This window comes from Nicotiana attenuata, chromosome 6, assembly GCF_001879085.1.
Source record: "Nicotiana attenuata strain UT chromosome 6, NIATTr2, whole genome shotgun sequence".
In the NCBI taxonomy this organism is placed as follows: Eukaryota; Viridiplantae; Streptophyta; class Magnoliopsida; order Solanales; family Solanaceae; genus Nicotiana; species Nicotiana attenuata.
The window spans coordinates 36,313,007-36,385,095 of NC_031994.1; the positions used below are offsets into that span (position 1 = coordinate 36,313,007).

At 40.7% G+C, this 72,089-nt stretch overlaps 1 pseudogene; it reads right to left on the reverse strand.

The window, feature by feature from the left end:
* Nucleotides 25,567-55,912, reverse strand: LOC109227772 (annotated as a pseudogene).

The following is a 72,089-nucleotide window of genomic DNA, read 5'->3' on the forward strand; positions in this document are numbered from 1 at the left end:
GTTAGGCATTTGACAGTTTCAAAATTGAGACGAGTTAAAGCCATTAAGCCCTATAGACATGATTTCTATGTGACTATATAGATTAGGAGTATTTGGTATTACACACTGATTATTGAGACTACAGGTTATAAGTTGTTCAACTTATACGCATGATCTCTAGGTGATTTACGTAGTAGGGACAGTAAAACTTATTAGAAATGCTCAAAATTACTTATGCTTCCTAATAACCGTGTGGATAACAACGTTTAAAGAGCGAGTTGTGATGTCCTAGAGGCATGATTTCTAGAGACTAGCGGTTGGGACTAATCCTCATATATTTAACTCCTATGGGCATGCTTTCTAAAGGTTGACAGTTTGAGCTGATTTTATACATATTTAGTTCCTGTAGGCATGATTTCTAAAGGGACAGTGTGATGCAACAACGAATTTAAGTAATTAAAATCCTATATGCATGATATCTATTGAGCATGGTGCAGACTGAAGGGGTGTTATTAGAATTCATTCCCTATAGGCATGGCATCAAATAATCGGGCAAAAGTAGACATAAGAACAGGTAAAATATTTAGTCCAACGATCATGCTTTTGAATAATATGCAGGTATTAGGCAAGTGAAGTGTGTGATTTCATATAGGCATGGTTTCTAAGTTGACATAACAGATATTATACATCCTATAGGCATGCATTCTAGTGAATAATGGAATATTCATGCAAAGTGTTCGCAACAGTAGACATAGCGTCTGAATAGTAAACAAGTAAGGTGTGTGTGCTTCTCCTAATATCATGATTTCTATAGGGCTCATGTAATCGAACAACACATATAGCAAACATATTGTCAAGTCCTATAGGCATGTCATCTACCCATGGCATGTTGATATAGAATTCTACCCATTCCCCTTTCACTAACACCCCAATTGTTTATACAAAGTATTATTATAGACCCAGGTCAACCATGTTACACCCCGTGTTTTCGTACGTAAGAGTACATCATAAGTCAATTAATGTAAGCTCAGAAAGGGAATCATCTTTTAAAAGCTTACAAAGTTAGTTCATCATGTTAACGTGGAGGTTACAAATATTTAAGATCATGAATAACAAGTACCAAAAGGGTTGGAAAGCTTAGTCGCTAAACAAATTGAAGAAAATAAGTTTCGTCGAAAATCGACAAGTTTGGAATGTAATAACATATTCTTTTGGGGAGAGACTAGGGTGATTAACATGATGAGGAGGTTAAGTTATGAGTTATTGTAGTCGTATGATAGTCGTGTGTTATGTTTTGAAGTCAAGCGAGTTGTGGAACAAAAGTTGGAAAAAGGTCATCACAAGTTCCATTCATAAATGTGCTGAAAATTAGGTCAAGTGTAACTGAGCTTTTCTCCCAATATACTTGGAATTAGGGGATGATCTACATATCAGATTGAATATCTACGAGTCTAGTTTCCAACGCATTAAACCGTTCGTCGATACGATATTGGAGTAGAGAGATATTTGCATTTTCGCGAGACAGCGCAGACTGGTAGGTGACAAGTAGGTGCATCACCTACTTGCCAAAATGAGAGGACTTAATTAAAAGCCCCAAAGTCGGCCAAGAGGGGTCTTTTAAGGGAATACAAACTGAGTTATTTCACCTGTATTTCGGACAAAGAAAACCTAATTGAACCCCTGCAACTCCTCCCCCAAAATCCCACACAAACCCTAGGGTATTCCGGGTGTTACGACGCGATTCTAGTGCTGAAAAGTCCGGACAGCATGCTAGTTCTCTTTCTCCTTCTTGTATCCGTGTTGAGGAACTTATTTTTGATGAAAAGGACCAGGTTTCGTGGGTGATACTCAGTACAAGGTAAGTTTATGCCTCTCCTTCCATTATCTATGCGTTTGCGAGTTGTAACTCGATCGTAAAGAATAGACCTAGCTAGTTTCGGAAGAATGGTATGTTGTTTGATCTTGTGCAATGGTTGGCTGGTTGTGAACTTATTTTTAAGTTATATTCATGGCTGTTTTATTGTATAAGAGGTGTAATGATGTACTTTTGGTTTTATTTCTCAATTTGAAAGAAAAGACAAGTCGAAACGTGTTTAAGTAAACCGAAAAATTATGTTTGAGTTGATGAACTTGTGGGACTGTTTTTGGGCTGTTTCGTGTTGGTATTGGGTTGTCTCTTTTACTACTGTTTTGATGGAGTTGAAAGGAGGAAGGGTGTGGAGAAACACCACATAATGGCAAGGTTATTTTTTGGTCGTTCATCGTAACATTTTCGGATTGTTTGACACTATTATGGTTGTCGTGTTGTGTATGAAGTGATAGGGGTATGTTGGGCTGTTTGTGATTGTTTTGACTAGTGTGAAGTCATATATATAGGGGAGGTGCTGTCCATTTCATTGTAAAATAGATTGTGGTCGATACATAATAGTTACGACGCTTAAACGATAACGAGAGTGTCATTTCTCTTATTGTAGACTAAGGAGCTGTGAAATTGCATAGCTTGAGGTTGGGAAGAATATACAAGGTATGTTAAGGCTCTTCCTTCATTCTTTTGGCATGATCTAAAGTGAAACGAACATAAACGATACGCTATTTCATAATGAATCTACTCCTAGCAACTAAGGTTGTCCATGTTATTCTTTCCTTACAAAGTTATTCCAAGAAAGTATATATGATCCTTGAGTCCTAGTGAAGTTCATATTGATGGTATGATGTCCATAATGTTAATCGATGGTGCAATGACCTTATGTCACTCCAAAAGGTTTAGAACGTGACTCCATGAGTCCAGCATGCATTATATATGTATCTATTTTACTCTACCGAGCCGCGCTATAGTCGGCCGGGTATGGCACCTATTGTGCAACCACTGATCAGTTGGGTTTACCGAGCTCCACGTGGCCGGGTACGTTTTTACCGAGTCCTCTTTGAGGCCGGGTATGATATGATGATGATGATGCCCACAGAGGCGTATGTTTTTAAAAGTTTATGTATATATATGTATTATGCATTTCATGTCAGTAGCCCCCAGAGGCACTCAGATGTTACAGGTTGTATCTCCTCTATCTCTCTTTACATTACTGTTCTTATTTATGCTTTCCTGCCTTACATACTCGGTACTTTATTCGTACTGACGTCCCTTTTGCCTGGGGACGCTGCGTTTCATGCCCGCAGGTCCCGATAGACAGGTTGACATTCCTCCTAGTAGGCTATCAGCTCAGCGAAGGTGTTGGTGTACTCCACTTGCTCCGGAGTTGCCTATTTGGTCAGTATGCTTTGGATATGTATTGATTGGTATGGCGGGGCCCTGTCCCGACCTTTATGATATTAGGTACTCTTAGAGGCTTGTAGACAGATGTCAGGTGTATGGATACTTGTATGGCCTTTTCGGCTTATGTTTTGAGTTTACAAATGGCCATGTCGGCCTTATAGGCCCGTATGTCACATGTATAAGTTTGCATATCATGGTGGGTCGTCAGATGTTGAGTATTCCTCTACGTTTCATTCTTGTTATCTCATGACGAGTTTTCTAGCTCATTTACCATGATAGTATGATAAGAAAGATATGTTATGTTGGTACTCGGTTGAGTAAGGCACCGGGTGCTCGTCGCGGCCCATCCGGTTTGGGTCGTGACAAAAGACAAACCAGTAGAATAGTAATATTACATGGCAATAGACAGGCCTATAGCAGGCCCAAATACACGACTAAATACCCAGCCTTGCTGGGCCTTCAACATCATATCCAGTAGGCTTCAAACATAGCCAAGAAGTCATAGCCAATTAAACCCTAGAAAACGATCTTCATTTACACACAAAATAGCCAAAACCCAGTAGCCAGAGCTGATCAACAGTCCTAGAAAGACAACCATTTACACAAGCCCATTGGATTGTCCAGTAGGTGGAAAAAGGGCGCATAGTTGGGCAATTAGGAAAAGTGGCAAAGAATCATAAAAACAATTTGAAGGATAATTATTGGATATTTATACAATAAAATGCAGAAAGAAATTAATTTAAAGCCTTAATAAATTATGGAAAATTATAAAAAATGCTTGTATAGGTTCATAAACTAGATGATGATGCAAATATACTATTTTGAAGGTATAATATTTAAATATATATAATTATATATATATATATATAATTATATATTATTATACTATATTATATATATATATATTAGTATATATATATATATATTTTAGAATATGAGGAAAAAATTGGGTATCAACAACTGCCCCTCTTTAACAGGGAATGGTGGAAGAATTGTCGAGTAAAGAAATGATGATCGATTTTGACCGAATAGGGTGATTTTAAAAAATAGAGGCCGAACTCCGGTTTCTGAGTTTCCTACATATACTAGGTTTTGCAAGAATCAGGCCATGTGTAGTTCTGGATCCAACGGGGAATGAAACTGATGTAGTTATTGTAGTAATGGTTGTACATTTAGGAAAAGGTTCTTTTGGGAAGGATAGTATCAGATGGATTTATGCGGAGTTGTGAATGTGAATCTGAAATGTAACAGATGTGTTATAGAGCAAGTATCTGAATAGCTATAGAGTAAGAAGCGGGAATTGACAATGGTCGGTTATGTTTAAAATATTTGCAGAATGTGAACGTTATGAACGAAAACCGGAGCGAAGATTGCTCCCGTTTAAAGAACGGTTCCTTCCTGGATTACCTGCAAAACTTAAAACACGATACATACAAATATATAGATTATTGCAAGAATTTAAACATGATGCAAATTCCCTTTGGACCATGAAGGTTTTCTTTGGAAGGGGAGGATGATGTCCTCACACCATGATGTCCTGGGCCATGAATCGCGTGATAAAGGATTCGCAGGCCATGAAATGATGTTCTCGGGCCATGAGAATGGTGCCTCTGAACTATGACACCTTTGAATAATGATGTGAAATATTGAGAGATCCTCAGGCCATGACATGGTGTCTTCAGGCTATGAGGATGATGCCTTTGGACAAAATAGCGATATTTCAGCCCATGAGATGCAAAGACACGATGCTGGGTCATAGAAGAAGCGAAACAAGACAAAGCTTAGTCTTGCATAAGATTGGGGCAGAGCTTAGCTATTACACCCCATGTTTTCGTACGTGAAAGTACGCCATAAGTAAATTGATGGAAGCTCGAAAATGAGATATTACATCCTGCATTTTTGTATGTTAAAGTTTCGTCGTAAGTTCGGGAATGAGATTATTTTGGATTATAAGCATTATGCTATTTCAAACAAGTGATGAGTAAATTTGTGAATGTGAGAGGGTAAGAAAATCAAAGAAAATGAATTCCGCCAAATTTTGACATTTTGGGATAAAATACGACCCGAGCTAAAATACCCGGTATTTATGGACTAGTACCATACAAGGTACCACATGGCCATGATAGTAAGGTGAATAAAGTGTGTTAAAAGTGGGTACTTAAGTAAATTGAGATAATTATTAATTATGTGGGTAATTGGTTAATTATTGGATTTGTGGATAAATATTTAAGTGAAATTTGTTGGATAATCATAATGGGACAACTATACATGTGGGGGTATGTAAGTGTGACAACAAATTGCCAACTAATCAATGCCTAAGGAGGTGGTGGCACTACTACATCCATATCTCATTTCTTGGTGTAAAGATCTAATTAAGAAGGCCTTTTTAGTTCAAAAAGTGAAAAGGCATAACTCCAAAAATTTCAAGGTTACGGATGAAAGCTTTCACAACAAGATTATGATCAAATGCCTGTATTAGTTCAAAAAGTGAAATGGCATAACTCCAAATATTTCAAGGTTACGGATGAAAGCTTTCACAAAGATTATGATCAAATTCATTATTTTGGCAAGGAATATACAGAAAGGAAAAACAAGGAATATTGGTAAGGGAATTTTGAAGTTCATATGAGACCTCATGCTACTATAGTGACAGCAGTCTTAGATTTGCAAAGCAATTCATACGAAATTGCACTGTGTAATAACAACGGGATTTTGCTACTCTAGGGGAATACGGTGCAATACTTTTCCAAGAATATCATACAGAATTTTCCCCTACTCCAGGTATGTTAAGGCTATCCCTTCTTTCTTTTTGGCATGATCTATACGACACGAGTGAAATGAGAAAATGCACAACTTTCATAAATGACTCTATTCATAGAAATACTAGAGATGCTTATGTTCTTGATTCCCCATGTGTCATATTATTCTATCATCTGTTCATGGGTCTCAAAAATACGTAAGTTCGTAAAGATTATTTCATGATACTAATCAGAGGCATAGTGGTCTTATGACGTTCCGAGAGATTCTATTAACGTATTTTCATATTCATTTCATGCATTTATACATGCACATTGACCGATGACCAGATGGTGTTATATACACATATACATATGTATATGGGAAAGGTTATGGCATTATACACGCACCACCACCTGATCAGGTGGTATACGTTGATGATTTTTCCCACAGTGGCCGAGATGATATGATGGGATGCCCTCAGAGGCCTGATGATGTTATAAAACATGTACCTATGCACGACATGACATTCATCCGCATATGCATAACACTATAATTATCACCTGATTTACAGAGTTATCCAGACTTACAGGTTGAGTCATTTACTCTATATTTCTTCCTTGTCTGTTATGTACTTATTTATGTGCATTACATACTCGGTACATTGTTCGTACTAACATCCCTTTTGCCTGGAGACACTGCGTTTTATGCCCGTTGGTCCCGATGGACAGGTTGAGAGTCCTCCACGTAGGCTATCAGCCAAGCGGAAGATGTTAGTGCGCTCCATTTGCTCCGGAGTTACTTGTTTGGTCAGTATGATTTAGACGCGTATTGTTTGGTATGGAGGGGCCCTGTCCCGACCTTTATGTTGACTGTGTACTCTTAGAGGCTTTTAGAGCATGTCATGTATACGAATGCTTGTATGTCCTTGCCGGCCTATGTTTTGAGTTTACAAATGATCATGTTGGCCTTATAGGCCCGCATATCACATGTATAAGTTTTTATATCAGGTTGGGTCATCCTATATTGAGTATTCCTTTATGTTTATTCTGGTTAGTCCATGACGGCCTGTTTAGCCCATTTGCCGACAAAAGCACAATAAGAAAGATATGATGTTGGTACTCGATTGAGTAAGGTACCGGGTGCATGTCTCGCCCCCAAATTCGGGGCGTGACATTAGCCCCAGGAACGCAAAATAGTGCTGGATTTCAGGTAGCATAACATTTGGTAATGGGCAAGGAAAGGCAGAGCTTAGCCTTATGCAATTAGGGAGGCAATGCTTAGCCTCATGCAAGAAGAGGAGACAATGCTTAGTCTCGATGCAAGAAAAGGCAGTGCTTATCCTTATGCAATTAGGGAGGCCATACTTAGCCTCATGCGAGAAGAGCAGACAATGCTTAGTCTTATGCAAGGAAAGGAGACAGGGTTTAGTCTCATGCAATGGAAGGTAATGCTTAGCCTTATGCAGTTGAGGAGGCAGGGTTAACCTCATGCAAAAATAGGAGATAATGCTTACTCTCATGCAATTAAAGAGACAGGGCTTTGTCTCATGCAGGGAAAGGCAATGCTTAACCTTATGTAGTTGAGGAGGCAGTGCTTAGCCTCATGCAATGGAAGGCAGTGCTTAGCCTCATGCAGAATAGGAGAAAATGCTTAGTCTCGATGCAAGGAAGGCAATGCTTAGCCTTATGCAATTGAGGAGGCAGGGCTTAGCCTCATGCAGAATAGGAGACAATACTTAGTCTCGTGCAAGGGAGGGATAATGAGTGATAGCAGAGTATTTTGTTATTTGGAGACATGTTTGCATTTGGTAGCCTTTTCGTTATGAAGATAGTGATTTTGATATGTGTATACTTGCGAATACTCCTGTTATGTTCATTGTGCCTGCATCCAAAGAAAAATTGTGAGTTTGGCGGGGAAGGTTGGTTATGCCTTTGCCTGCTTGCTTTGCTTTCCTTTGCTCTGGAGATCCTGTTTGAGTTACCCTGGGTAACACCTAACTACCATAGAAATAAAGTTTTTTGAAAAATATGCATGCGCTTTGGATAAATATAGTTATTTAAAAACATAGTAGTATGCAATATCAAGTAAATTAGATGAACCAATGACTGTGACACTTTAGAGACATTGCGACTTCTTTGCACTAGAATTTTGAGGGTCCTCCTCAAAATTCTGCCCCAGTTTAATAAGCGATTCTTTGACCATTCTGCATATGACGAAGTTGGCTGGACTTGCTCCGGAATTTTGAGGGTCCTTCTCAAATTTATGCCCTAGTTTCTAACCATGGGGAAAATGAAGATTTTATTAAGACGTGACCGAACCTACAGGGCTGCCTACGTATCCCCTCTTAAACGGGAATCAGGTGAAGCATAGTTCACTTGCATCAAATGAAGAAATGGAAACAATCCTAAACATAGTTTCTCTTGACCGCATCTGAATTGATAGGCTTTGGCCAAATTTCTTCGTCCATTTCTGCAAGTATGAGTGCTCCTCCTGTTAGTACCCCGTGAACCATGTAGGGCCCTTTCCAATTAGGTGAAAATTTCCCTTTGGCTTCATCCTGATGTAGAAAGATTCACTTCAGCACCAGCTGCCCCGGTGCGAACTGTCTGGGTCTGACCCTTTTGTTGAAAGCACCAGACATTTTGTATTGATAAAGCTGACCATGGCATACTGCATTCATTATTTTCTCGTCAATAAGGTCCAATTGTTCATAGCAACTTTGTATCTATTCTGCATCACTGAGTTCTGCTTCTTGTATAATTGTCAAAGACTTCGACGGGAATGACAGCTTCAGTACCGTAGACCAACGTGTAAGGAGTTGATCCGGTTGATGTGCGAACTGTGGTACTGTAAGGCCCCGTAAAATTTTTGGCTCAAAACCTAGTAACTTGTGGTGTCGACTCCGAATATGTGTTAGGAATGTGTAGAATTCTCCGCGGCGATATTGCGAGCCGCGGCTCGGACCCTTGGTATTGATCTAAGCTTTTAAAAATCAAAAGAAATAATTTTTCCAGAAAAATGCCATTCTGCGGCCCAGAATGCGGTCGCAGATCTAGTATGCGGACCGCATTCCTACCGCATAGTGAAACAGTGGTTTGGTTAAAATTGAGGTCAAGATGCGGTCCATTATGCGACCGCATAACCAATATGCGGACCGCATTTCCGCCGCAGAATAAGGCAATGTGTCAGTCAAAATTGAGGTAAAAAATACGGTCCATTATGCGACCGCATAATTGATATGCGGACCGCATTTCCGCCGCATAGTCGAATAGTGGGATCAAGTTTTGGGGACACTTTTTGCGGTCCATTATGCGGACCGCATTTCGTGTCTGCGATCGCATAATGCGACCGCAGACCTGACTCAGCCCCAATTTTTCTAAAAACTTATACCCGACCCCTTTTTAATAAAACACCCCAACCCCCTCATTTTTAACAAGTTTCTGAACAAAATAAGAGAGAGGAAGAGAGGGTTCTTGAGAGAGAAAGTCATCTCCATCAATTTGATTCTCCAAAACTATCCGGGCCGGGAAATTTCAAAGTGTGTGTCTTCATCCCCATTCTTGCATGTAAAATCCCTAACCCTTTTCATTAAGTTTCAGGTTTAAACTGGGGGGGGGGGGTTCCTCATGCATTGGTTCTTGAAAATAATGGTTGAAATCATACATGCATGCCTTTTTAAAAAAAACCTAAAATTTAGTAAGAGGGATTGGGTAGGAGTAAAGGATTGTTCAAGGAAGGGGTTGATAACCCAAATAAGTTTGAGTAGCAATGGTGAACTCCAATTTCTAAGTCAGATGTGTTAACTTGTGTACTAGATTGATGTTGCTAGACTATTTGGTGAATTGAAAAATAGGAGTTAAAAGGGAATTCGGCTCCAGGTATGTATGTATAACTTTGATCTTTGTAAAATCACCTTGCTTGGTGTTCAATATTTGGTATGTGTTATCTACGCGGGTTATTTGTGAAGTTAAACTCTTGCTAGTAATACGTGTTTACCTATGCGAACTAATTGTGAATTCATGAGATTTATGTGCCTTAAATGTTGTTGGTTAAGTCTTCCGATAAGATGATGCAAATAGTTGGCAATAAACCAAGTTATGATTGTGAATGTGTTATGTGGTAAAAGCTGTGGAACCAATAATGGAAAGGAATTGTAATCGATGCAATTGAAACAAATGGGGTAACTTTATATGTGGCTGGTTGTGGAAAACTACCGTTGTGATCTAAATTGTGCATTGGGCTATTGAATAAGAAGGAAATGGCATTGATGGTTAAAGAAATCCCTTGTGTATCGTGCTGCTATTCCTTGAGATTTGTCGCTGTTGTTATTGGGATTTGATGTTGTTGACCTTGAGATTTGTTGTTGATATCCTTGTTTATGTAAATTGTTATTGCTGTGGTATTGTTTGTGAATTCTGATTGCTCGGTGGGATCGGATTGTGCGCCGCAACACGAAGTAATAAGGTGTGGGTTGTGGCGATAAGGGTGGCCGAGGTAATAAGGGTGGCCGAGGTAATAAGGGTGGAAAGTGATCGAAATCACTATGGAAATGAAAATATGAACAAATTGTGAAATTATTGATGTGGAAATGTGGAAGGGGAAACAGGAGAGATTATAAACTTGTTTGGCTTGATTGTTCCTTGTGGATTTGATTGTTGTTTCTATTACTATTACTTACTTGTTTATGGTTTGAGTTTACTTGGAGCAAAGTTTGTTCATACATACCAGTACAATTCAAGTGTACTGACGTCCCTTTTGCTGGGGGCGCTACATTCGTGTTATGATTGTAGGTGGATCCATAGCAGGTACTCCAGTCTACCGATCGTAGCTCCCCTTCGTCCTCCATCAGCTGTTTTGGTTAGCCCCTTTCCTCTCGGGGCCCTGCGTGGCTCAGGCCGCTTTGTTTTTGGAGTTTTATTTTGATTTTTGTGTAAGGTATAGCCGGAGCCTTGTTACGGGCAAATACTGTATTATCCTGTTGTACTTGTAAATCCATGATTCATATGTTGGGCAATGAATTGGTAATTCCATTAACTATTATGTACGTATATATGCTTCGCAAAAGGTGTTCTTAATTATTTATATGGCTAATTCTTGGAATATTGAGTAAGGAAAACATGGGGCAACACGTGGGTTAGGAAAGGCACCCAGATCCGCTTGACTGGGGCTACCCGGTCGGGCGCCGGTCATGTCCCTCGGTTTGGGGCGTGACAAACTTGGTATCAGAGCCTAAGGTTTTAAGGAGTCCTAGGATGTCTCGGAGCCGTGTCTAGTAGAGCCTTACTTATCGGTGTGAAGTCGACCACATCTATAAGTGGCGGGCCGCATGGACATTTAGGAAATTTCCCACTTCTTTATTATTCTGTATCGTGCGGTGAAGTGAAATGTGAAAGTATCTATGTCTAACTCGTGCTTTGTTCCGAATTTTTCAGTAATGGCACCTAAGAAGAGAGCTAGACTCGGCCTTGGGGCTAATGCCACCCCGAGGGAGGCTATGAATCATATACCTGATGCTGTGGGTGAGAGTGACTCCTCGGCCTTGAACCTACCTGGCCCGTCTGTCGTAGACCAGAGCGTTCCTGTTCCTGCAGTGGCAGAGGGTGCCACCATCCCTCCCGCCGATATTCCTGATTCTGGCACCGTTCCAGCTTCCGGTCCCGGGGTTTCTGATGGGGACCTTAGAGGAGCCATCCATATGTTGACCCAGTTAGTGGCCGCCCAGGCCCAGAGATCTCATGATGCCCCTGTGTCCTCCAGCGGACAGGGAGATTCTGCCAGTTCCAGAGTTAACCAGTTTTTGCGGCTAGCCCCTCCAGAGTTCTCCGGCACAGACCCAGAGGCCGATCCGCAGGAATTCTTTGATGAAATGTATAAGACCCTCCGAGTGATGAAAGCTTCAGAGACAGAGGGAGTTGAGTTGGCGTCATACAGGTTGATGGGAGCAGCATATTCATGGTTCGAGATGTGGGAGGATTCCCGTGGGGAGGGAGGACCTCCGGCCAGATGGGATGAGTTTGTAGATGCGTTCATGGACCAGTTCTTGCCTGCTGAGACAATAGCAGCCCGTGCCACTGAGTTTGAGACCCTCAAGCAGGGCAGTATGAGTGTTTGGGAGTACCACATGGAGTTCGTGAGATTGTCCAAGTATGCTCCTCAGTTAGTGTCGACCATGGCAGCTAGAGTTCAGCGATTTGTTCAGGGCCTTAGTCCCTTGGTAGTAAATGAGGCTGCTACAGCGGCCTTACACTCGGATATGAACTATGGAAAGATTGTGGGATTCGCTCAGGCCACAGAGGCTAGGAAGTTGAAGATTCGGGCAGAAAGGGAGAATAGCAACAGGGCCCGATCAGCAGGTCACTCAGGGAGATCAGCTCAGGGGAGAGGGTCGTCAGGGCCGTCTCAGTCATATGCTCAGTCCTCAGCGAGCGCACCATCATCTCTGCACAGTTATCAGCAGAACAGCCGCATGAGACCAGGCTCAGACAGTAGGAGACCCCATCAGTCCGGTCGTTCAGGAGGGAGATCACAGCAGCAGGGGAGGGCTCCATGCCCCAAGTGTGGGAGATTTCATACAGAGACTTGCTACTTGGATATCCCGGTGTGTTTCAGATGCAGGGTGAGAGGTCATATTCAGCGAGACTGTCGTGCCCCCAGCCAGGGCATGGGTAGGGGATCTGCTCAGTCGTCCGGTTCTTCAGTCGCCACATCATCTGGGCGTCCTCCAGCCCCAACAGGACGTGGTACAGTTAGGGGTGGAGCTCGTGGTAGAGGTGGACCCAGCCGGTTCTATGCTTTGAGTGGTCGTCAAAATGCAGAGGCTTCTCCAGATGTGGTTACAAGTATCTTGTCCGTTCAGGCAATTGATTGTTATGCTCTTATTGATCTGGGGTCCTCTTTGTCTTATGTCACCCCATTCATTGCTTCAAGCTTTGGGATAGAACCCGAACAGCTTCATGACCCGTTCTCTGTATCGACTCCGGTTGGTGATTCTATTACAGCCGCGCGAGTTTATAGGAATTGTGTTGTCACGGTATGTGGTCGCGTTGCCACGGGCGATCTTATCGAGCTTGGAATGGTGGATTTTGATGTGATTATGGGGATGGACTGGCTTTATACGTGCTTTGCTAAACTTGACTGCCGAATGAGAGTTATGAGACTCGAGTTCCCTAATGAGCCGGTTATCGAGTGGAAAGGGAATGATGTGGTGCCGAAGGGTAGGTTTATTTCCTACCTTAAGGCTTTAAAGATGATTAAGAAGGGATGTATCTATCATTTGGTCCGGGTGGCGGACACCACTTCAGAAGTGTCTACCCCCGAGTCCGTGCCAGTCGTGAATAAGTTTCTCGAAGTGTTTCCGGACGAGCTTCCAGGGATTCCGCCAGATAGGGAGATTGATTTCGGGATTGATGTATTGCCAGATACGCAGCCAATATCTATTCCACCATACAGAATGGCTCCAGCGGAGTTAAGGGAGTTAAAGGAGCAGCTGAAGGATTTATTAGAAAAGGGGTTCATACGGCCGAGTGTGTCGCCGTGGGGTGCTCCGGTTCTCTTTGTCAGGAAGAAGGATGGGTCGCTCCGGATGTGTATTGATTATCGGCAGCTCAACAAAGTCACCATCAAGAATAAATATCCTCTGCCTCGAATAGATGATTTGTTCGACCAATTGCAAGGTGCAAGGTTCTTCTCCAAAATTGATCTACGGTCCGGGTATCACCAATTGAAGATTAGGGAGCAGGATATTTCCAAGACCGCTTTCAGAACTCGCTATGGTCACTTTGAATTCTTAGTCATGTCTTTTGGGCTAACCAACGCCCCGGCTGCTTTTATGGATCTTATGAATCGTGTCTTCAAGCCATTTCTAGACTCCTTCGTGATTGTTTTTATATTGACGACATCCTTGTTTATTCGCGGAGCCGGGAGGATCATGCCTATCACCTCAGGGCAGTTTTGCAGACTCTTCATCAGCACCAGTTGTATGCTAAATTTTCAAAATGTGAGTTTTAGTTGGAGTCTGTTGCCTTTTTGGGCCATGTTGTCTCAAGTAAAGGGATTCAGGTGGACCCAGAGAAGATTGCAGCAGTAAAAGATTGGCCTAGACCCACGACCCCAACGGAAATTCGTAGCTTCTTGGGTTTAGCAGGATATTATCGGAGGTTTGTGGAGGGATTCTCTACCCTCGCCTCCCCATTGACCAAATTGACGCAGAAAGCAGTTAAGTTCCAGTGGTCCGACGCTTGTGAGAAAAATTTTCAGGAATTGAAGTCAAGGTTGACCTCGGCACCAATACTGGCCTTGCCGGAAGGCACGGAAGGATTTGTGGTTTATTGCGATGCCTCCAGGGTCAGTTTGGGGTGTCTGCTGATGCAACATGGGAAGGTTATAGCATATGCTTCAAGGCAGCTAAAGAACCACGAGAAGAACTATCCGACGCATGATTTGGAGCTTGCAGCAGTTGTGTTTTCTTTGAAAATATGACGGCATTATCTTTATGGGGTCCATGTGGATGTGTTTTCAGACCACAAGAGCCTCCAGTACTTGTTCAAGCAGAAAGAATGGAATTTAAGGCAGCGGCGGTGGTTGGAATTGCTCAAAGATTATGACATAAACATTTTGTACCATCCAGGGAAGGCGAACGTGGTGGCCTACGCTCTCAGTCGAAAATCCATGGGTAGTTTGGCTCACTTGGGAGCGGATCAGAGGCTTCGACATCAGATGAGGGGAACGTTATGGTGCATAATGGGGCAGAATCGTCACTTGTAGCGAAAGTCAAGGGAAAACAGTTTATTGATCCAGCATTGGCTCAGATGAAGGAAGCAATTTTGAATAACAAGACTTTGGCATTTTCACTCAGCTGCGAAGATGGTGTTTTGCGGTGTTAAGGTAGGTTATGTGTTCCGGATGTGGATAAGCTTCGGGAGAGGGTAATGGCAGAGGCTCATAATTCCAGGTACTCCGTGCACCCAGGTTCTACGAAAATGTATCACGATCTCAAGGAAGTTTATTGGTGGAACGATATGAAGAGGGGTGTGGCGGACTTTGTATCTAAGTGTCCGAATTGTCAGCAGGTAAAGGCTGAGCATCAGCGGCCCGGTGGTCTAACTCAGCTTATGGAAATACCGATGTGGAAATGGGAGATGATTAACATGGATTTCGTGGTGGGGTTATCTCGCACTCAGCACAAATTCGAGTCAATTTGGGTAATAGTGGATCGACTCACCAAATCAGCCCACTTCTTGCCAGTCAAGTCCACCAACACTGCAGAACAATATGCTAAGTTGTATATCAAGGAGATAGTAAGGCTCCATGGCACGCCACTTTTTATTGTCTCGGATCGGGGGGCCCAGTTCACGGCAAATTTTTGGAAGAAATTTCAGCAAGGTTTGGGTACTCAGGTGAATCTCAGCACAGCTTTCCATCCGCAGACTGACGGTCAGGCCGAGCAGACTATTCAAACGCTTGAGGATATGTTGAGGGCTTGTGTCTTGGATTTCAAAGGTAGTTGGGATGATCACTTGCCACTTATAGAGTTCGCTTACATAATAACAACATTTCATGCCAGCATTCAGATGGCCCCATTTGAAGCATTGTACGGAAGAAGGTGTAGGTCTCCGATTGGGTGGTTAGAAGTGGGTGAAGCAGAACTGATAGGGCCAGATCTTGTTATGGAGAAAGTTAAAATCATTCATGAAAGGATGAAAACTGCTCAGAGTCGCCAAAAGTCTTATGCAGACGTTCGTCGGAGGGAATTGGAATTTCAAGTTGATGATTGGGTGTTTCTTGAGGGTATCTCCTATGAAGGGAGTCATGCGATTCGGGAAGAAAGGGAAGTTGAGTCCTAGGTATGTCGAACCGTATCGGATCGCTCAACGGATAGGACAGGTGGCTTATAGGCTGGAATTGCCTCCTGAAATGTCATTAGTGCACCCGGTGTTCCATGTGTCTATGTTGAAGAAAGTAGTTGGAGATCCGTCCACCATCGTGCCGGTCGAGACTATCAAGGTTAACGAAGAGCTGTCGTATGAAGAAGTTCCGGTTGCCATTCTTGATAGACAAGTCCGTAAGTTGAGAAATAAGAAAGTTGCATCAGTTAAGGTGTTGTGGCGAAGTCAATGAGTTGAGGAAGCTACATAGGAAGCGGAGAAGGAAATGAAAGAGAAATATCCCATCTGTTTTGATCTAATCTAGAAGAATTATGGACCTTTTATTGTGTCCGAATTGGTTTCTTCCTAATACCAGTGAAGTTCCTCTAGTTGTGCAAGATTATAGGTGTTGCAATTATTTTAAGTCATCTGGTGAACATTCATTTTTGGGAAAATTGAAAGTTTTTATAGAGAACGTCTTGTAGATAGGGTAAACAATTATAGTTGTATAAGTTGGTAATGAATTACTTGTATGCATGTAGTATGTTGAAGTAGTTAAATTATGTGAAACTCATTGAAATAACTGACTGGTAAGCAAAACATAACAAGTGATCAAAATGTCTGCAATTGTTGAGGTAGGGAATTGTATGACAGTCGTAGGGATGGTTGTAATTATGTAATGATGTTTGGAATTGTGTTTCGGGGGCCCTCTGACAGGTAGAGATGTCCAAATTACAAAGGAAACTCTGGCAAAATTTTTCTAAAAAAAATATGGGGAATAGTGAAAAGTATAAGAATCTGCGTAACATGTTTTCAAAACCAACAGATCTTTGTAATAATGAAAAGTTTGAAATAGGTCCTCATTCGGGGTCGAATGATTCTACGTGGGGGAGGATGTAAGGCCCCGTAAAATTTTAGGCTCAAAACCTAGTAACTTGTGGTGTCGACTCCGAATATGTGTTAGGAATGTGTAGAATTCTTCGCGGCGAGATTGCGAGCCGCGGCTCGGACCCTTGGTATTGATCTAAGCTTTTAAAAATCAAAAGAATCAATTTTTCCAGAAAAATGCCATTCCGCGGCCCAGAATGCGGTCGCAGATCTATTATGCGGACCGCATTCCTACCGCATAGTGAAACAGTGGTTTGGTTAAAATTGAGGTCAAGATGCGGTCCATTATGCGACTGCATAACCAATATGCGGACCGCATTTCCATCGCAGAATAAGGCAGTGTGTCAGTCAAAATTGAGGTAAAAAATGCGGTCCATTATGCGACCGCATAATTGATATGCGGACCGCATTTCCGCCGCATAGTCGAACAGTGGGATCAAGTTTTGGGGACACTTTTTGCGGTCCATTATGCGGACTGCATTTCGTGTCTGCGATCGCAAAATGCGACCGCAGACCTGACTCGGCCCCAATTTTTCTAAAAACTTATACCCGACCCCTTTTTAATAAAACACCCCAACCCCCTCATTTTTAACAAGTTTCTGAACAAAATAAGAGAGAGGAAGAGAGGGTTCTTGAGAGAGAAAGTCATCTCCATCAATTTGATTCTCCAAAACTATCGGGGCCGGGAAATTTCAAAGTGTGTGTCTTCATCCCCATTCTTGCAGGTAAAATCCCTAACCCTTTTCATTAAGTTTCAGGTTTAAACTAAGGGGGGAGGGGGTGTCTCATGCATTGGTTCTTGAAAATAATGGTTGAAATCATACATGCATGCCTTTTTAAAAAAAAAACCTAAAATTTAGTAAGAGGGATTGGGTAGGAGTAAAGGATTGTTCAAGGAAGGGGTTAATAAACCCAAATAAGTTTGAGTAGCAACGGTGAACTCCAATTTCTAAGTCAGCTGTGTTAACTTGTGTACTAGATTGACGTTGCTAGACTATTTGGTGAATTGAAAAATAGGAGTTAAAACGGAATTCGGCTCCAGGTATGTATGCCTAACTTTGATCTTTGTAAAATCACCTTGCTTGGTGTTCAATATTTGGTATGTGTTATCTACGTGGGTTATTTGTGAAGTTAAACTCTTGCTAGTAATACGTGTTTACCTATGCGAACTAATTGTGAATTCATGAGATTTATGTGCCTTGAATGTTGTTGGTTAAGTCTTCGATAAGATGATGCAAGTAGTTGGCAATAAACCAAGTTATGATTGTGAATATGTTATATGGTAAAAGCTGTGGAACCAATAATGGAAAGGAATTGTAATCGATGCAATTGAAACAAATGTGGTAACTTTATATGTGGCTGGTTGTGGGAAACTACCGTTGTGATCTAAATTGTGCATTGGGCTATTGAATAAAAAGGAAATGTCATTGATGGTTAAAGAAATCCCTTGTGTATCGTGCTGCTATTCCTTGAGATTTGTCGCTGTTGTTATTGGGATTTGACGTTGTTGACCTTGAGATTTGTTGTTGATATCCTTGTTTATGTAAATTGTTATTGCTGTGGTATTGTTTGTGAATTGTGATTGCTCGGTGGGGTCGGGTTGCGCGCCGCAACACGAAGTAATAAGGTGTGGGTTGTGGCGATAAGGGTGGCTGAGGTAATAAGGGTGGCCGAGGTAATAAGGGTGAAAAGTGATCGAAATCACTATGGAAATGAAAATATGAACAAATTGTGAAATTATTGATGTGGAAATGTGGAAAGGGAAACAGGAGAGATTGTAAACTTGTTTGGCTTGATTGTTCCTTCCTTGTGGATTTGATTGTTGTTTCTATTACTGTTACTTACTTGTTTATGGTTTGAGTTTACTTGGAGCAAAGTTTGTTCATACATACCAGTACAATTCAAGTGTACTGACGTCCTTTTTGCCAGGGGCGCTACATTCGTGTTATGATTGTAGGTGGATCCATAGCAGGTACTCCAGTCCACCGATCGTAGCTCCCTTTCGTCCTCCATCAGCTGTTTTGGTGAGCCCCTTTCCTCTCGGGGCCCTGTGTGGCTCAGGCCGCTTTGTTTTCGGAGTTCTATTTTGATTTTTTTGTAAGGTATAGCCGGAGCCTTGTTACCGGCAAATACTGTATTATCCTGTTGTACCTTTAGAGGCTCCGTAGACAGTAGGTGTGGGTTACAAACTTATGTAAATCCATGTTTCATATGTTGGGCAATGAATTGGTAATTTCATTAACTATTATGTACGTATATATGCTTCGCAAAAGGTGTTCTTAATTATTTATATGGCTAATTCTTGGAATATTGAGTAAGGAAAACATGGGGTAACACGTGGGTTAGGAAAGGCACCCAGGTCTGCTTGACTGGGGCTACCCGGTCGGGCGCCGGTCATATCCCTCGGTTTGGGGCGTGACAGGTACGATATCCCAATAAGGCAAATGGTAATTTCTCATGCCATTGCTTGAAGTTGTCTACCATTTTCCTTAGAATTTTCTTGATGTTCTTGTTGGCGGTTCCACAACTCCATTCATTTGAGGTCTGTATGTTGTGGAATTATTATGCTTGATCTTGAAGGTTTCAAAACATAGCTCTCATTAAGTCGCTGTTGAGGTTGCGGCATTGTCGGTGATGATGGATTCTGGAACCCCGAATCGGCAAACAATACGATCCCTGACAAAATCTGCGGTGACTTTCTTGGTTACAACCTTATAAGATGCAGCCTCAACCCATTTTGTGAAGTAGTCTTTGGCCACTAGAATGAACGGGTGCCCGTTCGAAGCAGCAGGCTCGATCGGACCAATGACATCCATTCCCCAAGTGGGAAAAGGCCAAGGTGCACTTGTTGCATTGAGTTCCTTTGGTGGTACCCGTATCATATCTGCATGTATTTGGCACTGGTGACACTTTTGGACATACCTGATGCAGTCCGTTTCCATAGTCATCCAAAAATATCATGCCCTCAATATCTTCTTGGCTAAAACGAGATCGTTCATGTGTGGTCCAAAAGTTCCGGCATGTACCTCTTCGAGTAGTTTGGAAGCTTCCTTGGCGCCAACGCACCATAATAATCCCAGGTCTGGAGTCCTTCTGTACAAAATTCCTCCACTTTGGAAGAAATGGTTGGATAATCTTCAGAGTGTGCGTTTCTGAGTATGATTTGCATGTTTTAGGTATTCTCCTTTTGCCAAGTATTCCTTGATATCATGGAACCACAAATTCCCATGCGTTTCTTCTTCAACATGAGCGCAATAAGCTGGCTGATTATGAATTCTTACTGGAATAAGGTCGATGAAATTCTTGTCCAGATGCTGTATCATAGAGGATAAAGTGGCTAATGCATTTGCGAACTTATTTTGGATTCTCGGAACATGTTTGAACTCTATCTTTGTGAACCTCTTCATCAACTCTTGCACGTGATACATATATGGTAATCTTTTGGTATTCCTTGTAGCCTACTCTCCTAGAACCTGATGTACTAGTAGGTCTGAATCAGCAATTACCAGTAATTCCTGGATATTCATGTCAATGGCCAAATTGAGCCCCAAGATGCAAGCCTCGTATTCTGCCATATTGTTGGTGCACGGAAACCTATGTTTTGTGGATACCGAGTATTGCTGGCCTGTCTCTGTCACCAAAACAGCTGCAATACCCACTCCATTGATGTTCGCGGCTCCATCGAAAAACATTCTCCAACCGTCATATGTTTCGGTGATATCTTCTCCTACAAATGATACTTCTTCATTGGTAAAATACGTTTTCTGTGATTCGTATTCTCCTCCTAAAGGATTTTCTATGAGATGATTTGCTAAAGCCTGTCCTTTGACCGCCTTCTGAGTCACATAGACGATATCAAATTCACTCAATAGTATCTGCCATTTGCTCGTTTCCCTGTAGGCATGAGTTTCTAGAAAATATATTTTAGAGGATCCATCCTTGATATGAGATATGTAGTGTAGACATAGAAGTAATGCCTCAATTTCTGAGCTATCCACGTCAGGGCTTAGCAGGTGCATTCCAGCAAAGAATACCGTGCTTCATAGGGTGTAAACTTCTTACTCAGATAATATATGGCCTGTTCCTTTCTTCCCGTCTCATCATGTTGTCCCAAGACAAAACCAAAAGCTCCATCCAGTACGGACAGATAGAGTAATAGAGTTCTGCCAGGTTTCGGCGGGATCGGGACTGGCGGTGTGGACAAATATTCCTTGATTTTATCAAAAGCTTTCTGGCGGTCTTCAGTCCAACTTGTTGCGACATCCTTTTTTAACATTTTGAAAATTGGTTCACAGATTACGATCGATTGTGCTATGAAGCGGCTGATATAATTAAGACGCCTCAAGAAACTCAACTCATCTTTCTTGCTTTTCGGAGGTGGCAAATCTTGAATAGCTTTGACCTTTGACGGGTCTAGCTCTATTCCTCGGCGGCTGACGATGAATCCTAACAACTTTCTGGCAGGGACTCCAAAGGCACATTTTGCGGGGTTCAGTTTCAAATTGTACCTTCGAAGCTGATTAAAGAATTTCCTCAAGTCTGCTATATGATCTGTGCTTCTTCTGGATTTGATGATGATGTCATCCACGTACACCTATATTTCTTTATGAATCATGTCATGGTAAATAGTCATCATAGCTCTCATATAAGTGGCTCCAACATTCTTCGGGCCATCCGGTCATAGCTTGTCGGGTGTGCATCCGGTATTTCATGTTTCTATGCTCCGGAAGTATATTGGCGATCCGTCTCACGTTTTAGATTTTAGCACGGTTCAGTTAGACGGTGATTTGACTTATGATGTGGAGCCAGTGGCCATTTTGGAGCAGCAGATCCAAAAGTTGAGGTCAAAGGATATAGCTTTAGTGAAAGTGCAGTGGAGAGGTCGGCCTATGGAGGAGGCTACTTGGGAGACTGAGCGGGAGATGCGGAGAAGATATCCACACCTGTTTGAGGCTTTACGTATGTTTCTTGACTCGTCCGTGGATGAACGTTTGTTTAAGAGGGGGAGAATGTAACGACCCGGACGGTTGTTTTATGAGTTATAACCCTGTTTCCCCTATCTCTATTTCCTTGTGTGTTGATCAGCTGTATTTCATCATATTGTGTTGGTGGTGTTGTGTTCGGAGTGGTCTTAGGGTGGAATGAGACACTTAGTCTCTTAAGTTGGTTATTTAGTTGGAAAAGTCAATCGAAAGTTGACTTGTGGGTAAATGATCTCGGAATTGGGTTTTTATGGTTGTGATAGCTTTGTTAGGTGATTTGGGACTTAGGAGCGTGTTTGGAATGTAATTTGGAGGTCCGTAGTAGATTTAGGCTTGAATTAGCGAAATTGGAAATTTGGCATTTTCTGGTCAGTAGTGGAAATCTTGATATTGGGTCGGAATGGAATTCCGGAAATTGGAGTAGGTCCGTTGTGTCATTTGTAACGTGTTTGCAAAATTTCAGGTCATTCGGACGAGGTTTGATAGGTTTTTACATCGTTTGCGGAATTGGAAGTTTTGAAATCCTTACGCTTGAATCCGAGGGTGATTTTGTGTTTCAATGTTGTTTTGAGTGTTCCGAAGGTTGGTATAAGTTTGAATGATGATATGTGACTTGTTGGCATGTTTGGTTAGGTCCCGAGGGCCTCGGGATGAGTTTGGGTGGTTGACGGAGAGTTTGGATTTGAGTTGGTGTTGTTGAATCTGCTGCTTCTGTCATTTCCGCACCTGCGGATTGGGGACCGCAGGTGCGAGGTCGCAGGTGCGAGGTGGAGACCGCAGATGCGGAAGTTGGTCATCAGGAGAAGAACCGCAGGTGCGGTGTGTTGGGCGCATCTGCGGGTCCGCAGGTGCGGTGCCTGGGCGCAGATGCGGACCTGGAGACTTTAAGTGAAAACCACAGGTGCGGTTGATTTGACTGCAGAAGTGGTCCGTAGAAGCGTGAAAGGGAGCCGCAGGTGAGAGATGCCTGGGCAGAAAGTATATAAAGGAAACCATCGCGAATTTTGGGTGTTCTTCACAATTTAAACTCGTTTTCTGGAGCTTTTGGAGGGTTTTGAAGAGGGATTCAAAGGGAAACTCGTTGAGGTAATATTTTTGAACCTAAAACTTGATTCTATGGTGATTTTCAGTTGATTAAGCATGAAATTTGTGGGATTTAAGGGTAAAAATTGGGGGATTAGGGCTTGAAATTGGAGAGTTTAAATTAGGGATTTGAGGGGCCATTTGAGGTCCGATTTTGATGATTTTGGTATGTATAGACTCGTGAGAGGATAATCATTTTAGTGTTGTGATTTTTATCGGATTCCGAGAGGTGGGCCCGGGGGTCTAGTTTGGCCAATTTCGGGAATTTTGATTAAAATTTAATAATTTTTGCGTGGGCTTTGTTCCTTTGGCATGTATTGATGATATGATTCTGGTTTTGCATAGATTCGGTGCGATTTGAGGCCGAGTCGAGAGGCAAGGGCATTGCGGAGTAGATTTTTGCCTAGTTCGAGGTAAGTAACGATTGTAAATCTAGACCTGAGGGTATGAAACCCCGAAATTTCATACTATTTTGATAAACGAGGTGATGCACATGCTAGGTGACGGGCGTGTGGGCGTACACCCGTAGGGATTGTGACTTGGTCCGTCTCGTGACAACTGTAGAGTTGCATATTTTGATAAACTTTATATGATATCTATGTGTTTTAGAAATGATTCTGTTAACTTGGGCTGAATGCCATGTATGGGGCCTTGTGCCGTACTGTTTGGACCCTTAGGGGTATTCTACTATTATCCTCACATTGTCTTGATAGAAAGCTTTATCCTCAGTCATGGTTTATACCTGTTTACTGTTAAATCTTGTTCATCACTCTATTTGAATATTTATGACGTGTTTTGGGTTGTGTTCCCTGAGTTTGCACTGAGATTCCCGAGTGGCTTGTGAGGTTGATGAATGAGTCAGGCCGAGGGCCAGATTATGAGGATAGTTATGGATCGGGCTGCACGCCGCAGCGTATATATATCGGGCTGCACGCCGCAGTGATATGTTGGATCGGGCTGCACGCTGCAGCAATATAGCGCTTGGGCTGTAGGAGCCCCTCTGGAGTCTGCACACCCCCAGTGAGCGCAGTCGACTATATATTTACGGATCGGGCTGCACGCCGCAACGGTTATCATAAGATATCTATTGAGCGTGAGTGCTGAGTGTGAGAGCTGATTGATCATAGTTGAGTCACGAGTGACTGAGTGGCTTGCCCGAGGGGCTATATATATATGAGTGATGCTTTGCTCGAGGGGCTTGTTTTATGAAAATACTGTTTTCACTCTTCTTTATACTGAGCCTCTATTGAAAATGTTGAACAAATGTCCTTATGGCTTTTTCATTGAAACTGGAGTTTTTACTATACGTTTAGAGTTTAATTACTGAGTTGGTCTTGTTATTCTCACTAAGGCTTTTATGTTATGTTTTGCATTTGATTTCAAATGCTCGTCACTGCACTCAGCCTTTATTTATAATTGTTACTTACTGAGTTGGCGTACTCATGTTACTCCCTGCACCTTGTGTGCAGATCCAGGTGCCAGAGCATCCGAGTGAGAGCTGTCTCTTGCCTTCAGAGCATTTCCGGAGATTGCAAGGTAGCTGCATGGCGTCCGTAGCCCTGCCTTTCTCCGTCATATCTTTTAGTATTTGTTTTTATCAGACTTATCTTATATTGAGTAGACAGTATCAGACTGTATGTTAGTGGCTCATGACTAGTGACACTGGGATCGGGCAGTATTTGATGTTTTGGCATATTTGTTTCCGCTTGTTTTGGAATGTTTAAACGAAAGAAGTGTGATAATATCTAATTATTAAATGAATTAAGAAAAGTCCTTTTATGTTATAAATATCGAATCGGCTGGCCTAGTACTACGATAGGCCCCATCACGACCGGGGTGGTTTAGGGTCGTGACAATTTGAACATGATGATCCGGTGTAATCCCCTTACTCCAGCTTTCCCTTGTTATTCTGTTCCCCTTCTTTCCTATCTCCTTGTAGCTTTGATCCTCAAATATGGGCATTGTAACTTATCATTATTCACAATCCTTCTTCCTATAACATCCAGTTTCATGAATTCATGACACACTATAGAGCCTACATCCAATGCATAGTTCGCTAAGTGATCCACCAATTTATTTCCTTCCCTAAGTGTGTGTGATATCTGGATGTTACATCTAGTCATCAACTCCTTGATCTCCTCCACATAACTAACTACATTGCTTGGCCAAGTCCATGATCCTTCAAGAACATTTTTCATCACCATTGAATCAGTGTGCAGCAAAATAAGCATATAATCATGGTGCAAGCAGTATCTCAAAGCTTCTGATACTGCTCGAGCTTCAGCCTCCGTGTAAGTTACCTCTTGAATCTCTTTCCCACACGCATATACTACATCACTTTTTTCATTCCTCAGCACAAAACCAATTGAACTCCTTCCTGGATTCCCCTAGAATCCATATTCACTTTAATCCATCCTGGAGTAGGGTATTCCCAAATTACTTAGTGATCTTCAATGCAGGTGTATAATTCTCCATTACTTGCAGCAGCTCCGACCAGTTATGATGTACCTTTTGAAGGCTTGGCTTTCTTAACTTTACGAGTGATTGTAGAGATGAAGCGACCTGGAATATGACTCTATTAATTGTTAGTGCCTCCCCATATTTGTTGCCATTTCCAAAGATCCCACACAATGATGGATGGAAGTTCTTGCATGATAGGTTGTAGTCTAGGAACTACATTGATAGTCCAAAATCGAACAACAGCCTGATGCAAGGACAAGCCCTCTAAAATTATGTATGCATTGTCATTAGTTTTTTGAGTACTTTATTTAAGGAGCTGTTTTCTTCTTAGCATGTGCGCCACGTCCTGCTCTCTTACTAGTCTGAGAAAGTGCTTCTTGTAAACTTGCCAATGGGATGTATTGTCTTCCCAATTTCTCGATGAAGAGTGGCCTTGTACCTTCTTTGGAATGCTCACCAATTTCTTGTAAAATGAATACAGAACTCCTCAATTTCTCTTGAGGTTGTGCCGTTGGTTGGTTAAGCTGGTTAGCCTACAATATATCGAAGAAAATAAGCCAGCTGGTAAGATTCAACACAGACAACTGGAGTAGACAACAGGTAAGACAATTATAATTTTTTTATTCACAAACGAGGAGCTAGATTGAGTTAATGTTGCGCTCCCAATAGTAGTGTTTGAGACCTACAATAAAATAACATGTTTAGTATTGTTATCCTTTATAAAAGAAATCGACTTATTGAGTACTTACTTCTATTATATTACTAGGAATGAAAAAGGCCTTCAATTACTTGTTGATGGACTTCTTGTTGTTGAACTTCAGATTGGTCGATTCTCATACGAATAGAGCATTTTCTACTATTATGCTCTTTTCTTCCACATGATCCACACTTTTTCTTTTTTCCCTTTCTTGATGCTTTTAATAAGGTTGGCTTTCTAGGATCCGAGTCTTTTTGAGTTTTCTCATCAATTCCTCGTTTCCTTAGTTTTTTGTGTCTACCTGGCTGAGCTTTATATATGGATGGAAGTAGTGGTTCTACCCCTGTCTTAGACCATTGATCAGTGCCATTAATTGGCACGATAGATGGAGTATAACTCTTCATGTACTGCTCAACTGTGTAACATCCACGAACATCCATTTCAGGTTCATCTTTTTTAACCCATATGGCTACAATAGTATTGTATACGGCAAAAATCAGGAGGCCCGATTTTATGGCCATTGTAGCGCTTCGCAAGCGTGTCTCCAAAGGCTCGAGGTATGGCTCGAGGTTCGACCCCGAGGGTTCCTAACGGTCGACCTCGAGGCAATGCAAATCGATAATTATCATGGGAGAGCAGGAAGTTCCCAAGGCACGTGACCAGAACTGACAATACCTGCAAGATAAACACTACTCTGTGCCAGACTAGTAACACTACAAGAAAAACGGCCTTTAAGGAAGGGAAATATGGTCCCTAAAGCTCCAAATCTGGTCCTAATAAATCTATTGCGACGGTAAAAAGCTGGTCGCCACTGGTCGCAATAGCTTCCGCCGCTAAAGGCCAATAACGACGGGTCCAAAACTCTGGTCGTTAAATATTTTTTGCGACGGATGAAAAATCTAGTCCTTAAAAACTTTTAGAGACTAGATATCTCGTCCCAATAGACAATTAATATATTTTTAACATTATATATTTTCTCGTCGTAAAAGAGTTTTAGCGACCACCTTTCCCCTCCCTATTAGACGGCAAATATATTATGAAAATATATATTTTTCGGTCGTTAACCCATTTTAGCGACCAGTCTTTAACTGGTCATAACTTATCTTTTAGAGACAAGTAGCGCACTGGTCCCTATTTAAAATAATTGTAGTAATTTTAACAACCATATTTCTAATCTCGATCTTATTGACCACAAGTATTCCTAAAGCTCGATGTCACAAAAAAAGTTATTTTTATTAATAAATATCAAATTGCTATTGAAAAATCTAGATATAAAAAGGTAATAAAGTTATTAATTGCAATGTTAACATCCCATAATGTTAGTTTCAGTATTTGCTCGACACCTTAACAAAAAAACTTAGCTAACATCCTGAGCTAGACTATGATATCAAGTTTTACATAACATTCTTAGCAAAATAATAATGAGCTTGTAGCTTCCAATCTTCCAAACTTGCATCTTGACTTGTAGCTTCAATCTTCAAAACCTGTAAGTACAAAATTTTGAAAAGACGATAAATAACTATTGATAAAATAATATATGTTAATTTACAATAGTAACGGTAAAACACATTCAAAGGCAGTCAGCATCTTTCAACTTGCAAAATATTCAAAAATCCTAATTAAAAAAAGTAAACAACAAAACAGAAACTTCAAGATCTCAAGTTTTGGTATACTAATTCTTTTGATGCCTTGGAAATTGAACAGGAAAATGGCGAGAATGATGCTGGTAAGAAGTTGGAACTGGTGTGTGGTGATACAGTTTCAAAATCTAGAAAAAACAGCTGTCCAAGTAATGTAAAACAACAGCAAAATTCAAAAAATGTAGCTGCTCGACTACATATCACAAAGGACTTATGTCCTTCTGATGATCACAAGGAAGGGGAATTACAAACGCTTGTTACAGCTGCTCCAACACTGGATATTTCAGTAGTACTGAGTGATGGTGTCAATAAAAATGCTCTTTTACTGTTCGAGAAAAAAAAGTTCTAGGCTTTACTTCAAATGGCACACTATTTATGCCGAAGGCATATCGACTTCTATCTAGCAAGGGTTCCAGCAATCACAAACCAAGCCATTTGAATAGTGCAAATACTGTTGGGTTGTTCAGTTTTTCCTTGAACACCCCATTTCAGATGCTGCTCTCCTTGAAATTTCTAGCTAAAAAATGAGGCCATTGGAGAAAATGGGGATTTTCAGGGTGGTTGACCATCTCCAACATGCCAGTGAATTCTTTTTTGCTCTAATCAACAGCCCCTTTTGCATATGTATGATTGTGTGTATATATGTGTATTGTATGTCTGTTTCTTTCTTTCTGTCTGTCTATCTATCTATGACTACTCTGCCTCTGCATGTCTGCTTTTTCAGGCGATTGCTTACACATTATCCCCAAATCCCACTTGTGTGATTTCACTGAATATCTTTTTTGTTGTTATAAGAACAGTTAGGAAGAATCCTAGCTAGGTTGCTGTACCAACTAGACCTTTTTCTAGTTGTGGTACCAGCTAGGCTCTTTTACCCTTTTTCTACTTGGAGCACCAATTAAGCTTTTCCGATAAGGCATACAACAATAGAAGTGAATATTTCAGAGTATACAACACACAAAGGCCCTGGAAAAATATGATAGTATCAACAAAAGTATTTTATCAATAATCAAACACAATAAAAAACACACTAACAAGTCTCAACAAGTGTAGTACTAAGCCTATCTAGAGAAGACCCAACAGAAGCAACAAGGAACTGAAGCTGATAATGGGCTTTGAATAATTGTTTCCCTCTTTTCAGAAAGCATTGAATTTCCTTTCTCGTTGCCATCATACTTCCCAGGAAGTTGAGTGAAATGCAAACTCAAGCAACTATCTAGATTTTCTACAAATATGTATGTGTATATATATAATACTAATCAATAGGTAAAATGCTGTCAGGGGCATATTAGAGAACAACAAAATGGGTACAATGTTAAATACTTTTTGCTTTTTGCAGTAGTAAGGTACAGGGCACTAAGCAGAGTAATCGTCTAAACCACCCACCAGACATTTTTTTGGGGGAAAAAATAATAAAGTTTTATTAACTATTTAGAGGAGGGAGGATTAGTTTCTCATGTGCAGACTTAAGGGGTCTCTTCGGTTAAATTCTCTCTTATAAATCAGAGAGTGTTTTACTTCACAAAATGGAGGTTCACCCCAGAACGAAGAATGAGGCCAATAGATAGAAAAAGGGACTTCTTCTGAGGGTGGTTGCCCCCTCTGCTTGGCCTATGATTTCTCCATTAACCAAACCAACAACCCTCTTCAAAAGTACAACTACTACTGTTCTGATTTCTCTGAGGTAAAACCAAACATCCTCTGATCTTAGCGTTTGTTTATCAAAGATTGTTTGAATTGTCCAGATGTGTCTACTGTGGAAAAGTTTCAACTTTTCAAAAGACGCAGTGATGATATTGCTAATACTGGGATGATATTCGGGGGCATGGAGACAGTCTAACCCACTATTTTGCTAGGATAAGGTAAATCCTCAGTGACAACAGAGATGGCAATAAGATAGAAATGACTATATAAATCAACAGAAAAATTAAAAAGTATGGTATATTGTTACTAACTTGGTCAGCACACAAAAGTAGTGGTCATTCAGTTGAAACATGGGATGTCGAAGGAGAGACATGTGATTGTTTAGAAGCGAAGTATTCCCTTATTTTCCTCATTTCTTTCATCTCATCATCTAAGGTAGACAAGCGATCATGTAAGGATTTATTTTTCTCATTCAAAGATTTGTTTTCCTCTCGAGTTGAACGTAGCGCGGACAGTAATTCAGACTTTGAAGAAGTGCCACCTTTCAAGTCTTTCACCTTTACTCCACCCCCAAAGCCAAATACATGGCTACGAGTTTGAGGTCCACAATATTTTTCTACTATCTCTATGGTAGGTAAAGATGGATCTGATTGAACTATTTCTTCAATCTGAGCCTACAAAACATATGAAGAAATATTTTATATTAGAACCTATAATAATTTCAACTAATTTACATATTCAGTTGACTAAACATACATATTTTTCAATTGCTTCAGGTTCAACAAGCTTGTTATTTTTCTTACGAGTCTCAAAGAAAATTGTTGCAAAATCTGGTGGATTGCCATCTTTCCGGCCCTTTACATCAAAGGCAAACATGTCAAAAAACACCTCGTAAATATTTCCTTTAGAAAAATAGAGATTTTATGATAATACCTTTTGGTAAATTATCTCTCGAATAGGCTTGCTACCAATATGATGGAGCATATTCAACTTGGCTCGGTTTAATGCATTCCTATTGCTTCTCGCCTTTGTGAAACAATAAACTTAAATATAATTATTGTAATAAACTTAAATAGTATACTTAAGGTTGATTCTTGATATAGCGGAAAAAAGATATCTGGTGCTAGGAGGAATTCAGACTACAGATGCTTTGGCGAAATAGACTATATATTAAATCGTTCGACATACCTGAAAATTTTCAGAAGAAAAATGTTCCTTTACTAACCACTCCCATTCTTTCTTGTCTACTCCCTTTGGAATATCTTAAGAGCTTGTTGGATTGGCTTGTCCTTCACATATTTTGCATGCAAGTGTCCTCCCCATTTGTTCCATAACTCTTTCATCCATCCCAAGATATGATCACGATGATCATTCATGTCAACACTCTCAAACTTATCCTACAATAATCAAAATATTGGTTGAGTTAATGCATCACAAGAGTTCTCCTTAACCCCGTGGGGTTGAAGGGGGGAGGAGTCAATTGGCTGAGAAGGCTGGACATTGTGCTCTTAAAAGTTAAAATCCAGACATTTCTATCTTTTTGTGGTTATATTGGATGATTGTGATTTGCTTTCATATATGCTTATATTTGAAGTTTGAACAAATTTACCACTGCTAGAAAAAATTTCAGCATTATGCCAATGTTTCAGTCACATTGCTTTCAGTCACATTTGCTTTCATATATGCCAATGGTATGCACTAAGCAGCTTGCTTTTATTATCTTTTGTATGTGCCTATGTGGTGCTATTTGTTAATATTTATCTTGTTTACTAGGGGAACACATGCATCAAATATTCAGCAGCCACCTGCCAGTGTACCATGTTATAATGGACCTCTTAATAAGAAGCCGGAGACATGCAATCCAGCAGCGTTTTCTACAGCTGTTGGAAGCACAAGTCAGGTATCTAGCAGCAGATGTTTTCAATTATATCAAACTTTTTAAGCCAGAGACTACAGTGGCTACACCAGAAAGCCAACAAACTGAGAAACAATTCTCATAACACTGGATTGGGAGCTAGAAAGAAGAAAATAAGAAGCAAGAACACAAGAAACCACTTCTCTTTAAATTCAGTATGCCATGTGATGATAGGAACAGTTTGTAAAAGAGCAGTTAGACTCACACATATAATTGACCGATATAACAGAATACCTGCAACAAACATAACTAATCAACTAAATTAGCAATTTGACATCTAGCACAAATAGCCACATTTCACAGTACTATACTTTCCAGTGTCATCACGGTTAAAATGCACAGGCATACTCTTAACTATATTTGTTACCTCAATAGCTGCCCACATGTGATTCAACTTTTCTTGCTTAATATCATTCCACGATGATACTCCCAAAGGACACATATTGCGGTCACGAACTATTCTGCCCAAGTGCCTCAACTGTCTTACGAGTTCCTAAAGTTGTATTGCAACATTTGACACATGGACATCTTATTAACTATTCTTCTCCTGTTTTCTGAAAAGCATAATTCAAAAACTTTTGCACTCCGATTAAGTAGGCTTCATCAAGCCGATTATCAACAAGTTGCATCCATTGCTTACTAGGTGCCATAACCTTGGAGAGTAGATAAAAATTAGATTAAAAAAAGGATAGAAGATAGGAAAAATACTAAGATGAACACAAGTTATTACAGTCAGATGCACACAACTGTGTTGAACTCTAAGGTCGCACTAGAGGATTAGGCTTCTTTCTCTTTTTAGTTAATGTATTGTAATGTACAGTCAGATAAAAGAACTTGAAAAACTGAACTTTTCAAGAATTTCTTCTGGATACCAATTTCCAGTTACCTTTGAACAAAGGTAAATAGAACTTTTTAAGCATTTCTTTTTGACACCAGATATTAATCTATAGACCTTTTATCGTGAATGTGTGTAAATTTATGAAAGATCTGCTACAATTAGAAATATAATATTTGCTACCTAAATTAAATTTGCTACCCAATCACTGACACATGAAGTCGTGTTTTAACATCAAGAATTCATAAGGTTAAAATCCTACCCCGCGCTCGAATGCTCGAAGAGCAACTAGAAGAAGGAAAAGTCGCAAGACAGAGACTCGTCAATTGAGCACAAGGGTGAGGTTGACTAAATTAGACATGAAGGTCAGAATTTCTATCTCAATTTTTAGAGTGAATATAGTAAGGTCTCTGATTCCTCTACATTAAACCACTGCTACTTTCCAGTAAATTAGGCTAATCTTGTTTTGCATTTTTCTTGCAACTCCTTGCTATATACCTTCCCCTAAACTATAAACATGAACAAATATGAATATACGTTATTTCCCCGTTTGAAGATTAATATTTCATACACGCTACAAACACGAATATACTTCAGAGAAATCAAATTATCAAATTAGAAATCCCAACCCAATAATCTTTCTATTGATTATACAAATAAGAAACAAAATTATGAAACCTTTTACCAATTTAATTTAGAGAAGAAGGAGAATAAGAACTTAGAGAAGAAAAAGAGCAAATCGAAAGAGGAGGCATACCTGGGATTCACGAATGAGCAAGGTCGAAAGCTCGGGTACACCTGCGATTCACCAACAAACAAATTTGCAATCTTTGCTTTGACAAAATACTGATTTTGAGAGATGAAGAGAGGGAGGCAGACATGCGTTGTTTATTAGAGACTAGGGCAGAGTACCTGAGATTCACGAATGAGCGAGGTCGAAAGCTAGGGTACACCTGCGATTCACCAAAAAATAAATTTGCAATCTTTGCTTTGACAAAATAGAGATTTTTAGAGATGAAGAGAAGGAGGCAGACCTGCAGTGTTTATTAGAGACTAGGGCAGAGTAGTCATGTATTAGAGTTCTTTTAGTTTAAGAATTTTTTATTTTAATTAGTATTATAGTTTTGGCGCCTATTTTTTAGAAAATAATAACTTTTTAATATTTTAGTATTATATTTGGGGGTATTCTCTCCCGCTCATGGACCACAATTATAATTTGGGACCAGTTACTAATTTTTTTAGGGACCAGATTTAGTACCTTCGCAATAAAATACACCATTAAGGACCACAATATAATTTCGTCCCAATACATATACATTTAGAGACGAGATTATTAACTCGTCCTTAAATGTTGGTCGCAGATAAAGCTTTTTCTTGTAGTGTGAATTACTCCCACAAATTCAAAGCAAAATAATTTTTTCCATGGATTTTTGTGGCATTTTTCTGTCGTTTGTTTGCATTTGTCTGTGCACGTTTATTTTATTTAATTAATGAAAAATACAAACAAAAAAAATATATGTTGCATGTGCATTTAGGATTTAACGTCGCATTAGTAATTATGTTATTTTATAAAAAAAGGAAAATCCCAAAAATGGTTTAATTTGCATCTTTTAGTTTTAACTTTGATTTTGAGTAGTTTTTATTTTAATTAGTTTTTTCAATTAATGGTGATAATTATCATTTAGGTTTAATTAGTGTTTTTTAGGTAAATTAGGTTCTAGGAATTAATTTAGTTTTCAATTTAATTTTGAAAAAAAAAAAGAAAAAAAAAGAATTTTTGGAAAAATTGAAAAGAAATGAAAATAAAAGAAGAAGAGAGCCAATTTGGGCCAGATTTAAGTAAATTACCCAAGCCCAATGACTCCCCTCCCAAAAACCCGACCAAACCCAGCCCAGTTTCCCCTGACCCGGTCCGTCTTCACCCCACTAAACTAGACGTCCCCGTTTACGCTAGATCGAATCTGAGCCATCGAGGTTTGTCTGATCAAACGACCCTGAAGTAGGGGTTTAATAAGTATTTAATTGTCTGGAACTAGGACCCCCCCCCCCCTCTGCCTCGTCTCTCATCGTCCCCAAACTCAAACTCTAGAGACCCCCGCCGCCTTGAAATCCCACCACCATCCGATGGCGGCACCANGGCAGACCTGCATTGTTTATTAGAGACTAGGGCAGAGTAGTCGTGTATTGCTTGAACAGAGAGTTCTTTTAGTTTAAGAATTTTTTTATTTTAATTAGTATTATAGTTTTGGCGCCTATTTTTTGGAAAATAATAACTTTTTAATATCTTAGTATTATATTTGGCGGTATTCTCTCCCGCTCATGGACCTCAATTATAATTTGGGACCAGTTACTAATTTCTTTAGGGACCAGATTTAGTACCTTCACAATAAAATACACCATTAAGGACCACAATATAATTTCGTCCCAATACATATACATTTAGAGACGAGATTATTAACTCGTCCCTAAATGTTGGTCGCAGATAAAGCTTTTTCTTGTAGTGTAAATAGCTGTGCCAGCTATATTTCTTTGTAATAATTACTCATGTACTATGTTGGGATTTTCCTTCCTATATAAAGGGGATCCTTGTCATTTTGTAAGGGAGAATATACAACACAACATTCAATAAAAGAACAAGAACATTCTCTGCTCTCTAACTTAAACATACTCTGTATTTGGTTCTATTGCCTATATTCATTATCTTACTTGCATTTATTACAATTCATTAATTGTTCTTTATTTATCGTTCATTATTGATCATAAAGAGCCGCCATCGAAGCTCTCATAATCGTTAGTCCTTCATCGATTGCCCTTGGCTGAACATCCAACTCGACCTCGAGGCCCCGTATAGCCAGCTCGAGGCCCCGATTTCCAGTCATTCGGTTTGGTTATTATACTATCTTCAAGCTCTTATCTTACTTTCTAATCTTTCACTTAGCATCTATTGCCAAACAACTAGCATAAAAATAGATCACGTATTTTTATAATCACATAATCAAATCTAATTGTGATTACCATTTTCAAGGTAAACTGCTTAGCACCCACCATGGGGCTAAAAATAATAGTGATTGTTTCCTTGCTAGTTTACTATATAACGCAAGTTATCTTTCACACTTTTTCTTGTCCAAGAATCTTTGATTTCAGGTCAAAATGTCTAACTCTGTAAATGCGCATGACAACAACGATCTTGAAGACCATGGAGAGAATGGTGTAGCTGTTCTAGGTATTGGTGTACCACCACAAAACCCTGAGGTTGCGCCAGAACCAATTCCCGTGGACGTGGTCTCGCACAACGCTCAACACGTCGAGATAAGCTCCCACCCCAACATGAGTGTACACCAAGAAGACCAACAAGAAGCCCAAAAAACCCTGGCTCAAAAGGAACAAGAGGTTAGCCTCCACGTCATCTTTGAGATGTTACAGGCACAACAACTGGCGATTGCTCAACTGCAAAGCCACAAAAAAACTCTAAGCACGGCAGCGCCGATAACGGCTCCCCAGGCCGAACAGGTACCAGAAAGATCAAGCAACAGTGGGTCGGCAGCCGACCCCGCCATCATAATGATGCTCGAGGACTTCACAAAGAGGATCGAGTCGGGCGAGAAGAAGATAGAAGCCAATGACAAGAAAGTGGAGACCTACAATTTGAGGGTCGATCAAATTTCGAGCGCACCCTCGATCCTGAAGGGTGTAGATTCAAAGAAGTTCGTACAAAAGCCGTTCCCACAGAATGCAGCTCCAAAACCCATTTTGAAGAAGTTTAAAATACCCGATCTTCTAAAATACAACGGAACCTCGGACCCTAACGAGCACGTCACTGCCTACACTTGTGTGGTAAAGGGCAACGACCTAAAGGACGATGAGATTGAATTCGTCCTACTAAAGAAGTTCAGAGAAACACTTTCAAAAGGGGCGATGATGTGGTACCACAACCTCGCCACGAATTCAATAGACTCATTTGCCATGTTGGCAGATTCTTTCATAAAGGCACATGCCGGTGCCATCAAGGTGGCTACAAGGAAATCCGACGTCTTCAAAATCAAACAAAGAGAAAACGAGATGTTGTGGGAGTTCGTGTCTCACTTTCAAATGGAGCGAATGGAATTACCACCAGTCTCCGATGACTGGGCCGTACAAGCCTTCACTCAAGGTTTGAACGAGCGAAGCTCGGTAGCTTCGAAACAGCTAAAGCAGAACTTGGTTGAATATCCCGCCGTGACCTAATCGGATGTCCACAACCGATACCAATCGATGATCAAGGTCGAGGACGACCAATTGGGAGCCCCCTTGGGGTCAGTATATCCTAGTAGGATTCTAGCAAAGGAGCCAAAGCCAAACAAGGAAAGGTACCAACCATACACTGAAGATTGAAGAAACGCCCCAAGGCGTAACATACCCCGAAATGACCGAAGGTTAGATCAAGGTCAGAATCCTCGGGGACTCGTAAGTAGAGCCGGATTCGGCAGACACACAGGACCAACCGAGGCACCCTGCTTGTCTGAATACAACTTCAACATCGACATTTCGGACATTGTGTCTGCCATCAGTAAAATCATAGAGACCAGATGGCCAAGACCTGTACAATCAGATCCGTCGCAAAGGAACCATGATTTAGTGTGCGAATTCCACGGCATGCACGGTCATAAGACCGAAGACTGCAGATAGCTCCGAGAAGAAGTAGCCTGACTACTCAGCAAAGGGCACCTCCGAGAGTTCCTCAACGACCGAGACAAAAATCAATTTCGGGAAAGAGAGGCGAACAGAAAGAATGAAACAGAAGAACCACATGTCATCCATATGATTGTTGGAGGAGTCGACATCCCACAGGAACCCATCGTCAAACAAACAAAAATATCCATCACCAGGGAAAAGCGAACTCGGGGTTACATACCCGAGGATGCTTTTACGTTCAACGACGAGGATATCGAGACCCTGTCTCAACCTCATAACGACGCAATGGTAATCTCTTTTCTGGTAAATACATTTCAAGTTAAACGTGTACTTGTGGATCCAGGTAGCTCGGCCAACATCATCAGGTCGAGGGTGGTAGAGCAACTCGGACTGCTCGACCAGATCGTGCCCACCTCTCGAGTCCTCAACGGATTTAACATGCGAGCGAGACAACAAAAGGAGAGATCACCCTCCCGGTCAACGTGGCTGGCACAACCAAAAATGTGAAGTTCCATGTCATCGAAGGAGACATGAGGTACAACGCCTTGCTCGGAAGGCCATGGATATACTGCATGAGAGTAGTACCATCCACCCTCCATCAAATGATGAAATTTTCGACAAAGGACGGAATAAAAACCGTCTACGGAGAACAACATGCAGCGAGAGAGATGTTCGCGGTGCACGATGTGGCACCGACATCAACACCTCCAGCATCGAAAGAACCAAAAGATAAGCAAATAGTGAAGAAGAAATAGCGAGATACATTCTCAGCTACGCCCGATTAAACGAGCAAAGGACCGTACCGCATCCCTGAAATGAACGATTAAAGCGTGCCGAGGCTCGAAGCACCATCAACACTAAGGTATAATCATCCCCATTTTTTCATTTACATTTTACACTAACCTGTGCGTAGGTATCTGATTGAAACGGTCGAAGAGATCTCCACCTTGAAGGCCTTAGATTTCAAAGTATGCGTTGCACTCTTTTCCTTCGATCGAGTTTTATCCCAGAAAGGGTTTTACCGGCAAGGTTTTTAACGAGGCAACATCTATGTGCTACCTAAGGAAAACTCAACAAGTATTCAAGGCTTCTCTTCAATCAACCTCGAATACTGGGGGGCATCCCTCCCGGGAGGTCACCTCCTCGGAGAAGTCAAGATGTGCCAAAAAGGGTTTCGATAGAAAAATGATGTATCAGGCCAAATGGTCGAATGAACCGTGTCCGTACAGAATAACCGAGCCCTCGACAGCGAAAACATGTATACTTGTGCCAAGTAATCAAGAAATATTTTTTCCATCAAAATGCTTTGCGCTTCGAAGAAATCCGCTATTTTTTCAAGAAACGGCTCCAGAGCCAGAAATTTCCCGAACACTCGGGGACTGACGTCAAAAACTCGAAGTCACATGACCTCGTGGCCGAAAACTTCGAACTAGTAAGCCTTCAATGAAGCAACTCCAAGTTTACACAAAACGGCTCCAGAGCCAAGAAACTCTCAATATCTCGGGGACCATCGTTGACTGCCACCCCATCAACTTATCAAAAACCCAAGGCTATAAGACCCCATGTGGGCAACCTCGAGCTCGTAAGACCTTTATAAGGCAATACCAAAATCTGTAAGACCTCAAGCAAGGCATGAATTATACCTGTACCAAGTAACCAAAACTGTAAGACCTCAAGTAAGGCACGTAAAAAGCTATATGACCTTACAAAAAGGCATTATCCCGATCTTAAAGTTAAGGCTATATATTCGAACTTGTAAGACCCCTAAAAATGAATACCCTCGAAATAGACGCCAAAACTACTTCACTCGGGGACTAAAAGGCTACGGCCAAACACAAATGACTACGGTCATAAGGCTCCGGCCAAACTAATGCGGCTCGGGGATGCCCGACCGTCGCTACAAAATCACAGGCCTTCAATTACTTCGAAAATACTTCGAAAAGAACCGATTAATCAGGCTACCCTCGTCATAAGCAAAAGAGTTTCGATCATATCAGCTCCAAACAACAGGCTTCGAAACAATTCAGCCATCGAGCAAAACCTCCTGAGGTGCTCATTCATCGCTACATAATGACTCACAATCAAGGTTCTTGTCGAGCCGCCGAAGAGTCGGGCGAACACAAAAACCCAAAAAAAATATTTGACGAGGGAAAATGAAGCCTATATTAAAGTGCGTACCGACCCTATGCGTAAGAGCCACTGCCGCCAGCCCATATTAGAGGTCGTACCGGCTCAACGCGTAAGAGCCTAAGGGCCAGCTTAAAATTCAAAAACTTAAGGGTCGATAAGCTCGAGTCGAAATTCGACTCGAAGACTGATCCCGAAACAGTTAATTGAATATGCCTAAGAGCAAAAGCATAAGAGCTTAAATGCCAACTTATACTAAAAGGTCATACCGACCCAACGCGTAAGAGCCTGAGGGCCAACTTAAAAATCTAAAAACATAAGGGTCTATAAACTAAAGTCGAAACCCGACTCAAGATTGAGCCCGAAAACAGTTTAAAACGCCTAAAAGCAAACGCGTAAGAGCCTATGGTCCAGCCCAACAAGCCTTAGGGTCGTATTATAAGCCTAAGTGTTTCACCTCAAAGTCCAATTCATCTGGTCTGTCGTTGACAAAGCGTCAAAATTCAAAGCAAAGAAAGATACGCACACGCGAAAAAAAATGAAACCGATATGTTTCCTTTTAATAGTACATAAGGCTTCGCTTACAAAGTTTTCTAAGAACACTGTACAAAGAATCAAAAAGAAAAAATCTTAGCCTACGTTCCCCTCGGGGACTGTGGCCCGTCGGCCTCTTCCCCGTTATCTTCGGCATCGGGCAAGAGGAACTTGGCATCGTATTCATCGGCCTTTGCTTGCTTTATCTCTTCTGAGAGATCAAAGCCCCTAACATGAATCTCCTCGAGGGTATCCCTTCAAAATTTGCACCAAGCATACTCTTTGCTCCTACTCTCCCGGTCAAAAGCCCCTCTTAGCTCAGCCCGAGCGTCGGCAGCGTCTTTGAAATAGACGGCCACTTTCTTATCAACCTCAGTTCGGATCGCTTCGGCTTCAGCCCAGGCGTCCACAAGTTCGGCCTTCATCTTCAGAAGCTCAAACTCGATCCTTGCAATCATGTCCGTTCGGACCGAGCTGTTCTCGCGAGCATTCCGGAGCTGCACCTCGAGGGCAGAAGCCTTGGCCAAAGCATCCTTCTTAGCCGCAACTTGGGAATCCACCCGAGCCTTTAGCTCATCACACTCACACTTGGCTTGACCAACTTCGCCCCGAAGGCGTTCCAGGTCCTCCGTCTTTTTCTGCAACTGAAGTATCAAAACATTATTCTCAGAGGATAGAAGAAGAATCATGCACCCCCCCCCCCCCGGAACAAAAATTACTTGTTCCTCAAGATAGCTTTCGTAGTTCAGACTTCGACTTGCCTCATACCGCAAGTACGCCAAATCATCTTCCCTTTTATTGTAGAGAAGCCTGAGGGATTTCTGCCCATCCACGGCTTTTTGCAACATGGCCTCACGACGAAGCAGCTCGGACTTGAGCTTGTCGAAAGCCTATGGAGGAGGAACCTAGTAAGAAGGTTAAATTGCAAAACTAAAAATCCAACGCAGTCGACCAAAACTCACCACTGAGTAAAGCCGCTGAGCCTCTTCAAAGGTTGAACGCACATCTACTGCCTGGGCCCATCGGCCCCGGTAGAACCACTCCTAATTAGAACACGGACGCTCGATACCCCGCTCAATGTAGGCGGCCCATGGCCTTGGACATCTCTCGAAGTACCTTCGACCGAAGAAGAAGACGGCGGCGAAGAAGGGACCTTTTCTCTAAGGCAAAGGATCTCGGGTGCTGCAGGCTCAGCTGATACATCTTCTCTGAGCCTCCGGGCTAGACTTGTCTCGCTACGAGCACTTTCGCCCTGCAAAGGTTCGTTTCGTTTGTTATTATTCCTCGGTCCCGAAGCTGACGACCCTTCTCCCTCTCTGAGAGGGCACGATCTTATTTCTGAAAATTCCCCAATGCCTACGATGACGGAGTCAGTACGCATAAAAAGAAAGTGCCTTTCAAAAGAAAGCAAATCACATAGCACGTACCGTGGTGTTTTGCCGCCCACCTACCCTTGGACAAGTCTCGCCACTTACGCTCAATAAAGTCGAGCGAGTCGCCAACTTCCAAGCCCAATCCGTCAGGTCAGGGACCTCGTATGGCATCCACGGAATTGCTGCAGAAAGGGCAAGAAAAGGGCATTTACGGAACCTGCTTGCTCCATAAGCAGAACAAGTAAAACACAAGTGTACCACTTACGTGTAGAATTCCATTCCTCAGGAAATGGCAGGAACTCCACAAGGATAATGTAAACAGTCCGCACACGGAAGAATTGGCTCATCCATCCTCGGTCCCCATCCTCTTCATCATCGATAACGAAAGGCCTGGTAGATCGGTACCGCAAGGTTAGAAGGCCTCGGTGGTGAAAGGGTCGGTACAGCCTGATAAGATGACTAAGGGTGAACTCAAGTCCTGCTTCCTCCGCAAAGAATCTCATCATCAATACTATTCTCCAAATCGACGGGTGAACCTGTTCCAGGGTAGCCCGATACTTCTGACAGAAGTCGAGCACGACCCTATCAAGGGGGCCCAACGTAAAAGGGTACGTATATACGTTCAAAAAACCCTCTGCATGATCCATGATGCTCTCTTCAGGGGAAGGTACGTGCAATACTACCTTTTCCCCCCATCCGCAATCTTTCCTCACTGACTCGAGGTGCCCCTCTCCTATTAGTGAAATGAACTTCGAAGCATACTCCCAATGGCCCTGAACATTGGGAGGTTTTTCTGAGAAAGGTTCCTTCCTCGAGACAAAATGTCTCGAGGTTGGCTCACCAGACACCGGCGATGTACCACCGACCAGGCGGGAACCAGAGGCAGAACTTTCCTCTCCTTGCTGAACGGATCCTAGCGTAGCAGCCATAACTATGGTGAAACAAGAGAGGGGGAGCGGGAACTTAAGCAAAGTCTTCAAAATTAAAAAGGTGAAAGACCTAACGCAAGGAAGCAGAACTCTATGAAGAAGGATAGCTACTCTAAATAGCGAAATCCTCAAAAAGGGGGGGGGGGACAAACCTATATATAGAGCAAGCGGTGACTGTCCGCTTGCCTCGAAGTCCAATTAAAAGCTGGCTAAGCCATTACCACTTCCAGGGAAATGTACCGACGGGGTCACATCGAATATTTCATGACCATGTCATACGATTGGCAATACCACCCAACGTTCAAGGGATCAAAGAGCCTCATATCATCATGGTCTCGAGATGGTACCCAATCTCAAAAGATTTCGTTGCCACGACAATGAAATCTAAGAAGCCACCTGCATTAACCAAGCCTCGAGATGATGACCGATCTCGAAGACCTTTCTAGGTCCGAGTCGGTTTCCACTCGAGGGTTATCAATAAAGCCTCTGGGCTATTTATGCCTCTGAGGCTACTTAAACATTCCCTCAGTCACTTTGGCCCATGGTCCATCCTAGTTCGAGCGTATCCTCATTCAGGGTCTATCTATAACGCGTTAGGGCTATCTTCATTTTAAGTTCAAAAGGCAAGTTTGCAAGGCCGCTCGAGTTCAGAAAACTTCTCACACGGGGACTGTGCGAAGAGGCCCAAGGACTGTCATTATTGTCGGGTTATCAGGTAAATTCGCCTCTCGAAGATTATCAACAAGGCCCGTGGGAGCTAAGTTCTGTTCTTAAATTCGAGGCCCCACCCTCGCTCAATTCGAAGTCGCTAGTTTTGGCGGCCCGAGTTTGCGTCAAGTCAATCCAGACTTGGTCCGAGGAATGACAAAGGATTTCAGGGAATATCATATTTACCAATCAAGAACCAGGGAAATTCTTACGCCCAGTCCCGATATTCGGACCGATCGATAAAGTCACATGATCAGATTCTCCACAAACGCAGGCAAAGGAAACCTAGCACAAATCAAAGACAAATTAAAGAAACATTTTTTATTAATAAACGATGATTACAAAAGCCCACGAAGGGTCCTTACACAGAAACAAAGAAGCAAAAAATAACAGCTAAAGTCTAATCTACTCTCGGAGGTACATCCTCGGAAGCAATATCTACGAGAACCATTCCTTCGGGGACCCTATTCCAATCTTCCAAACAATATCCTTGAGAACCTCTTCCGAAGTGGGAGAAGATGAAGAAGCAGAAAAAGATGAAGAAGCAGAAAAAGATGAAGAAGAGGCCGTAGCCCGCCACCGAGCAAAAGCTCTTAACAGGCCGGGAAAATTGTGGCTTGGTGAAAAATTTGGCTAGTATGGGTCTCGCCAGCACTACTATTGTGAAGCCACTTCTTGAGACGTTGCACCGGTGTGGGATGCAACAGTTAGTAGATGAGGCCACTTCACTCCGGAGAAAGCAAAGGGAGTGAAATGCCACACCAGGTTGAAGTTAAGAGAGATGAGCAGCAGTTCAAGGACCACATATCCTCTAATGTGGGAACAATTTGAAGCCCCTCTCTCATCGTTTCAGGCCAACAACAACAACGACGACAAACCAGTACGATCCTACTCAGTGGGGAAGAGCTCTAAAAGGAAGCCATAACATAACTGGCAAAACCGCTGTCGTGTGACCTTACGGTCACGGGCTCGAATCATGAAAAATAAAGTTTGGATGAAGAAGAAGAAAAGAAAGGAGTTGAAAGCAATTGAAGAATAACCGGATGGAGTTTTGATTCAAGAAACCTCCCAATTACAGAAGGGCAGTAGCATAACCAACGGCGCAATCAATGCTCTTTGGGAAACGAATTAGCGGCGATATGACCGCCTTTAGGGAGAATAAACCGGCAGTGCAATGAATGCCTCTGAAGATGGATTAATAGTGTTGGCCCAAGTAAAGGTGAAGTTTTGATGACTGACAAAGGAACTCAGACATGGACCAGGTCCATCTTGTGAAGCACAGTTGTGATCAACCCAAACATGTGAGATGCACGTGAATGAGATAAACATAACTTATCAGAAGTAATATCTCCTGATCATGATCGAAAAGGTTGCATATTGGATAAGGAGAAAGACTCCTTACACAAAGAGAACACAGTTTAGGAAAATGATAGAGTTAGAGTGTGAGATCAACTAGAACTCTTCCACCATGGAAGAGTAGCATCTGTATCCTAGTAAATCTCTAATTACTAACTCCTTAAATATCAGTATTGTTCTCTTTATAGGTAATGCACACAAGAAGAAGTTAAACGTGAATTGAGAGCAAAATAGCAAGGCAATTTTGCAAGCAATTTATGTGTGATTCAAGCGTGCAATCCTGAAGCTACTTGAACTAGATTGAAGAACCAGTTCCAAGTGTCTATCTTTTATTCTAGTTCAATTGTAGTAGGCGATTTTACATTGTACCTTTCAGCTTTTATAGAAGCAATTGTATTAGGTACTTAGAGTTTTCAAGTTAGAGTTAACTTGAAGTTGTCGCAACAGTTGAGGCTGTGTGCCACAATGGGATTAGAGTTAATCCTAGGTTTATAAAAGAGTTTTTGTAAATGCAATTTTTGGCTCAGTGATTTTAGTGGAGAGTTTGGGATAATCCTACTGGAAGGTAGGTCGTGGTTTTTTCACCTTTGAGCCAGGTGTTTTCCACGTATAATTTTTGTGTTCTTTATTTTTTGTATTTATTATTCCGCAATAGCAGTAGTTGGAACACATAGAAGAACCATGTCCTTCTATAATCAAGCTAAGCGAAAATTGGGTACCACACAAATCACCCTCCTCTTGTGTGGTATTGAAGTATAAAACATCAATTGGTATCAGAGCAGGTTATCCTTGAAGAGGTTAACACCTTAGGAACAGATCAAAATGAGTGCACCACCTGGAAACTAGGAAGGACAATCCACTGCTAGGCCTCCACTCTTTAATGGCCAGTACTATTCCTGGTGGAAGAACAGGATGAGAGACCACATCATAGGAGAAGACTATGAACTTTGGGATATTGTTACTGATGGTCCCCTGTCTAGTACAAAGAAGAATACTGAAGGAGTGGACGTGCCAAAGACGAGAGATGACTGTACTGCTGAAGATTTGAAGAAATGGGAAAAGAACGCCAAGGCCAAGAAATGGCTTGTGTGTGGACTAGGTCCAGACGAGTACAGCAGAATTCCAAGATGTACTACTGCTAAGGGGATCTACAAATGTGGTAAGACTGACCACATGATCAAGAATTGTCCTCAGTGGGAAATTGATTGGAAGAAGGAAAGGGCTGAACGAAGAAACAGGAAGAAGGAACAGGTTCAACCCAAAAGGAACAAATGATAAAGAAGGCCATGGTTGCTGCTTGGGGAGAAACCTCAAATGAGGATTTAGAAGATGAAGCTGGAGATGAACAAGCATTTATGGCCAATGGAGAATCAGACGATGAACAAGAGGTAAATGTGATTCATCTCAAAGACAAGATTAAATTTTTGTCTAAAGAAAGACTATCTAAATTATTGCTAGACTTCATTGATGAGTCTGAGGTCATAAACAATGAGAAGGAACAACTGTCTAGGGAATGTGTGATCCTAAAAGCCAAGTGCAAAAATCTGGAACTCAGGGCTAGTGAAAGTGATAGTGAAAATACTGAGTTGAAGAACCAGGTTCTTGAACTTGACACCACTGTCTTAGAACTTAGGTCTGAAAATTTAAAACTGAAATTAGGAACAAGTAAAAAGAAAGCTGATCACACACATCTTACCTTAGAAGAAAATCTAGGAAAAATGAAGGATGAGTTGTACAAGAAAGATGAGCAGATAAGAGTCCTAAAGGAAGATCTAGGCAAGGTGAAGCATGAACTAGACAGAACATGCAAATGGAATAAGTCCTCTGATGCACTATCCTGGCTACAAGAGCACCATAGTAGCAATAAGAGAGGACTTGTCTATGGGACCCCAGCACCTAAGTGAGATCCCAAAAGCAAGTACATCACACTTCCTGAGAACAAGATTTGCACACACTGTGGCAAGACTGGTCATTACAAAAGTGAATGTAATGCAAAAGAAAAGGCAGTCAAAAGAACAAAACCTTTGTTCAAGAGAAAAATAGGCTGCCTGGATGGGCTAGAAAGAATTTAATTCACCCCTTTGCCTATAGAAAGAGACCCAAATTAGTTTGGGTTCCTAAGACTAACCCCTGATTTCGTTTTGCAGGTCCAAGTGAAGGGAAGTAGCCAAATATGGTACATGGATAGTGGCTGCTCAAAGCATATGACTGGAACCAGTTCCTTTCACTTGAGGACCTAAAAGGAGGTAATGTCTCCTTTGGAAATGGGAAGAAAGGTGAGATCATTGGGGTTGGAAAGGTAGGCAAGATAGACTCACATTCCATTGAGAATGTTTGCTTGATAGATGGCTTGAAATATAGCCTGATCGGTGCATCACAACTCTGTGACAGAGGTAACCTGGTAGCATTCATCTCTACTAAATGTTTTGTGATTAATCTTACCAATGACAAGATTGTTTTGCAGGGAAAAGGAGTTAACAATATTTACATTGTAGATTTGTCCACTTTTTTAGAAAATGAACTCACTTGCTTGAGTGTGTTGGTCAACGATCCTCTCCTGTGGCACAAAAGACTTGGTCATGCAAGTCTAAATCAACTTAACAAATTAGTCTCCAAGGACCTGGTGATAGGGTTACCTAACATCAAGTTCAAGGAAGACAAAGTTTGTGAGGCTTGTGCAAGGGGGAAGTGAGAAAGAAAAACTTGGTTACGGGAACCGAAGGTTAGGCCGACTACTTTAGTAGAGCAACACCTAAAAAGTTGATTCCTACCCCTTACCCTTTCTTTCAATGTTGCTAATTCCCAGAATACTAATGTACCCTCGTGTATAAAGTTGTCCAACAACTTTCTTCCTCCGACTTCTTTAGCCACTTCCGCATCTGTAGCAATTGCACCCGATTGGCACTCAAAGTGCCCCACGGAGCGGTACTCCTCCAATAACGCATTGATCCTTTCAGCTATCTGCCCTAATTGAAATGGGGATGAAGACTCGTGGAGAAGTTCAGCTTTGATTTGACCCCAAGAGTTCGAATACTTCTGTCCAGAATCTTCTTGTGAGGTAAGATCCTCTTTTAAAAGAAAGAAAATGGTAAGCACGACCAGGACAATGGAACTGGTCCATATAGATCTTTGTGGTCCAATGAGAACTTTGAGCAGAGGTGGTAAGAAATATGTGATGGTACTTGTTGATGACTACTCTAGGTTTACTTGGATATTGTTCTTAACATCTAAGGATGAAGCATTTGACATGTTTTCTGCCTTTGTTAGAAAAACTCAGAAACAACTAGGTAATCAACTTACATCAATTAGGTCTGATCATGGAACTGAATTTGAAAATGTTAGGTTTGCTGAATTTTGTGATGAGCATGGAATAGATCATAATTTCTCTGCACCTAGGACTCCTCAACAAAATGGAATAGTTGAAAGAAAGAATAGGACTCTTGAAGATATGGTAAGGACTATGCTTCTTTCTAGTAAACTGTCCCATAGCTTCTGGGCAGAGGCTGTAAATACTGCATGTTACATCATTAATAGGTGCATGACTAGACCTCTTGTAGAGAAGACTCCCTATGAGTTACTTAAAGGGAGAAAACTAAATATATACCATCTTAGGGTATTTGGATGCAAGTGCTTTGTGCACAATAATGGAAAGGACTCCCTAGGTAAGTTTGATCCCAGAAGTGATGAGGGAGTATTATTGGGATATTCTTCACATAGCAAAGCTTATAAAGTGTACAACAAAAGAACTTTGTGTGTAGAAGAATGTGTACATGTAGTTTTTGATGAAACTAACATTCTTTCTGAGAGACAGGAACATGAAGATGAAGCTATGGGGCTGGTAAAAGAATTGAGTGAAGTCACAGCTCAAGCTGAAGATGCACCAAAAGAAGGAACATGTGATGGAATAGGTTCTTCCATTCGGGGCAACCTGACAGGGGGAACTGAACAAAGAAGAAATTAATCTAACTCCCAAATGGAACCTGTCCATGAGCCTGTTCCTCAACAACAAAACATGGGAGAAACTCCAAACAGAAATCAGTTGGTTGTGAAACCTTACAAGTATCAAAGTTCTTATCCCATTGAGAACATCCTTACTGATCCAACTTCTGGAGTTAAAACCAGATCTCAATTAAAGAATCTGTGTGCTTTTGATGCATTCTTATCTCATATTGAACCTAAAAATGTTGCTGAAGCTTTGCAGGATGCAGATTGGGTGAATGCAATTCAAGATGAACTCAATTAGTTTGAAAGAAGCCAAGTGTGGAATCTAGTCACAAGACCCAAGGACATATCAGTTATTGGCACTAAATGGGTCATCAGAAACAAACTTGATGATGATGGAACAGTTACAAGGAACAAGGAAAGGCTGGTGGTCCAAGGTTATAGCCAAGAGGAGGGCATATATTATGATGAGACCTTTGCTCCAGTTGCAAGACTGGAGGCAATAAGACTTCTCATAGCCTTTGCAGCACACATGGAATTTACCCTTCACAAAAAATGGATGTGAAAAGTGCCTTCCTAAATGGCTACTTAAAGGAAGAAGTCTTTGTCAAACAACCTCCAGGTTTTGAAAGTAAGGAGTGTCCATATCATGTATTCAAATTGGACAAGGCCCTATATGGACTCAAGCAGGCTGCTAGAGCATGGTATGAACGTCTATCAAAATTATTGCTTGAACATGGATACAAAAGAGGTAAGATTGACAGCACTTTATTCTTGAGGGAAAAAGGTAATGATCTTCTAGTAGTACAAATATATGTTGATGACATAATTTTTGGGGCAACCACTGAAAAACCGAGTAAGGAATTTGCAAAATTAATGAAGGAGTGAATGAGTATGATGGGTGAGCTTAACTTTTTCTTAGGCTTACAGATCAAACAAAACCCAAAATGGAACCATGATCCATCAGCAGAAATATGCAAAAGAGTTGATTAAAAAATTTAAAATGGATGAATCAAAAGAAATAGATACTCCCATTGCAACAGCTACTAAACTAGACATAGATGAACCTGTTTCATCTGTTGATCAGAAGTTGTATAGGCGTATGATTGGCTCACTTTTGTATCTTACTGCTAGCAGACCTGACATAGTTTTCAGTGTAGGGCTTTGTGCTCATTTTCAGGCAAATCCTAAGGAATCCCACTTGACTGTTGTCAAGAGGATACTGAGGTATTTGAAAGGCACTACTGATCTTTGTCTTTGGTACCCAAAAGGTAGTAACTTTAATCTAGTAGGATATGTTGATGCTGACAATGCAGGTTTCCTTGTGGATAGGAAAATCACCACAGGTATGGCTCATTTTCTTGGTTCATGTCTGATATAATGGGTCGCTAAAAAGCAGAATTCAGTGGCCTTATCCACTGCTAAGGCTGAGTATGTTGCTGCTGCCTCTTGTTGTGCTCAACTGCTGTGGATCAAGCAGCAACTGATGGATTTTGGCATTAAAGTTGGTTGCATCCCTATCTTTTATGATAACACTAGTGCCATTAGTATGACCAAGAACCCAGTTCATCATAAGAGGACTAAGCACATAGATGTTAGACATCACTTCTTAAGGGACAACTATGAGAAAGGATTGATTACCATAGAATTCTGTGCTACTGATAAACAAATTGCTGACATCTTTACTAAAGCACTGAGCAGAGGAAGCTTTGAAAGGAACATGTTAGAATTAGGGATGATTAAGATCACCTAATGGGACCAGCTCAGAATGCACAATGAAAAAAATAATAATATGTTTTTGGCTAGGAAATCTGGAACTTGTGTAAATATCTAGATTAATTTTTACCCAGTTTCATATTGTAAATAGTATACTCCTGTGACATTTGTTGATATGACTCACTGATCTCTAACAAAATTTTCTATTTTGGTAAATTGAGGCATGATCAAGAGAATTCTAAATGAAGAACCTGGTTCACCAGTATTGGTCATCAGAATAACGAGGTATGTTTTCTATACTCTGCACAATTAGAAATATAAATATTTAAATTATGAACAGAGTCCTATCTATGTTCAAACACATCAGAAAATCCTATCCGTTTATTTTTGAACCAGTTTCGTCTCTACTAGAGTTCTCACCACATAAAATGCCTAAAATCTAGGGAAGCTTAACCATTCATTCCACCTGAAATTTCAGGTTGATTAGACCTCTAATTGCTTGCTAAAAGCTATCGTTAGTCATTAAATAGGTCTCTTTCTTTAAATACTCATCATTACCCTCTGCCAACCTCACTACTCAAACCGTCAAAAATCCATTTCACTCTCAATTGTTCTCTCTTCCAAAAGCCTAACTCACAAACTCTCTCAAGAAATCAGTTACAATGTCAAACCCTCAAGATAACCCTGACACTCCTCCACAACCTACTCCCTCTGATTCATCCACACCTCCTCCTCCCAGCACAACCCCTCAACCTAGGAGAAGGCGAGTAAAAATGCTTGCTCATAAAACGGTGGCAACTGGTGCTCTTTTAAAGAAATTGAAGTCAAGCCAAGCCCAAGACTCTGAGAACTCAGACGATTCTTTCAAATCTGCGAGTGAGGGGGAAGGAGCTGGGTCTTCTGACTCCGAGAAGGCTCAAAACTCCGCTTCTGAGGTACGTTCTATTTTGGTTGATAATGTAGACAATAGGTTTGTTCTGGTTGGGTCTATTAGGAATGTGAAATTTCCTGAGTTAAGAAGGAGATGTGGTAAAAATAAAGGTGAAAAAGAAAAGGAGAGTGAGGGTGTGCATAGTAATGTGAGGGGAAAAGGGAAGGAAGTGGCTGGTTCTTCACCCACTTCTGAATTGATGGTCCCAGCTATCAGTGGGGTTGATCATGCAACTATAGAAGAATGTGGCAAGAAGTCAGGTGGAAGTGGTTCAGGGGAGGTTGCTGAAGGGTTGGTTAATCTAAGTTAACAGGCAGATGAACCTGGTTCATCTATTGAGGAAACCCTAGCAAACCTTCTGAAGAAAGTAGGTGCTAGTTATGATCCAAAGAAAAGGAGACCTCCAACACCAAAAGGCCCCAGCACTGCAAAACCTTCCAAGAAAATAAAGGCTTACTCCCCAACAACTATTGAAATTCCCTTGCCAAAGGGAAGAGCTACAAGAAGTAGGGTGAAACAGAGTGAGAGTGAATTACAAAAGGCTTTGGCTGAAATCAAGAAGAAGAGGATAGATAAAGGAAAAGGTAAGGTTACAGAGTCCTCTGAAGCTGTTGATGTTGAGGAGATGGAACAGGTCCATCAGGAGGAACATGCAACAATGGAGGTTCAGACCCCCCAACCCAAAAAGATCAAGACTTCTTCCAAGAAGTCTTCATCTGTGTCTAAGGCTGCCGAACCTTCATTGGCCAAGAGGACAAGGTCTACAGTGAAAAACAAACAAGATAGAATTTCTGATGATGAGGAATGGAGTGGTGAAGAAGAGAGTGAGTCTGATGGTGAGCAAGACAAGCTGGCCATGTTTGGCAAAAGAAAATTTTTGAAGGGAAGATTGCTGAAAGATTTGGTGGAACCAGGAATGGTTTGTTTGGTTGATGCACTAGCTGTTCAGGGCTGGAAGGACATGGTCCTTCAGATGGATGGAAGGCTGGCTAGGAATGAGATCATTGAATTCATGGCAAACGCAGAAGTCAAGGATGGCAGAGTCACCAGCCAAGTGAAAGGAGTTCAACTGCCCCATGATGCAGAGAAGCTGGGAGAGATTCTTGACATCCCAGCTGAGGGATATGATAACTACACTAGGCAAAGATGGCCAAGTCTGGATTCCCTTCCTCCTGCCCTTGAAATCACTAGGAGATTCTGTGATGTTGAAGAAGTGAATGAGGCCGAGTTTGTGCACAAGAGTGAAATGAAGCCACAACACAAAGTTCTCTTTAAGTTTGTCAACAAGTGCCTACTGCCCAGACAGGAAAGAAGACACATTGCTAACTATATAAACTTAGTTCTGATGGAGTGCCTTGAAAGTGGAAGGCAAATCAACTGGCCTGCATTCATCATCAAGTAACTGGACAGGGTTATCAATGGCTCCAAGGCCCATGCCACCCCCTATGGATTTATTCTGACTACTGTTCTGGATTGGTGCAATGTGCCTCTAAAGAAGTGCGAAATGGCCACAAGCAAGGACTATTTTTACATTAGTACTCTGATTGCTTGTGACTATCTAGTTAGTGCCATTCCAAATAAACCTGGTTCATCCAAGAAGACACCTATCAACAGTAAAGTTAGGGCTCTAGTTCAGGAAAGTGAGGCCAAGGATGCTGAGATAGCTAGGCTGAAGGCTCGCTTAGCAGAGGTTGAATCTGAGAGGGATGCTCTCATAACTAAGCTTACCAAGGAAAAAGAGAAGAATGGTGGGATTCTTCACAATAGGCTGAATCTTCTCCAAGCCCATAACCAACCCTCTAGCTCCCCCAAGCCTTAGGAATTCTAGCCTTTATCTCCTTAACCTATCTAGTACTACCAGTGACCCAGATTAGGGATTTCTCTTCCTTTTTGCTCATGTTTTGAACATTTTTGCTTTCCTTTTGTGGATTGAGGTAGCAACATATCTTCTATCAATGATATCTACTATTTTTGCTCTAGTTGACTGTTAATATTTCCTTGATAGTTTAAATATGTTGGCCTGATTACTGATGATTGATCCATGATTGCACTTGCAGTTGCCCCAGTGGCCATGAGTAATTGTTAACATTCTAGGACTCACACTTTGTTTATGCAACTTTTCGATGACGCCAAAAGGGGGAAGAGATATTGTGTTTACATATTCTGAATAAGTGATGTTTATAACCTAATTAACCTGGTCCTTGATGATGTGAATTTTTCTAAATTTGTATTGATGAATAAGCTGAGTTCTGACAGGTCCTAAGTGAGTGAAAAGCACAGCGTTTGTCATCATCAAAAAGGAGGAATTTGTTGGCCCAAGTAAAGATGAAGTTTTGAAGACTGACAAAGGTACTCAAACATGGACCAGGTCCATCTTATGAAGCACAGTTGTGATCAACCCAAACATGTGAGATGCACGTGAAAGAGATAAACATAACTTATCAGAAGTAATATCTCCTGATCATGATCGAAAAGGTTGCATATTGGATAAGGAGAAAGACTCCTTACACAAAGAGAACACGGTTTAGGAAAAGAATAGAGTTAGAGTATAAGATCAACTAGAACTCTTCCACCATGGGAGAGTAGCATCTGTATCCTAGTAAATCTCTAATTACTAACTCCTTAAATATCAGTGTTGTTCTCTTTTACAGGTAATGCACACAAACAAAAGTTAAACGTGAATTGAGAGAAAAATAGCAAGGCAATTTTGCAAGCAATTTATGTGTGATTCAAGCGTGTAATCCTGAAGCTACTTGAACCAGATAGAAGAACCAGTTCCAAGTGTCTATCTTTTATTCTAGTTCAATTATAGTAGGTGATTTTACATTGTACCTTTCAGCTTTTATAGAAGCAATGGTATTAGGTACTTAGAGTTTTCAAGTTAGAGTTAACTTGAAGTTGTCGCAACAGTTGAGGCTGTGTGCCACAACGGAATTAGAGTTAATTCTAGGTTTACAAAAGAGTTTTTGTAAATGCAGTTTTGGCTCAGTGATTTTAGTGGAGTTTGGGAAAATCCTACTAGAAGGTAGGTCGTGGTTTTTTTACCTTTTGAGCAAGGTATTTTCCACGTAAAATCTCTGTGTTCTTTATTTTCTGTATTTATTATTTCGCAACAGCAGTAGTTGGAACACATAGAAGAACCAGGTCCTTCTATAATCAAGTTAAGCGAAAATTGGGTACCACACAAATCACCCCTCCCCCCTCTTCTGTGGTATAGAAGTATAAAACATCAAGGATGTTTCCAGTCGCTTGGAGCACTGACGTCACAAGGATGACGCCATCACGAGATGTTCAAGAAAGTCAAGAATCGGGACCTTTTCTTATCATTTTCATTCTAAGAAACGCGGGGACTATCTGTATATGGTAAAAATTAGGAGGCCCGATTTTATGGCCATTGTAGCGTTTCGCAAGCGCATCTCCAAAGGCTCGAGGTATGGCTCGAGGTTCGACCCCGAGGGTTCCTAACGGTCGACCTCGAGGCAGTACAAATCGATGATTATCATGGGAGAGCGGGAAGTTCCCAAGGCACATGACCAGAACTGACAATACCTGCAAGAGAAACACTAGTCTGTACCAGACTAGTAAATAGTTGTGCCAGCTATATTTCTTTATAATAATTACTCATGTACTATATTGAGATTTCCCTTCCTATATAAAGGGGATCCTTGTCATTTTGTAAGGGAGAATATATAACACAACATTCAATACAAGAACAAGAACATTCTCTGCTCTCTAAGTTAAACATACTCTTTATTTGGTTCTATTGCCTATATTCATTATTTTACTTGCATTTATTACATTTCATTAATTGTTCTTAATTTATTTTTCATTATTGATCATAAAGAGCCTCTATCGAAGCTCTCATAATCGTTAGTCCTTCATCGATTGCCCTTGGCTGAACATCCAACTCGACCTCGAGGCCCCGTATATGCCAGCTTGAGGCCCCGATTTCCAGTCATTCGGTTTGGTTATTATACTATCTTCAAGCTCTTATCTTACTTTCTAATCTATCACTTAGCATCTATTATCTAACAACTAGCATAAAAATAGATAACGAATTTTTAGAATCACATAATCAAATCTAATTGTGATTGCCATTTTCAAGGTAAACAAGTATGATCACAGGGTATCCCTGTTAATTTCCATCTCTGACAAGAACAAGTTTTCTCCTTAAGATCAATAGAGAATAGTCTAAGATGAATGTCCTCAATTTGATAATGGAATTGGTCAGATTGGCAATACATTCATTTGCCTTAACCTTAGTTTGCTCTAGCTTTAATAAGATTTTCGGGACAGATTTTCTGACAATACTTCATCAGGTTATCTCTGTACTTTTGAAGTCATGACATCATATATATATATATTCTAATTGATTCAAGCATCGTCAAAATATGCTTTTCTCTTGCATGAAGAATCACATTGTTGAATGACTCACACATATTATTCAGTAACATATCACACTTTGTGAAAGAAGAGAAAAAGCCCTTGACCAGTGAATGAGGGGCTTGTCAATTAACCAATTAGGAGCTTGGAGAATTTAGGTTCTATTATTGCCCTGGCAGCTTTCCATAATATATCTTCCAATGCTTGTCCTCCAAAACGATCAGACTTGAAATTGTTGTGTAGATGCCTCACACAAAACCTGTGTGCAACATATGGAATTGTCTCATCGAATACTGGAATTAGACCCTTTTGCTTATCAGAAATGAAAGTCCATGCAAAAGGATTTTGTGATATTCTTAGATCCTCATCGAGAAGTGTAAGAAACCAACTCCATGTTTCTTTCAGTTTACCTTCTACTATTGCGAATGCAATAAGATACATGTTGTTTCTATCAATATCTACCATTGTCAATAGCTGCCCTCCCTTCTGGTTCCCTTTCAAATGGCATCCATCCACCCCTATTATGGGTCGACATCCCGCTCAGAACCCTTGTTTACAAGCTGCAAAAAAAATATATAGTCTTAAAATTCTTTTTCTACCATAGACCATCGTATTTGGATTATCATCCAACTTCAAAATACCTTTAGTCCCTGGATTACTCCTCCTCAGCTAAGCATATTAGTCCCATAGTATACCTGTAGTCTCTGGCCCTTGTAATCAAATTTATTGCCTTCCTCTTTGCCTATAAGATTGATCCCTAGAAAGTTCACAATTGTGAGTCCTTATCACATGAGCTTGAAATTATTTGACACCCCAACTTGGATTAATTCTAAAATCTTTGACATACTTCTTTGCCAAAAATCTAGTGTCAATAGTTTTGTTATCTCTTTGATTGCCACAGAAATGATCTGGGCCAATTGTCTTGATCTTGAAAGGTTCATGTTCATTAGCCTTTGATGCGAATATGAGCCATTTGCAGCTTGGTACCTTACAACGTGCCCTCGACCTCTTAATGTCCTTTTTTTCAATTACAGCATGTACTTCAACTGCCTATGTTAACTCTTTACTATTACTAAAAATCATATTTGGCGCAAATTAAAATATTGAATCGTCCAAATTCCTTTTTGGATTAAAACCAATTGATTTATTTAGGATTTTCATCATCAGAATCTCCACGCAAGCTCATCAATTCCTCATCTGATGCATCACAATCATGTTCTTGGGTGTCACTAGGAAACATAGCCAGCATACTTGAGGCAACCCCAAACTCGTTCCTTTAACTTGGATCTCTTTGTTTTTCCCATTAATGCCAACCCACTCTATAGTAGAGTCGATGGTTTTATTAAAGATTACATCATCTTCTTCCGAGGAATAACCACTATTATGGAATGATTCACATTCGCATCACTGTCACTATCTTCTCTATTACATCCACATCAACCAAGCTTTGTTCACCCTGTAATTGACCTCCCTCAAGATCAGCCGCATCGTAGTTCAATTGGTCCTCATTTGTGTGTTCAACATGTATCTCCACCTCTTTACCATCAGATGCATCGTAGATAAGATTATAGATATCTAAATTAGTTGATAAAAGTCTTATCATTGTGAGATCAGGTCCAAACTTGAACCAAAATTTTACTTTTCTATCATTGACATTCAACTTTTTCATCGTCTCTATGTGAATAATAGAATTTTCTCCACCGTTGCAATAGGCATAGTAGTCTATTTGTCCACCAGTGTAATTCATCTCAGGATCAAAAATCCACCAACTATTGTAATGCAGTTTAATTAATAGTGTATATATTTGGATCTTCACCTTCATCTGATGTAAGAAAAAGAAAAAGAATATTTTTTTTTGTGTTACAGCTCTAACACAAAATGTAAATAAATCATACAAATACAATGAATTGATAAAGCAATTTTTACATATGCAGATCATTTATTTATTTAATTAACTTTTGTATCAGCTTCTAACCAGTAATATACAATTATGTTGAGACTAACAAGAAAAGACTATAGTAAAACTCATGAATTTGAAAGTTAATGTTTTATGAGATAAAGTTCTTAATCATGAAATATACAAGGTAAACAATCATGTACCACTTTAATGTATTTGCTTTCTGTTTGTATTTTTTATTTTAGTTTCAACTATCAATCTACTACTGAAGACTAATAGATTGTTAATCTTACGTAGATATCTTCCAATGCTTGTCCTCCAAAGTGATCAGTTGTACTCATACTACACTTCTGCACCTTGCGTGCAGATGTTGGATGGGAGATGGACATAAAGACATACCTGCGTTCTGTTCATAACTGCCTCTTGATCTTGGTAGCTTTAGAATTTTAATCTGTTCATGTCTATTTCAACAGATGATGTATTTTTATTTCATATTGGCTTTGTAAATTCTAAATCTTAGAAGCTCATAATTTGTACTACCAGTCCTTGGAAAATGTATAAAGGCTCAGTTATTTATCATTTATTTGTTTGAATAAATCTCATTAAATTGGATAGAGTTTAATTGGCTTATCTAGCGAGTTGGGTTAGGTGCCATCACGAATAGTTAGATTTTGGGTCATGACAAGTTGGTAGCAGAGCTCTAGGTTCATAGGTTCTACGAGTCATGAGGAAGTATCTAGTAGGGTCTTGCAGATCGGTATGATGACGTCCATACCTATCTTCGAGAGGCTACAGGGCATTTAGGATGAACTTCCCATCTTTCTTTCCTTATCGTGCGGCACATATTCAGCTTGGAGCGTAACTCTTTGAATTTCTTCCACGCACTCGTATGTGCATGTGAGCGCTCGGTATCTGTGCATCAACGACTTGTGAATTCCATGGATAAGGTGCGAGATGTGATTTCTGTGTGCTGATGATGAGCCAGTCTGGAGGACATGAGGTCGAGTTTTGATTGTAGCTTGAGCATGGGGATTTCAGTTGTGTGAGCATGTGAATTTGAACTTATAAGTCCGGTAGTGTCCCTATGAGTGGAATTTGTGGCTCTATGAATGGTTGGATGGCTATATGATTTGTAGGAAGTGACTGCGGGAAGTGTTCAGATGGTTTGAATGTGACGAGAAGAGTTTGCTTGAGACGTAAGAAGGACTATTGGGTACTTGACTTCTGTCTTGATGTGACGTATAGTCTCGAGTTATGAGTATATTAGAGGGTCTTTCATGTTGTTTAATTGTGGAATGAATTAGATTCTCGTGTCTTGTTGATGAGTTCAGACTTGGGAAGATTAAGTAATTACGTAGTAGTTGTGGCTATGAAAGGGTATAGAGAGATGTCAGTATGAGGCTAAGTATGTGGGTTATAACCTTCAGGGTAATATACGGATGTGTGATCCTTGTGATGTTATGTTGAGGATTTTTTCTCTGCCAGTGGGTTATGTTTGTGCGATTTGAGTTTAGATCGGTTGTAATAGTTGACCTGGCCGTTGCGGGAACGAATGTGAGCTTAGCAGATTATTTGAGGTATTATGTGGTTTTTGTTACGTGGGTTTATGAAAGATTTAGTTTAATCTCACTGCGGTATTATGGCTGTAATAAAGTATGGGCATTGTGAGTTATCGAGTGTTTTGATCCACGACTTTGAGCCAAGTGAGGGAATCTGCTATCGACGAGTTGATTGCACGCTTATGTGTTGTATTTGTTTTGGTTTGAGGCATACTTGTGGATCGGTTATGACTTGCGGAAGCTAGTTTTGAGGATGACTTAAGCAAGGAATTTTCTAGATGCATGATGTATTACACTTTATGGGTATGTAGGAATCATGAAATGATTGAGTTGTTATTCGTGAAGGATGTAGTGTGCATGGGGTAGGAATTTGCTCGGTTGCTTAGAGGTGTGGATTACTTCTTTGGATGTCGTCGTGCTATTGGGGCATAGGTCGTTCGGCCCATTTGGGCGGTGCAATTGAGATTTGAGCAGAGTGGATGGCTCTCGAGAAGGTTCTAATGGATTCAGGAGTTATATGTAGCAATTAGGAATTTTTAAGATTTGTATATGGCTAAAATCTATGATTTATATTGGGTGGTATCGAGACTCATGGAATTTCTATGTCATTATGGATTATACATTTCAGTATCAGGAAGGTGAAGAAAACGACTTTAGATTCACATAAGGTCTCTGCAGAGATGGTGTCTTGGTTGTGGTACTTTTGGGGTGCTCAAGAGGGAATACAATGGCTTATGGGCCTTAGGTAGGTGTGGTTTTATTCTAGGATCTCTTGTGGTGAGCTTTGGGTAAAGATCGTGGTGTTCTGGCAAGGAGAAGTGTCAAGTTGAGGGTAATTCGGGAGGAACTCGGAGGAAGTAGGATAACTTGGTAGTAGGTTGGATCAGTATGGTAATGGTATGCTCGGTTCATTTGGTTCTTATGATGAGGTGAGGCTTTACAGGTGTCTTGTGGCAATACTCTTGAGTTTGGCAACCTGTGTGGCTTGGTTGAGTTAAAGAGATTCAGTTATGATTGCTTGGTTATGTGCAAATGAGTTTCGAAGAGTTCTCGATGGTTTCTACCACGATTTGAGATAGATATTTCCTATTGGCATGAGGAGCATGTAGTGTATTGTGATTTTCTCCTATATGAGATCAAATGGAAGGTTTCTGACTGATCGGGTATGTATTCAGCTGGTGACTCAGAGTTGATAATGAGGTTCTCGTGTTTGCATATGGTGGCCCAATGCAGGCGGCACATGGTGTGAGATTGAGATTTGTATGTACAAGGTGGCGATTCAGTTTTGGATGGGAGGTCGTGAATTTTGGACAACATGGACGGTTTTCGATGTTTAGATGAATGCTATAACTACTTGGTATTGCCAGAGAAGGGTGTGCATTTCAGAAGGCGCACTATGTTTTGACTTACGGTTGCTTCAATGGTACTGCGGTACTCGCTCGATTGCTGATGTTCAAATTTTGCTATGTGGCGCGGAAGCATTATGGAAGTAATTCTCGTGGGATGATTGTGTATGGGAGATGTGCTTGCCATTCGACTAGTGGAGTTGGGATCGGCTATGGTGATTCGTGTGTTGTATGGATTTGGATACTGGGAGTCCTCAGAAGCAAATTGTTTCGTGGTTGTGGACTGTGAAGATGTGGCCTAGGTTAGACAACTGGTAGTACGTGCTATGATTAGGTCATTGTGGACTTTTGGAGGGCCATTTATCCATTTGGGGATGGCCAAAGTTGATTTAGGGGCCCATTGGTAGGCCCAAGGAGGATGTGTATTCTACATCGGGTCGAATTTACTGACTCAAAACTGTTAGTGTTGAGGGGTGAGTCATTCGGTTAGAGTTGAACTTATTTGTGTTCTGATTTGTGCTACTCTTCTATGCTACATGGGGTGGTAATTCGTTGGTTATATGCACACATGATGCGGTTCTATTTGGGCCTTGCATCGAAATTTGAGTGAGATGATTATTGGGGTGTTATTGCGCCTTGGTTATGTTCTTTCCTGTGTTATTGGCTTCTCCATGGTTATGGTCATGCACTTCGTGCACTTGATGTCGAATTGTGTGTAGTTGTTGATTTTTGAGCATTGTGGCTTGAGGTATTTCATATGGACCGGTGTTTGGATGGGTTGCGCATTGTAGAGGGGCTATGTTGGGATATGATCCTTTTATTAGATTTGTCTTGGTCCTACTATGTGCGATGGGTTCATAGCATTGCGTTGTGGTGGTAATTGTTGAGCGTACGGGACGGTTCTCTCATTTGAGTCATTTTCCCTGACTGAGTACACTTGAATTAATTCCTATTGGTGCACGGATTGCATGGTTTATGGATTTAGGTTGTATTGGTGTGGCATGTCAATAGATGGCTGTGTTTGAGGAGATGAGGTTATTGGACCTAGAATGGGTACTATCAGATTTGATTAGAGGATGTATGGAGGAATAATATCAGAAGTTGGCTTAGGATTTGGCTTTTGTTATTGATGGACGAGAGAGGGCTCCATGACTTGTTGATATGATGAGTGGCTATGAGTTTTTGTATGTTTCTTTCATCATCGACAATGTACGAAGGTTTTGAATGAGGTTTTACTTGATATGAGGTTATTACCGGTACTGGGTTCGTTGTGAGCAATTACTATGGTCGAAAATTAGTGCTACGAGTATAGGAGTTATGCGGTATATCATGTGATTTCATCTTGGGAATGGTTATAGCTTGATACAGCTTGTTTAGACTTATACAATGTGTAGATGCGAGATTCGGGTCTCATAAGGAATTTCGGATGTTGGAAATTGGGTTCTAAGGCTTACGGACTAAGGTTAAAGTAATGATCTTCAGTTATAATGTGTTTTCATGCTTACATTGATTGGGGTGACGTGGGATCACCCTCGGGTATGTGCATGGTAAGGTTACACGGCAATTTGATGGCTTTGGAACGACTCTTGGCACGTTCGAGGACGAATGTATGTTTAAGTGGGAGAGAATGTAATGACCCGGCCGATCATTTTGAGCATTTGCATCATGTTCAACTATTTGAAGCCTTGAGTAGCATCGTGTGATGTGTTATGACGGGTGTGAATCGTCGATTTTGGTTTTTAGGTTATTCAGAATCGATTTGGAAGAATGCATTTCATGATCGAAGCTTTAAAGTTGGAAGAGTTGATCGAGTTTGACTTTTTAGTATTTGACTACGAATTGGAGTTTTGATGGTTCCGTTAGGTCCGGATGATGATTTTGGACTCGGGCGTATGCCAAGATTTGCATTTGAATATTTCTAGAAGGTTTCAGCGCTAATTGGCAAAAGTTGGAAATTTGAATGTTTGGAATGTTCATAAGTTTGACCGGGAGTTGACTATGATGATATCGGGTTCGAATTGTGGTTCTGAGAATTGGAATAGATTCGTTATGTCATTTTGGTCTTGTGTGCAAAATTTGAGTTCATTCTGAGTTGATTTAATAAGGTTCGGCACGAGTTTTGGAAGTTAAAAGATTCAAAGTTCATTAAGTTCGATTTGAGTGCGACTCGTGGTTTTGATGTTTTTATGCGTGATTTGAGGCCTCTAACAAGTTTGTTTCATGTTATTGGACTTGTTGTTATGTTCGGACGGGGCCCCAAGGGTCTCGGGTGAGTTTCGGATAGGTTTGGGTTGTGTTACGCTCGTTTTTTATGTTTCAACGTCGTTTCTTCAAGCATAAGTGTTACCTCATTAAGCAAATGAGCTCCTATTTCTGTTTTGATAGAAGCATACAATCCGTATCGTAATTTTGGACTTATAGCAACTGGAATCATCAAGTTTCTACATCGTGAGGAATTTATGGTCAGTTTACTAAGAATTAGGTAGCCAGATTTTTTTCATATTAATTACAAAATTGCCACTGAATTCGTATTTAAAAATATGCACTATTTCCAAATATTGAAACCAACATATCTCCTTCATTTTAAGGTCAAATGGAGTGATTCAAAAGCCTAACTTGAATCCATTGAAGGCATCAAAAGCGAGTTTCGGGATCGTTTGGAATGAGAAACGAGGCAGAACAACTGGCAGAACTATATAATATCAAGGGTTTGTTCATCTGGTCATATATTTAGTTGGGGAGCTCGGATTTGGGCGATTTTTGAGGCAATTTTCCCACATGGATTAGGGTAAGTGTTCTCTACTCGGTTTTGGTTATATTTCATGAATCCATCTTCCTTTTGGCATTTGATTGATGATTTCAAAGTTAAATTTGGGGATTTTTGTCTAAAATTTCATAAAGTGAATTTTTGAGTCTTGAACATCGATTCAGAGTCGTATTTGAGTGAAACTAGTATGGTTGGACTTGTAATTGAATTGTATCGACTTTTGTGAGTTTTGTCCGGTTCTGAGGTGCGAGCCTGGGTTTTACTTTGGGCTTTTGATTAAAGATACTACCTTTATCAATTGGGTTTGTTTCCTTTGGAATTATTTGATGTTCTTGAGTTGCTTTTGGCTAGTTCTGAACCTTTTGGAGGTCGGTACGTGCGGGATGGCATTTTTAGAGCATCGTTTGGCTTGCTCGGTATTGGATTTGGCTTGTTCGAGGTAAGTAACAGTTCTAAACTTGGTGTTGAGGGTACGAACCCTAAATATACGTGTTATGTGTTTGGTGTTGAGGTGTCGCACATGCTAGGTGACGAGTGTGTGGGCGTGCACCGTGTGAATTGTGACTCAGTTATTTCTATGGTACTGTTTAGTTACCTGATCTTATCTGTAACCATGAAATATCTACATACTAGAGCAATTGAGTCGTGATCCATGTTAGAAACCATGTCTACGCTACATTCTTATCCTGTTGGGACCCACTGAGGTAATTTCTGCTGTGGAGTTATTTGCTTACATTGTAATTACATACTCAGTCATACACATTTATTTGCATATCATATCTCAGTCTCTCTTACCATTTATTGATACATCACATCATTACTTTTAGGCTGATTTTTATGACATTGTGAGCCCGAGAGACTGGAGAGATTGATGATTGAGTGAGCCCAAGGGCCTGATTGTGAGGATATTTATGGGATCAGGCTGCACACCACAACATATTTATTTGATTCATGCCATGATTTGCTTATTATAGCACTTGGGCTGGAAGTGCCCCTTCGTAGTCTGCACATCCATAGTTAGCCCAGGTATCTACTGAGTGCGAGTGCTGAGTGACTGTGAAAATTGAGTAACTGTGAGGACTGAGTGACTGGGAGGACTGAGTGAATTGATTCTCTGAGAGTATGCATATGGTTTTATCACTGAGTTGCATTGCATTTGACATGCACACTTGACATACATGCATAGAGATGAATTTTCTTCATGTTATACGGTATTGCGTCATTCACGACTTCACATACACATTGACATGGAGGCATAGAGATGTAATTTCCTCATGCCATTTGAAAATGAAACATTTTACCTGTTGAAATCTTTGGGAAAAATCATACTTTTACAAACTTACTCATATTTTTTGGTGATTTCGGTAAAAGGATTTGGGTTTTCACTGTTATACTTGAAAAGCATGCCTATTTTCTAGAACTGTGAACGAGCTGGGCATTATATCTCTGAGTTATTTCTTTTATCACTTTATTATATTGTTATGAACCGTTGTTGGCTATTGGTGTTTGTTGGCCCAAGTTCAAGTGAAGTTTTGAAGAATGACAAATGAACTCAGTCATGGACCAGGTCCATCATGTGAGACATAGTGTTTATCAACCTATACATGTGAGATACACGTGAAGGAGATAAGTCTCAAGGATAAAGCAGCAATATCTCCTGAACTGATCGAAAAGGTTGCATATTGGATAAGGAAAGAAAGTATCCTCATGGGAAGATGACACAATCTGGATAAAGGATAGGGTTGGAGTTTGTATTGTTTAAGGACTCAACTTTGATGGAAGATCAGCAATTGAGTCTCAATCAAACTCTGATTACTAACTCATTAAATAACAGTAATTCTTCTCTTTTACAGGTATTGCACAAACGCAGAAGTGAAACTAAATTGAGAGTAAAAGAGCGAGGCAATTTTGCAAGCAATTTATGTGAGATTCAAGTGTGCATTCCTGAAGCTACTTGGACAAGATAGAAGAACCAATTCCATTTTGTTTATTCTTATTCTAGTTCAATTGTAGTAGGTGGTTTAAAGTTGTACCTTTCCAGCTTTTGTAGAAGCAATTGTAATATGTACTTTGAGTATTCAAGTAATAGGCTAACTTGAAGGAGTTGCAACAGTTGAGGCTGTGTGCCACAATGGGATTAGAGTTTAATCCTTAGGTTTACAAGAGTTTTGTAAATGCTGTTTTGGCTCAGTGATTTTAGTGGAAGTTTGGGAAAATCCTACTAAGTAGTAGGTCGTGGTTTTTTCACCTTTTGAGCCAGGTGTTTTCCATGTAAAAATCTCTGTGTTCTTTATTTTATGCACTCTTAATTCCGCAAACAGTAGTAGTAAGTACACCTAGAAGAACCAGGTTCTTCTAGAGCAAAAATTGGGTACCACACAAATCACCCCCCCTCTTGTGTGGTATTGACATATAGAACATCAATTGGTATCAGAGTAGGTTATCCTTCAAGAGGCTAACACCTTAGGAGAAGATCAACATGAGTGCACCACCTGGGAACTGGGAAGGGCAATCCACTGCTAGACCTCCACTTTTCAGTGGTCAGTACTATTCTTGGTGGAAGAACAGGATGAGAGATCACGTCATAGGGGAAGACTATGAACTCTGGGACATAGTCACTGATGGTCCCCTAGCAACCACAAAGAAGAATGCTGAAGGAGTTGATGTGCCAAAGATAAGGGCTGACTGTACTGCTGAAGACCTGAGGAAGTGGGAGAAAAATGCTAAGGCCAAGAAATGGCTTGTGTGTGGACTAGGTCCAGATGAGTACAGTAGGATCCAAAGCTATACTACTGCTAAGGAGATATGGGACACCTTGCAAGTAGACCATGAAGGAACACCTCAAGTGAAAAGATCAAGAGGAACACTGCTGTATTCTCAATATGAGAATTTTACTATGAAGGAATGAGAAACTATCCAGGAGATGTATACTAGGTTCACTACACTGACAAATGAACTTAAGTCTCTTGGAAGGGTTATTCTTGAAGAAGACAAGGCTGAGAAAATTCTGACAAGGGTTCTGCCAGTCACATGGGAAAGCAAAATCACTGCTATTCAGGAATCCAAGAATATTGCTACTCTCAGACTGGATGAACTGATTGGAAATCTGGTTGCTTATGAAATGAGAAGGCGAACCATGAAGATGGATACCCCCAAGAAGGAGACAAGTTTAGCTCTCAGAATTACTGAAGGTTCAGATCTGGAAGATGATGAGATGACTATGATCACTAGAGATTTCAAAAAGTACCTGATGAGAGGAAAGGGTTCTTCAAGAGGTACAACTTTCAACAAGAGAAGAGCTCCTGAGAAAAAGACCAATGAGGGTTGCTACAAGTGTGGTAAGACTGATCACATGATCAAGAACTGCCCTCAATGGGAAATTGAGTGGAAGAAAGAAAGAGCTGAACGAAGGAACATGAAGAAGGAACAGGTTCAACCAAAAAGAAACAAAGGTTCAACCAAGGCTATGGTTGCTGCTTGGGGAGAAACCTCAGATGAAGACTCAGAAGATGAAGCTGAAGAAGAGCAAGCACTGATGGCCATCGGAGAATCAAATGATGAACAAGAGGTCCAAGTGATAGGGAGGAGCCAAATATGGTATATGGATAGTGGCTGCTCAAAACATATGACTGGGGACAAGGACCAGTTCGTTTCACTTGAGGACTTAAAATGAGGTAATGTCTCCTTTGGTAATGGAAAGAAAGGTTAGATCATTGGGGTAGGAAAGGTAGGCAAAACAGATTCTCATTCCATAGAGAATGTCTACCTAATAGATGGCTTGAAATATAGCCTAATAAGTGTGTCACAATTGTGTGACAGAGCTAACCTTGTGGCTTTTACCTCCACCAAATGCTTTGTGATTAACCTTATCACTGACAAGATTGTTTTGCAGGGAAAAAGAGTTAACAATATTTACATTATAGATTTGTCCACTCTTTCAGAAAATGAACTCACTTGTTTAAGTGTGTTGGTTAATGATCCCCTCCTATGGCACAAAAGACTTGGTCATGCAAGTCTAAATCAGCTCAACAAATTAGTCTCTAAAGACTTGGTGATAGGGCTACCTAATATCAAGTTCAAGGAAGACAAAGTTTGTGAGACATGTGCAAGGGGGAAGCAGGTAAGTCATCCTTCAAAAGCAAGAAAATGGTAAGTATAACCAAGTCGTTGGAACTGGTCCATATGGATCTATGTGGTCCAATGAGAACCATGAGCAGAGGTGGAAAGAAATATGTAATGGTGCTAGTTGATGATTATTCTAGATTTACCTGGGTTCTATTTCTAACCTCCAAAGATGAAGCATTTTACATGTTCTCTGCATTTGTTAGAAAAACTCAGAAATAATTAGGAAATCAATTTGCCTCCATTAGGTCTGATCATGAAACTTAATTTGAAAAATACAAGTTTGCTGAGTTCTGTGATGAAAATGGTATAGATCATAACTTCTATGCCCCTAGGACCCCTCAACAAAATGGAGTAGTTGAAAGAAAGAATAGAACTATTGAGGATATGGCTAGAACCATGCTACTTTCTAGTAAATTGCCTCACAGCTTCTGGGCGGAGGCTGTAAATACTGCATGTTACATAATAAATAGATGCATGACCAGACCTCTGGTAGAGAAGACTCCCTATGAGTTACTTAAAGGGAGAAAACCAAACATATCCCATCTTAGGGCATTTGGTTGCAAGTGCTATGTGCACCATAATGGAAAAGACTCCCTAGAAAAGTTTGATCCCAGAAGTGATGAGGGAGTATTCTTGGGATATTCTTCACATAGCAAAGCATATAAAGTGTTTAATAAAAGAACTTTGTGTGTAGAAGAAAGTATGCATGTAGTATTTGATGAAACTAACATTCTTTTTGAGAGACAGGAACATGAAGATGAAGCCATTGGATTAGTAAGAGACTTGACTGAAGCATCAGCTCAGGTCAAAATGGCACCAACAGTAGGAACATGTGATGGAACAGGTTCTTCCATACAGGGCAACCTGATAGGGGGAAGAAATCAAAGTGGAATAGAAATAAATTCCTTGAAGGAACCTGTTCATGATCCTGTTCTTCAGCAAATGGCAGAAACATCTAGTGGAAGCCAGTTGGTTGTGAAACCTCACAAGTATCAAAGTTCTCATCCCATTGAGAACATTCTCACTGATCCAACATCTGGAGTTAAAACCAGATCACAATTAAAGAATCTGTGTGCTTTTGATGCTTTTCTATCTATCATTGAACCTAAAAATGTTGTTGAGGCTTTGCAGGATGCAGATTGGGTAAATGCAATGCAGGATCAGCTTAACAAGTTTGAAAGGAGTCAAGTTTGGCACCTAGTACCAAGACCCAAGGACAGATCAATCATTGGTACAAAATGGGTCTTCAGGAACAAACTTGATAAAGAAGGAACAGTTACAAGGAACAAGGCAAGATTAGTGGTCCAAGGTTACAGCCAGGAGGAGGACATAGACTATGATGAGACTTTTGCTCCAGTTGCAAGACTAGAGGCAATCAGACTTCTCATAGCCTTTGCAGCACATATGGAATTCACTCTTCATCAAATGGATGTCAAAAGTGCCTTCCTAAATGGCTACCTAAAAGAAGAACTGTTTGTGAAACAACCTCCAAGGTTTGAAAGTAAGGAATGTCTTGAGCATGTGTACAAGCTGGACAAGGCTCTCTATGGACTCAAGCAGGCCCCAAGAGCATGGTATGAACGACTGTCAAAATTCCTGCTGGAGCATGGTTACAAGAGAGGTAAAATAGATAGTACCTTATTCTTAAGGGAAAAAGGTAAGGATCTCCTTGTTGTGCAAATTTATGTTGATGACATAATCTTTGGGGCCACCACTGACAAGCTATGTAAGGACTTTGCAAAATTAATGGGGAGTGAGTTTGAAATGAGCATGATGGGTGAGCTTAATTTCTTCTTAGGCTTACAGATCAAACAAAGTCCAAATGGAACCATGATCCATCAGCAGAAGTATACAAAAGAGCTAATCAAAAAGTTTAAAATGGAGGAATCTAAAGAAATAGACACACCCATTGCAACTGCCACTAAATTAGATGTTGATGAACCTGGTTCATCAGTTGATCAAAAGTTGTATAGGGGTATGATTGGTTCACTCTTGTATCTCACTGCTAGCAGACCTGACATTATTTTCAGTGTAGGACTTTGTGCTCGTTTTCAGGCAAATCCAAAAGAGTCTCACTTGACTGCTGTCAAGAGGATACTGAGATATCTAAAAGGAACCACTGATATGTGCCTTTGGTACCCTAAAGGTAGTAATTTTGATCTAGTAGGATATGATGATGCTGATTATGCAGGTTTCCTAGTGGATAGAAAGAGCACCTCAGGTATGGCACACTTCCTTGGTTCATGTCTTGTGTCATGGGCTACCAAAAAGCAAAACTCTGTGGCCCTATCTACTGCTGAAGTTGAGTATGTTGCTGCTGCTTCTTGTTGTGCTCAATTACTATGGATCAAACAACAGCTGGTAGATTTTGGAATTGAAGTGGGATGTATTCCAATATTCTGTGATAACACTAGTGCTATAGGTATGACAAAGAACCCTGTTCATCATAAGAGGACTAAGCACATAGATGTTAGACACCACTTCTTAAGAGATAACTATGAGAAAGGATTGATTTCAATAGAATTATGTGCTACTGATAAACAAATAGCTGACATCTTTACTAAAGCACTGAGTAGAGAAAACTTTGAGAGGAAAAGGTTGGAATTAGGGATGATTAAGATCACCTAATAGGTCTAGTTCAGAATGCATAATGAAAAAAAGACTTGAAAACAAAATGAAAAACAAAATGAAAATTTTTTTGGTTAGGAGTTCTAACTATTGTGTAAATATCTAGATTAATTCTTACTCAGTTTCATACTTTAATCAGTATACTCTTGTGACATGTGTATATATGACTCACTGATCTCTTACAAAGTTTTTTCTATTATGACATTTGAGGCATGTTCAAGAGAGTTCTACTTGAAGAACCTAGTTCATCAGTATATGCTTATGAGAAAGTTCAGGTATGTTCTATACGTTGCAAAATTAGAAAGATTAATTTTTCAATCATGAGCAGAAGTCCTACATTCATCAAATTCCCAGAAATTCTATCCGTTGAGCATTGAACCAATTTCATTCTCCTAGAACTCTACAGAAAACAGGATTTTTGCCTAAAATCTAGCGTCGCCTATTGACCACTAAGAGTCCGGAATTCTAAAGTGATTACCCTTCTAATTGACTCCTGCAAAAAGCTGCCGTTACTGTAATTACTTCTAATCATCTTTAAATACTCACCACACCCTTCTTCATTATTTCATAACCGTAGAAAATCCTCTCTAGTTCTGATTATCTTTTTCTCTCCAAAATTCCCAAATCTTCTCCAGAAATAATTCACCATGACTAATCCCCAAGATAATCCTGGAACTCCCCCACCAGTATCCCCTTCTAATACATCCTCATCTACACCCCCTAGTGAAACCCCAAAACCAAGGTTCCGCCGGCAGAAAATGTTGGCTAGAAAAACTGTAGCTTCTGGTTCTTTGAGAAAAGCTCTAAATGAGAAATTGAGGGCTAGCCAGAAGAAGGAAAGTTCTGCTAAAGAATCTGACTCCAGCTCTAAGTCTGAAGCTTGTATCTCTGCCAGCGAAGGTGAAGAACATGGTTCCTCTGACACTGACAAGAATCAAGAAACCCCTGGTGAGGTAAATACTTGTTTGGTATTTTCCGATGTGGTTAAAAATGTAGATAATAGGTTAGTTTTGGTTGGTTCTGTGAAAGATGTAAAGGGGGCTGAGTCAAGTAGGAAGATAAGTAAAAAGAAAGAAAAAGTTCTTGCTATCTGTGGAGGTGTGGAGGAGAGTGGCAACAAGTTAGGGGGAAGTGGTTCTGGGGAAGCTGCTGAAGGTCTCGTTCATCTGAGCAAGCAACAAGATGAACCAGGTTCATCTGTCAAGGAAACCCTAGCCGACATTCTGAAAAAGGTTGGAGCCAGCTATGATCCAAAGAAGCGCAAAGCTTACTCATAAAAGGCTCCAACTGCTTCCAAGCCAACAAAGAAAAGTAAAGTGTCATCTCCAAAGCCTACTGTCCCTTCAGTACCAAAGGGAATAGCTACTAGAAGCAAGGTGAAGCAAAGTGAAGCAGAATTGCAGAAAGCGCTGGAAGAGAGCAAGAAGAAAAATAGGGAAAAAGGAAAGGCTAAGGTTGTGGAGAGTGTTGAGATTGCAGAAGAAGAAGAAGAGGAGATGGCCTGGTCCATCATGAAAGAGGAACAACTGAAGAAGTTCCTACTCCCAAACCAAAAAAATCCAAGACTTCTTCCAAGAAGTCTTCCTCTTCACCTGTATCTGCTGAACCCTCCTTAGCCAAAAGAACCAGATCTGCAGTGAAAGGGAAACAGGTAAAAATTACTGAAGAAGAAGAAGAATGGAGTGGAGAAGAAGAAGAGGAGTCTGAGAAAGAACAGGATAGGTTTGCCATCTTTGGCAGGAGAAAATTTTTGAAAGGCAGGTTGTTGAAAGACCTGGATGAGCCAGGAATGAGAATATTGGTGGATACCCTAGCTGCACAAGGGTGGAAGGACATGGTCCTTGAAATGGATGGGAGGCTGTACAGGAAGGAGCTAATTGAGTTCATGGCCAATGCCACTGTGAAAAAAGGGGTAGTCTCCAGCATGGTGAATGGTGTAAAAGTAGAGTTTGATGCAATCAAACTGGGTGAGATTCTGGACATACCAAGTGAAGGGTATGATGACTATACAAGGCAGAGGTGGCCATGTCTGAAATCTCTCCCCACTGCTCTTCAAATTACTAGGAATTTCTGTGACGCTGCAAATGCTGAAGATGTACCTGAAGTCAGATTTGTTCAGAAGAGTGAGATGAGACCTGAGCACAAGGTCTTATTTGAATTTGTGAACAAGTGCCTGCTGCCCAGACAGGAGAGGAGGCATACTGCCAACTATATGGACCTGGTTCTTGTGGAGTGCCTTGAGAGTGGAAAGCAGATAAATTGGCCTGCTTTTATTGTCAAACTACTAGACAGGGTAATTAATGGATCCAAGGCACATGCAACTCCATATGAGTTCATACTCACAACTGTGTTGGACAGGCTAAGGGTGCCTTTGAAGAAATGGGAGATGGCATCAAGCAAGGAGCATTTTGGTTTTAGGACCTTATTGGCTTGTGACTATCCTGTCAATGCCACCCTAGTTGAACCTGGTTCATCTCTGAAGACACCAGTGAATAGCAAGGTTAGGGCTTTGGTTGAAGAGTGTGGAACTAAGGATGCTGAAATTGCTAGGCTTCAGGCTCGTGTTGCTGATTTGGAAGCTAAAAGAGATGGCCTTCGAGCTGAGCTAGCAAAAGAAAAGGAGAAAAGTGAAGGAATGCTTACGAACATGCTCAACCTTCTCCAAACCCATCCCTCTAGTTCCTCCAAGACTTAGGTATTCCAGTTCTTGTTTTTGAACCTATCTAGAACCCCCTGTGACCCAGATTCGGGACTGTTTCTGTTTTTGTTGCTCATGTTTGGAAGTTTTTCTTTCTCTTTGTGGTCTGTTTGTGGAAACATATCTAATCAATGACAATTTGCTTTTTCTCTTGTTCTATGAAGATTCAGATCTTAATAGTTAATTTTGTTTGTTGGTTGTTGATTAATTGAACAATGTTTTCACTTGCAGTTGCCCCAGTGGCTATGAGTAACTATTTAAATCTGAGATTCACAATATTTGCAACTTTTCGATGATGCCAAAAGGGGGAAGAGATATTGTGCTTTACTTGTTATTCTAAATAATGTGATATTTATAACCTGATTAAACCCGGTCCTTGATGATAAGTTAAAATTTCTAAGTTAAA